This window comes from Triticum aestivum, chromosome 5A, assembly GCF_018294505.1.
Source record: "Triticum aestivum cultivar Chinese Spring chromosome 5A, IWGSC CS RefSeq v2.1, whole genome shotgun sequence".
Lineage (NCBI taxonomy): Eukaryota > Viridiplantae > Streptophyta > Magnoliopsida > Poales > Poaceae > Triticum > Triticum aestivum.
In genome coordinates this window covers 695,721,504-695,793,592 of record NC_057806.1, presented here as the reverse complement: position 1 = coordinate 695,793,592, position 72,089 = coordinate 695,721,504, and the positions used below count along the sequence as shown (strand labels likewise).

Sequence of the window (72,089 nt, the reverse complement as noted above, 5' to 3'; positions counted from 1 at the left end):
GCCATGGTGTTGCAGATAAATTTTCCATGTCAATATAGGAAAAATTGCCATGGCAAATTGAAAGAAAAATTTGCCATCTTTTTTTTTTCATTTGAATGTCCTATATTGCCATGGCAATATATGCAAACTTGCCATGTCAAAAAGCTAAAAATTGCCATGGAAAAAATAAAAAAATAAAATTTAAAAAAAGAAATAGAGGTTAAAAAAAGAAATTGCCATGTCGTTACGGATAAATTTGCCATGTCAACATAGGAAAAATTGCCATGGCTAATTGAAAGAAAAAAATCCATGTTTCTTTTTTCATTTGAATGTCCAATATTGCCATGGCAAAAATAGGTAAACTTGCCATGTCAAAACAGTAAAAATTGCCATGGCAATAAATTAATAAAATTCTCATAGAAAAAATAGAGGTTCAAAAAGAAATTGCCATGGCGTTATAGATTAATTTCTCCATGCCAACATTGGGGAAATTGCCCGGCGATGTCTGAGGATGGACGTCGTCTGTGAGGAGCCCATCGTGTTGCCTCACCGCGGACTCATCGCCGGGCACCCCGACTCCACTCTCCGCTCGGTGCATGCTGGGAATCGTTGGAGTCATAGCTGCCTCCCCCAATTCACCGGACGGGAGTAGAGATGGCACATCGTTGCGCTGCTCCGCCGCCGCTCTTCCTGCTCCTGTACGCCTCAGCCGCCGCCGCGACCGTCGTCGCGTGATCCCCGCGCCCGCCCTCTTCGCGCAACCACACCTCTAGCCGGGCGGTGAGCTAGAGGAGGGGAGACGACCTAGATGCCCGCCGCCACGGCGTGGGCGAGCGGGGGGCGCTCTGCCTCCGCCACGGCCGCACCTCTAGTCGGTGGGAGCGGACCAGAGTCACGTCGCGCTCCGGTCAGCATCGCCTGAACGAGCTCGAGGAGGGGAGACGACTACCGCGACGGCGCCGGCGAGCGGGCGGCGCTTGGCCTCCGCCATGACCGCACCTCTACCCCGGCAAGGATCACACAGATGTATGCGGCCTCGACCCCGCCCAACGCGGCGGCGCGGGGAGCTGGCGGGTGGCGGCAGCTAGCGGCGATCCACAGAGACGCTGTGGAGAGGAACAGTGGGTGAGGGGAAGAAAAGGATAAGGCTGAGGGGGGAGAAGGAGACGATGTCGTTTGGTCAATCGGTCGTTCGGGAGTTGAGAGGAAAATCCCGAACTACTTCTCTGCTGACTTGGCACTGTCACCTGCTCTAAGATGTGTGCAAATCATCTGACGACAGTCGAGGCGTTTGGGACCGAACGCTAAAATCCTGACGTTCATGAGTTATAGAATCCGTAAATCAATCAGTCAATCCCCTTGTTTATGTTCTCCATTTCACATATAAACTCCGCTGGTCTGGAGTTAACCACAGGAGTGAAGGTGAAGCGTGCCTTAGCCTCTATACTAGTTTTTCATACACGCACAAGCTAATTTCCCTACCTACCGTCGTGAGTTGCCGCCGGCCATGAAGGGCGTCGGCACGTCCTCGCTCGCTCGTCGGTGGCCGGCCGGCGGTTTTTATTGCTGCAGGGCTCGACTGTCCACGCGTTTTACAGAAGAGTAAAAAAGCAACCCAGTGCCGAACATGAGCATTGCCGATAAACCGAGTCCGTCGCCGCCGGGGACGTACGGCACCAGCTGGGGCGGTGACCTCGCTGCAAATTCATAAATGCTTTCACCAGCTGATTCGGTTGCACGTATCTCTCTCTTTCTCCTTTTATGCGTAGGGATGACAATGGATAGGGTATGATTAGGTACAACCTCTTTTTGTCAAAACTCATACCTACCGAAACTTTCTATATCCACCCACTTCAATACTCATGGGCATAAATTAACACCCGTGTTCATACCCATCGGGTATTCTATACCCAATGAGTATCCAGTGGATAAAATGTATAACATTAAATTTTTAAAAGGTAGAAAAATGAGTTTAAAAATCAAGTGATGATGGGCAAGCAGTATAGCACAGATACAGCCTCCTCGTGTTGCAGGCCTCTTGGAGGAATCAATAAAGTATGAGCAGGGGTTCATGGAGATAGTTTGATTGTTGGACAACAGTCCAATAGAAAAGAGTCGATAGTTCATCTTTTTGAGGAGTCACAAAGGTCGTAGGAGGAGTGGCGAGCTAAATGGTTACGAGCCTACGAGCTATGGACAGTTTAAGGAGCACGAGATTTAGGGTTAGGCCATAGGAGTTGTATGTTGACCCACATGTCATAGGAACTATTTCATTTTTTAAATTATTTTCTGGGTATTCATTGGGTTACCCATGGGCATAGATTCATACCCATGCCCTACCCATATATTTTGCAGGTATGGATACCCATTACCCGTTGATACAAAATCTCTCCAAGTCTTGCCCATGCCCGTTGTTTTCGGGTAGGGTACCCGCGGGTACCCATACCCATGGGCAACACTGTCATACCTAATTCTGCGGTTAAGGCTACTCCCAATGCATTGGTGCTTACATGAGGTGCTAAGCACGTTAAAAAAATTAGCAACTAATGCCCTCAATGCATAGGTGTTTGACTCGTTGGTGCTAAGTATCTTTTATTTAATGATTTTGCAACGAAAGTTCTTAATGCATTGGTGGGATTCTTTCATTTAAGTCATCTACCTAGGTTCTCGTGTTTAGTACTACCTCTCTCTCAGTTTACAGGGCGTGCGCGTGCCCCTAGATCGTTAATTTGACCAACTTAATACAAGTCATATATTATAAAAAATATACCAATATAAACTTCAGATGCTCTATTTTCAAACCGTATAATTTCTGTGTTATATAGTTTATATTAAGGTGATAAAATTGACAACCTAGGTATACACGTAGGACTTATAAACTGAAACGGAGGTAGTATTGTTTCTTCTTAGGGTCACCACACTCATCTCTCTTTTCTTAATTACGTTGCCACATCAGACTTTTTACCTACATGGCAACCTTAACACTTGTACAAGCTGAAGTATTGGGAGAAGCCTTAGATGACCTGCTACTACTACTAGTACTTTGCTAGACAATTGGCATTAGCCACGGAGTAATTTGCAAGTTAGTTGGGTACTACCAGAGTCCCATGCCGCCATCTGCTGTTGCTTCCGTGGGAGATCCGAGTGCATGCAACCAACTTGCGTGTGTCATACTATCTCCGTTTCTAAATATAAGCTTTTGAGATATTCTAAGAGCATCTATAATTGAATCTTCCAAACCCGTTTCAAACGCACGGGCAGGCCCCCTGGTCACGAAATTTGGACTCAGACGGGCACCTCAAACGGCCCTCAAACGCCCGGGCTGACCGGCACTCTCCATATATCTAGCTTAAATATGGGGCGTATATCGGGCGCCCGGGCATGCCCGCCACGTCGGACCCGAACCATGTTGGCCCACCCGACCTCACTAATATTCGTCCCCATCCTTTCGCCGGAGCAAACCCTAGCCACTTCACTCCGCTCCCCTTCACTCCCCTCCGCCACCTGAGCTCACCTCCGGCGATTTGCGACCTTCTCCGCCATGGCAGGCAGTGGATCAGACTCCGACCAGTCTGGATCCGTCGACTGGCGTGTCATCCCGTGTGGGTTGGAGGAGGCAATGACAGTCTGCATTGCACTCCGCCACTCCCGGGAGGACAGTGCCCGGCCGATGGACGGATCCGTCTACCGCGACGCCATACCGTCGGCTAACCAGGCGCTCGGGTCCTCTGGTGCTGGATCCTCGCGGTCCCGGCCAGAACACCTCTCCTTTCCCATCATCAGTCGGCAGAGTATGAGTCCCACCGGGAATGGGCGGCCCGCCGTGGAAAGGAGCGGATAAGGGCCACCGAGGCCCGTATCGCGGTGAAAAATGGCGGCGGCGGAGGTGGCTGGTGCGGCGGCACTGGCAACCGCATAGGAGGAAGCCATCTGCGCCCGCATTGTGAAGAAACGACAGCGGAGGAACACGCACACCCTCGCACGTGAGCAGAATCGGGCGGTCCGTGCCATGGACGGACTGCCACCAAAGGAGGAGAAGGAGGACATCGACGGCGAGGACAGCTCCGGTGATGAGCAGATCCAACTTGATCCATACTGCGTCTCCAACTGGTACTTTTGCGAGAAGGACGGCAAGGGAGGGAAGCCGTGGATGAACTCCACCATAGCCAAACATGCCAAATTTTGGTAGTCCAATGGCATGTTTAGTGTAGTGTGATGGAGTAGCCGGACGATGCATGTGCGTCGACGTCGTTGCATGAGTTTGTATGAATTTGAGATATGATAATTGAGGTGTCCCGATGTGGATTGTATTTTTTGAGGAGTGCCCGGTCAGTCCCCGGGGACGCGCCCGTGCGCGTCCGAGGGCGTTTGAGGGGCCAGATTTGCCAAGTCTGGTTGTAGATGCTCTAACATGAACTACATATCAAGCAAAATGAGTGAATTTATGCTCTAAAATTCATGTGTATACATCCATGCGTAATTCATATTGAAATCTTTAAAAAGACTTATATTTAGGAACGGAGGGACTACATGCATGTATAGTCATTTTTCCCTTGCATGCAAATCACTTTTTGTGCATGCAGCTTTGGCAGAGGTCTCTACCATGCAACGCATCACACACCCATGCCTTTCATGTGATTTCAAAGTTTAAATCATTTTATCTTATGAACCAAAAGCTCGATTTAACTCTTGTCAGCGTATGTACATCCTGACGATGATGTCTTTAGAACAAGATCATGCTTGAATATATTTTGATAAGTTTTAAAATTTTATTTTTGAAACATGATGAAATGTTATGAATATATTTTGAGTTCAAGTTTCATTACGAATGAAATTATTTTTTTAATGAGTGAAATAAGTTTTTTTAATGAGTGGAATATGTTTTTGATATGGATTAACCCAGATTTTGAAATGAGTAAATTTTGTGTTTTGAAATGATGAGTGAAATAAATCTTCTTAATTAAACAATAGAAATATATTTTCTGAAATGATTAAAATTGGTGTTTTCAAATGATGAGTGAAATAAGTCTCCTGAAATGAGTAAAAAATGTTTTTCGATTTAACTAAAATCAGTTGTTTGAATTGAGTGAACACATTTTTCTGGATTAAGTGAAATGAGTGAAATCACTTCCTTGAAATAAGTGTTTTTTCTAGTTCAGTTGAATGAGTATTTTGAATTAAGTGAAATCAATGATTTAGACAATATTGGATTATGTTATTTGAAATAAGTGAAATATGTTGCTTTAAAGAAGTGAAATAATTCCTTTGAAAATGACAGAAATTATTTATTTGAATTGAGTGAAACAAGTCTTCTAAAGTGAGTGAAATCGGCATTTTGAAATGTGTGAAATCAATGTTTCGAATATATACATCAGTAAGTTTTTAAGAAACGAGTGGAATCTGTTATTTAGAAATGAGTGAAATATGTTTCATTAATTTTAAAATCATTGAAAATATATCCAAATTTGATCTTATTTCCTTGACATCAGGAATTCAAATATGTAAAAAGATTTTAAATAAAATTTTATTTCATAGGATACAAATGAATTAATATCTCATAGGAAAAAAAATTAAAGCACTAGCTTTTGACGTTCAGTGGGAGGAGACGTTCCCGTCGACTACGAAGGCGTATGTGGCGACTTCGTCAATTCCAAGATGATGTGCCGGCTCAGCCTCTCGAAGGTGCTCCTATGGGTAGGGTATGCGTGTGTGCGTTCATATGGAGTGGGTGTATGCTCGTATATTTGAGCGACTTCAATTGTATTGTGTTAAAAAAATACTTTTTAAAATTACATGAACATACATTTTTCCGCAGCACCCAAAAAAATTCCAGTATATTTTTTACAAACTGTTTTGATCTAATATTCATGGAATAAACATATTAGCTCCTGCAAAGCCCCTCCCCTCTGCTTGCCCAATCTACTCAAGTGTTCCGCATTTCATGGATAAATTTTCATTCAGTAAACTTCATAGATCATCATTTTTTAACTATTCTTTTTGTAAGAAAAACTTCGATCTTTTCATCAACTGTCAAGATAGTACAAAAAACACCAGAAGTAAAGAATACATTCAGGTCCATTGACCACCTAGCGACGACTATAAGCAATGGAGCAAGTCGAATGCCCGCTGTTGTCATCATCCCTTCCTCATCGGAGCAGGGCAAACTTTGTTATATATAGGCTCAATTTTGAACAAAATACAAGGAACCACAATAAATATGAGGAAGTATCATATCATGATGACGTGTTATAATAAATAAGGCACTAGCATGAATTTCCAAAAGAATAAATGAGGCATTAGCATGAATCAAGGAATCACATGTTCACGATTTTAAACTTGTTCATAATATCAAAAAATGTCCAAGAATTCCAAAAAATCCTTTTGTTTTCATTTTTTTCACAAATATCAAAAAAATGAACCTGATAAGGAATTTCAAAAAATATCATCTACTCAGAAATTTTTCTGAATTTTAAAATTTGTTTACTTAAAAAAATGTTCTCAATTTCACTAAATGTCCGCATTTTCAAAAACAATTCGGGAATTCAAAACTTATTCACAGTTTCATAAATTGTTCACATTTTTCTCAAAATTTGTTCAGATTTTTTCCAAATTTTGAAAATCATTAACAATTGTTCCCAAATTTCAAAAAAATATTAAAAAAAGAAAAATTAAGAAACCTTTGGATCTACTGCTGTTGTTAATTCTTAGACTTTCGAGTTGTCAATTAATCACTAACGCTCAATATTTGCATTCGCTAGCAACGACAGGTGCACCAGCAAGAGGTCCCAGGTTCGATCCTTGCCAGCAAGTAGGTTGGCCCATTATGGGGTCCCCTGTGCGGCGCGACGCTGTTGGACGCAATGAGCATTCAATAGGAGCGCCCCCACTGGTTGGGTCGCTCTAGGGTGTCGCTGGTTGGTTCGCTCGCCAATCTCTATTTTTAATGGAGCAGTTGATAGGATTGCATTCAGAGTTTTTTTCGTCCCATCACTTTCGTTCGGTTTTATTTTGACTAGTTTTTTTCCGTCCTTCCTCCCACCACCCCCTCTTACTGGTTTATTTTTACCTCATTTCCCACACAATGAAAAAAATGAACGAATGAGAACTTTTCATGCAGGGGCAAGTTATTTAGTAATGTCTTTATGTGAAAGAATCAATCATGGCCAAACTCTAAAAATCAAATCTAAAGTAATTAACCTTATCATAAATTGCTCGATCACATAAATTAATCCAAATGATAACGCCACACGTGTGGCACGAAGCAATTTCGCCCACATTTTTTTGATGGCAACTTTAGTTACAAGAGGATGGAAACTTTAGTTGTGAAGCATGGCAACTTTCTGTCTGGATATCAAGTTTCAGTTTTTTTGAGGTTTGTTTTTTTCGTATGGCAACTTTAGTGTAAAAAATGTGTGGGCGGTGTTACTACATGCCACACGTGTGGTAGTTATTGGCATCCTAAATTAATATTTTCATACGTCCCCAAAAATACAGTTAACATTACCATATGCCACCCAATCACATTAATGTCGCATGATACATCTCGCAAATCTATTCCTAACAAAGTAGTACCCCTGGCCTCCACCGATCGATAGCCTACGAGGGACACATCAAGCATCTCTCCTCCCCCCTTCATCGATAGCCTAGGCCCATCCGCCCATGGATGAACTATGTCCTACCTAGTAGGCCCAACAATCCAGTAGCAATCCATTTGCAAATAGTATATAATGTTAATAAATTCAAAAAACGTTAAAGACTTTGAAAAATGTTCACAAATTTGTAAAAATGTTTATGATTTTAAAATATTGTTCACGATTTCACAAAATATTTGCAAATTTGAAAAGATGTTCACATGAAAGAAAAAAGGAAGAAAGGAAAATAAAAATAAAAAAGAACAAAAAAGAAAATAATAAAAAAAGAAAAAAAAGAAAAAAAAAAAGGTTCAGGGAAGGTTCCGGTGAGGAAGAAGTCCGAAAATTGGCCGGCCTAAAACATGATCGAAGGCAGGAGGGAGTACATGCTAGGTCACTACACGCCAAATAGGAAACCCCCATGCAGTCATGGCTGTAAAAATACATTTTAGATAGGGAGCCCCCCCCCCCCCCACCTGGGCCGACCCACACGGTAGTGGCTGGAAAAATACGTTTGGGAATTGCCCCTCCTGGGCCGGTACATGCAATGAGAAAGAGAGTGGTACTGTATCTCGATGAAGTAACAAAATATGATCATAGCCATTGAAGGCTATGATAAAAAAAGAATTCTCCTGTTGCAATGAACGGCCCTTTGCTTGCATCACTAATAAAGATTGGATGCTTTTTTCAAACCATGCATGAGAGAGCTGTATGTTTACGGATTTGCTATTTTACAGTCGACTGTTTCTCAATTCAACAACATTCAAATCTTTGTCTGTCCATTTTTGCATGCAGATTCGCGCTTGGAGGTGTGGGTTTTGGGCTGGTTTGTTGTTTGTCGGGTGTGGTTTGTTTTTATTCCAGCCCGTTACGGCCGCCCCGGTCCGACTGGCTGTTTTTCTTTACCTTTTTGAAATTTGTCTGTGTCTTTTCCCCATTTCATTTGGCGGTATTGTTTGGATAAGGCAGAGATGAGAGAGCGAGAGAGGGGAAGAGGCCCTCGAGCGGTGAAGGAGCGGAGGCGATTCCCGTCATTCATGTCGATTCTGAGATCCCCTTCCCTTCGAGCTTGATTTCTCCTCCCTTGCTCTTCGTTCCTCGGCTGCCCCAGTTGGTTGTTCTCGTCTCTCTCTCTCTCTCCCCCGTGTGATCTAGGTTTCTCCTCCGTTTCTGCTAGTTTCGATTCGAGATCCATGTATGTTCTGGTGTTTGATTGATGGATTGTGTATGTTCTTGCCCGTGTTTGGTGTATGTGCTCTTGTAGATTTTTCCCATGGCTCCCGATGTGTTTGTGTAAGTTCTATGAAATTGATGTGGTTCCTCTGCTTAGGTTTTTAGCTCTTTCATGTCTGAATCCCCTCGGGTGTAGGCGCTGGTATGTGTTTCGTTTCCTGTAGTCGCTGGTAGGGGTCTAGATTTAGGGTTTCCGTTGGGTTTTGTTCTGGTTGGAGTATGATTCGTGTGTAATGCTTCATGTGTTTGGGTTGGTGATTTTGCTCTAGTGGGAGTCTCTGTAATGCTTAATGTGTCTCGTCCTTGGGAGTATGATTCTTCAGTGGATGTCCCTGATTGTGCTATTCTGTAATCTCATGTGTTCTAGCCCTGCAATTGCCCCCTATGTTTTCAGTCTTAGATCCCTCCAGTATTAGAGTGTAAGGTTAGGTTCAAGTGTTATTGGTCATGTATTTGGCAGCATTTTCCATGTGCTTACCCGGTAATATTTATCTGATTTTGCGGTGTAATTCCCATGCTTAGTGCCTGTATTTTGTGGAATTACACTATATTACTTCTTTGCACTGTAATATTTATCTGATTTTGTGGTGTAATTCCCATATTTAGTGCTTGTATTTTGTAGAATTACACTGTATTACTTCTTTGCACTGTAATTCACCTGATTTGCAGTGTAATTCCCATGCTCAGTCATTATATTTTTTAGTTATATTACAGTGTATTTACCTCAGAATTCCACTGTACTTCTGATGAATTTCATGTAGGCTTCTTCATCACACTGTATTATTCCCTTGATTTACTGTGTAATTCCCATGCTTAGTAACTATTTTTTTGGATATATTAATGTGTAATATTCCCATATTTACGTGTTGTAGTTCCCTTGCTTCAAATTTGTAATTATGGTTGTACTGTAATTCCCATGCCTAGTCATTGTATTTTTTAGTTATAGTGAAGTGTAATTTTCCTCAGGTTTCTTGTGTAACTCCCATGATTTTCATGTATGCTTCTTCATCACTCTGTAATATTTCTCTGATTTACTCTGTAATTCCAATGCTTAGTCACTGTATTTTTTGGATATATTACGGTGTAATGTACCCATATTGTAATTCCAATGCCTCATTTTTGTAGTAAAGCTCATATTGTAATTCCCATGCATCGTCACTGTAATTTTCAGCTATATTACAGTGTAATATGGCCTAGTATTACAGTGTAATTTTGGGGTATTGTACTCTGTATTTGCCATGCTTCTCCCATGTAATTCCTGTACAACATTAGTGCATCTTATTTGCAACCATATAGGTCCTGATAAGTTTTCTTATTCTTTGTTGTTAATGTAGTATTTGATTTAGGATTTATGTAGCATTGTTTAAGAGTGTTTTGGTTTTGTAGTTTGAGGAGGGTCCTGGCAACCAGTTTTTTCATGTTTAATGGGTAGGCTATGGAAAGTCTATCATTAGGGCGTTCCGTTAGCATCTTCTTTTGAGAGTGCAGATTGTTTTGCTGACGAACCATTTGCGCCTGTCAATGGTAGCTATTTCTTTCTTTTTCTCTACTTTTTTTCAATTATTATTTCTTGAAGTCTGTTTATTTATTTTGTGTCTGTTGTATTTTGCATTTTTCAGGAACTTTCAGGTGATGAAGCAGACTTTGACCAAGCTCTTTTCAAGTTTTATGTGAACCAAGCTCATTATTTCTCTTTTTTGCTTGTTGTTCTTGAGGATGCTACTGTAGCCACTAAAAATCCAACCAATTTTGAGTAGAAATTCATATATGCCTGGGCTTCTTCTTTTGTTTTGAACTACATGCCTAACTGTGGCTTAAAATTGCTGCTGGTGTTCATAAGATTGCCTTCTGATGCAATCTCTTGTTCATTTTGCAGGAACCTCTCAATGTCTTCTTCATCGAGGTATTCATTGTCTGCGTCTTGTTCATGTGAGTCCTCTGTTTCTCCCCTTTGTCCTTCTTGATTTATCTGGTTTGTGTTTGACTTTGATTTATTTGTTGTGGAACTAGGGTCGGTATCTTCAGGGACCTGCAAAATTATTCTTTTTGTGTCCGTTTTAATTTTCAAACAGGCTTGTACAAATACGTTCATATTCTATTTGTGACTTTGATTTATATTTATGTGGCTACCTGTTCCAAACTGATGTTGTCAAACATGTGTGCCTCCCAGGGATTAGGTTCTGTTGTGCCTTCTTCGCTTGCTGTAGCTTCATGATGCATTTCCTGCAATGTCTGCAGTGTAAGTGAGATGTTACTTTCTCTCTTTTTTCTCAGTTCAGATATGAGTTATTCAGTACTAGTTTTCCTCTCCATCTTGTGTAATGTTTGCAGCACCATCTCCCGAATGTACCTGTGAGCATCATGATTTCTTTTAATTTAAAACTTCTCCTTCTCACAGATTTGTAGCTATGCAGTATTTGAATTTCCATTTTACCTTGTAGATAATGTCTGAATTGAGGAGCGCTGTGAATGAAAATGATTCCCGCAAAACATTTTTTGTTAGCATGAATGTATTGTATATAGCATTTTCCTCTATTGATTTTTGCAATCAGTTTGCTAGTATGTATACATGTCTCACATTTAGAATGAGTTCTTCTTGTGACATTGACAGTAGATGCTCTCCAGTCACTCTTCCTATCATGCTCCCCATCTGCAATATTGAAGATTAAATGTGAGAGAATTTTAATTTTGTAAGCGGCAAACTGTTATCAGTGATAGCTCTTTTCTCTGCATGTATTTCCTAAGCAGAAAACTGTCAATATTAACTTTTTAAGCTCCAAACTACAAATCATTTTTTAAGGAGCAAAGTGTGAGTTCCTGGTTTTGGACACTGTAAATCCTGGGTGGCATGAGGTGTTTTTACAGTGTAAATCGGTAGTTTGAATGGTAAATGTTGGGTGCTTACTATGTTTATACAATGTAAATTCCAAGGTCTTTGGACTGTATTTGTAATGTATTAAGAATGTAAATTCCAGTGCCATTATACTGAATTTACAGTGTAGATATATGCATTTTTACAGTGTAAATTCCAGGGTTTTAGTACTGAATTTACAGTGCTAAAACTTGGGTATTTACCGTGTAATTATAGGGCCATTATACTGAATTTACAGTGTAAATACTTGTGTATTTACAGTGTAATTACAGGGCCATTGTACTGAATTTACAGTGTAAATACTTGGGTATTTACAGTGTAGTTACAGTACAAAGGCCCTGAATACCTTGGGTATTTACACTGTAAATTCATGCATTTGTACACTGTATGTTGTAGGGTTTTGCATTATATTTACAGTGTAATTTCCAGGGCCATTGTATTGAATTTACAGTGTAGTTACAGGGTCATTGTACTGAATTTACAGTGTAAATTCCGGGTATTTACAGTGTAAATACCCGGTATTTACATTGTAGGGTGTGTTTGGTAGCATGTATGGACCTAACTTAGTTGTTCTTATCTCATACATGCTGAGTGTAGACATGCTAAGTCCATGCAGTTGCTGTTGTTTGGCAGTGATGTATGCGCTGAGACATGCTGAGCTGAGATTTTGTTTGGCAGCCTGCATGTGTTTAGACATGCTGAACAATTTCGAATTCTGAATATTTTTTTTGAATGATGAACAAAATCGAAAAAAATGTCAACACAAATTTAAATATATTTTGATATTCTAAACTTTTTTGGAAAATTAAAATAAATTTTGAAATTCTGTTTTTTTAATTTGAGCATATTTGAAATTATGAGTTTTTTTGAAAATTTAAACAAAATTTGAATATTTTATAAAAATTAAAATTCTATTTTTTTTCAAAATTCAAACAAATTTTGATTTACTTTTGAAATTCCGAACATTTATGATTTTTTGAGAAAAATTTAAATTTCAGATATTTATTGAAAATCCAAAGAAATTTTGAAATTATGATTTTTTTTTGAAAATTTAAAAAAATTTGAAATTCATTTTTTTATTTTTTCTGAAATTCTAAAGTTTTTCGAATATTTAAACAAAATTTGAAATTTTGATTCTTTTTGAAAAAATAAACATATCCGGACATGGTCTAGTCGGTGGGGACGAGTGTCAGGGCCAGCATAGCTGCCCCTATGCACCCTGTCTGGAGTGCATGAGATGAGCATGGCTGAGGGCACTTTTATGCATCAGATGAGCATAGCTCAGGTGAGCCCATGCACCCTACCAAACAAGTAAAAGTGGGTCGGATTAGGAACTTTTGCCCTCATACACCCTCCATCCACCCTACCAAACATACCCGTAAATACCGGATATTTACAGTGTAATTACAGTACAATCACCCTGAAAAACACTGTAAATACATGCCTTTGTATAGTGTATGTTCCAGGGTTTGTATTTACAGTGTAAATTCCAGGCCATTGTACTGAATTTACAGTGTAAATACTTGGGTATTTACAATGTAATTACAGTACAATGACCCTGAATACCTTGTGTATGTTCCAGGGTTTTGCATTGTAATTCCATGGGTTGGTCCCTGTTTGGTGTCAAGTTGTTTTGTGGTTATACAGGTGTTATCTGTTCATTTGTGAGGAAATTTGAATGTTGCCGGATTGAAAAACAGTCAAGTGTCAAATAGACACTCCCTATGTTTATACAGTACTATATTAAAGAAGGAAGGAAATAAAAGACGACACGACCGGTTCAACCAACTACAAGTTCGGCAAAGCAAACAAAGATCGACGTGACCATCCGTCCATACATCCAAATCCAAAGCTTTTAGAATTCAGAAACAAAAGACAAATACAAGTCCTAGCCAGGTGTACGGACGGCATAGCAAGTACGTATATCCAATCAAATATGCTTGGTTTCGACAAGAGTAGCAATGTAGGAGTACTTTCTCCCCCCCCCCCCCCCCCCCCCCTCTTTATTGTATGTATGTATATGTATTGGAGTGACCGCCCCAATTAACTTTGATGTTCAATCGTGTACTGCTACAAAGATGTTACAACAGCAACGCCATATGTGTAGCGCTGGAACCAATAACAAGCTTGGTGCTATCTTGAAAACTATCGTAGTGGCTTTGTTTGTCCTGTTCAATTCGCAACTCATAAGTTGAAAGTTAACTGGAGCCGGGGGAGAGTTGGTGTCATAAGAACAAGTGCACTGTACGGACGTAGTAGTATACTTCTTCGGCTTGAGTGGCTGGATATAAATGAAGTGAGTGATTGAGGCAGCTCACTAGCGCGCGTACGTACCACCGATCAATCCATCGAGACATCCGTGATGGCACCGCTCCCAGAGACCACGGCGGAGGCCACTCTAGCGGCGGCGGATGACAGCGGCGACAGCGAGGCGTTGGGTGACGCGTGGGACTACCGCGGCCGGCCGGCCGTGCGCGGCAGCTCCGGCGGGTGGTCCAGCGCCGCCATGATCCTGGGCGTGGAGCTCAACGAGCGGCTGACCACGCTGGGCATCGCCGTGAACCTCGTCACGTACCTCACGGCCACCATGCACCTGGGCAACGCCGCCTCCGCCAACGCGGTGACCAACTTCCTCGGCACCTCCTTCCTGCTCTGCCTCCTGGGCGGCTTCGTCGCCGACACCTACCTCGGCCGCTACCTCACCATCGCCATCTCCACAGCCGTGCAGGCCGCCGGCATGACCATCCTCACCGTCTCCACGGCCGCGCCGGGGCTGCGCCCGCCCCCCTGCAAGGACCCGACGGGCGACGGCAGAGTCCCCGGCTGCGCGCCGCCTACCGGCACGCAGCTCGGCGTGCTCTACCTGGGCCTCTACCTGACGGCGCTGGGCACGGGCGGGCTCAAGTCGAGCGTGTCGGGGTTCGGGTCGGACCAGTTCGACGAGTCCCACGCCGGGGAGCGGCGCCGCATGGCGCGCTTCTTCGGCTGGTTCTTCTTCTTCATCAGCCTCGGCTCCCTCCTCGCCGTCACCGTGCTGGTGTACGTGCAGGACAACGTGGGCCGTCGCTGGGGCTACGGCGCGTGCGTGGTGGCCATCCTCGCCGGCCTCGGCGTGTTCCTGGCCGGCACCCCCAGGTACCGGTTCAAGAAGCTGGCGGGGAGCCCGCTGACGCAGATCGCGGCCGTGACCGCCGCCGCCTGGAGGAAGCGCGCGCTGCCGCTGCCGTCTGACCCATCCTCCCTCTACGACGTGGACGACGCGGCGGCCGCCGGCGAGGACGTCGGGGGCAAGCGGAAGCTGCCACACTCCAAGCAGTGCAGGTAACTGCAATTAACAACGTTCCTATCCGCTTCCATGCATAGTTCCATGATTAATTAATTTGTCGGTGGCGGGCGGCGTTGCATGCAGGACCATAGTAATTCATTCAAAATATAATATGCTGTAGCAGTGTGTACTTTGATTGGCGCCGGCCGGGATTATAGTTGTTATCGATAGCGTCGTTGGTTTCTAGTCTGGCATGTGTCATGGCATCGTGTGGATCTATGGATCACTACTAGGTAGACACATCATGCATGACACCATAATTATCTTGTGCTGAACAAGAACAATGTATGCTTAGTGTAGTGTAGTAGTCCACGAGGCAATGCACAGTACGTGGTACATATATAACCTTGTCACACTCACACGTAGGGGGTACCTAAAGCAGTGTACCATGCACGTGGCTTAATTCACGTGTGCTGTCACGTAGGTGAGCACGTAGGTCCGGCATGTGTACATATAGTGATCTGTCAATCTGTGTCACGCGCGTAGGACGGGTCGATCGAGTATCGACCTGTGAGCTGTGAGCGTGTGACACCACCATATATCGCTAGCATCACATATTCACATGCATGCCCACACACGCATGCAAAAATGCATCACTACCTGTATGTTTGTTTGTGCATGTGATGCCCATGACCTGATCGCCCGTCGTTCATCTAGGGCTGGTCGTAATGGAATTATCATAAGCGGTATCATGCATGACAACTAGATTTTTTGAATAAATTGGCACACAATTAAATAAGAAAAAAGAGGATGTGGTATCATATCATGATACAGTATCATATTAAATGTTGTACTACTTTGTGTCATGCATGACAATTAATAAGGTCACCTAAGATACTAACTTATGATACTATGCATTACGGAGGTAGTATCATATACTAATATCATATGCATGATACTAGTATATGATACTCTCACATTACAACCAGCCTACTAGATACAGGCAGTATGCAGCTAAACGTAAATAATTAAGCATTGAAACCTGATCATTGGCAGCTAACGTTGTGAGGCAGATAGATGAGATAGATGGTGTTGGTTGAGTTGGTTCCATATGCTTAGTACAGTATTGGGCAGACAGTGCAGTGCACCACTAGAGAGTGGGCAGTCCCACCCCCACATGGCCAATGGCTGGTCTGTCTGATCGTTGTTTCTTTTCGTGAATGCATGATAGCTGGTCGAATGTTGTCAAGGAGTACGTACAAAAGCACATGCATGTTAGTACATGCACGTACTATAGCTGGGCTAAACTAGTGCCCCAAGAAATACTCTGGCGTGGCGCATGGGAACCAGCCAATAAATTCACAAAAGAAAAACCCAAGAGCTCAGCCTTTTGTTGGGTTGGGTTAGGTTGGGTTGGGCCCCAAGCACGTGCTTCTGCTATACTCCCTTCGTTGCTAGTACCAAAGCTAGAGGAGAATTTGTTGGAGATACGCCTGCCTGCCACACATGCATTCTTGTTTGGCACTAGTGCGGCCAGCATGTTCTCCAGCTAACTTTGAATCTTGGACGATGTGGCTCAGAAAATTCATCTTCATTTGTTGCACTCCATCTGTTTCTAAATATAAGCATTTTTAAGGATTCCAATATAGACTATGTACAGAGCAAATTAAGTGAATCTACATTCTAAAATACATCTATATACATTTGTATATAGTCATTATTAAAATATCCAAAAGGTTTTTTATTTAGAAACGGAGAGAGTATATATATACATATAATACTATAATATTAGCACTGCATACAGTACTCCATCCATCTCAAAATAAAATAAGTGTCTCGACTTTAGAGCACCTATTTTGGGATGGGGAGAGTACTTCTGGTGTTGCTTTTCACGGCGCCCTGATCTGTACATTATCAGTTTAGTTCATTCAGTTCACGGGCGTGCGTTCAGTGCTCACTCACACACACAGTCACATGCATGTGAACGGTGAACCTGCTGCAACCACGACGTGCTGTCTCTGTACGGGCGCTAGCATGAGTTTGTACGTTCCCACCGTTCAATTCAGATTTCAAGCGCACTGACCAGCTTTCCTTTTTCAAGTAAATTTCATACGATCTTTTATTTTGCGGAAAAGAATTTTATATGATCCCTTTAAAAAAAGACAACAAGCCTCCTTTTGATTTCCATTAAAGTAGAAACCGCTCACCCAAATTTCTTACAAAGCAAAGTGAAGGAACAGAAATAGAAAAAGAAAGGCTAGAGAGACCATGTTCAGGCACTCCAGGCAATACTAAAAGGGTGTGTCTAGGGCACAGCTAGATGTGCTCTAGTTATTTCACATCTAAGTGAGTGAATCAAGCATAAAGAGAAAAAGGAAAAAAAAGAAAATATTCACACGAATCTCAATATAAGATCAATGACATATGACTTAGATGTGCAATACGTATGGCACATCTAGATGTGCTTTAGCAAAACTGATACTAAAACTCCACCCGCACGTTACGCATGAGCTTCACGGCACACAGGCCAGGCTCCAGGATCATCATGAATTATTTTTATAAAAAAGAAAAATTTATAAATCAAAGGCATTTTGTGCTGATGGTAGGAGTAACTATTTTCTAGACTAGTTCATACGATGAGGGGGGTTGGCTGCACTCTTTCCCAAGAAAACCAAAGGCATTTAGTGCTGATGGTAGGAGTAACTATTTGCTCGACTATTTGGAAGACTAGAAATAGAGTTTTCTTATATATATATATATATATATATATATATATATATATATACATATATATATATATATATATATATATATAAAGAGGGGCGAAAGCCTTTTTCGGTAAATAGAGTTTTTCCTTTTTATAAAAAAAATCATGCTGATGGTAGGAGTAACTATTTTCTAGGCCTGGAGTACAAAACCCTTCAGGGGCCTAGAGCACAAATGACCACTTGCTAGACAAGCTTGACAACACGGCCGGGCCGGCAAAATCCAAGCCCTGTGCAACTCTAAAACGAGGCCCTATCTCACATGAAAAATTAATATTATTTGTGTTCCTATGAACTTTAATGCATAATAAAGGTTTACAGCTCTCAAAATTCTAATGTATATGACATAATATTTTACATAACTTTTCTACTAATGTTTCCCTGTGATGATTCAAATATGTATTCTTGAAACACAAGATACAGAGATGAATAAAATAAGATTGAACTATTGAAGATTAACAAAATTGCTACCTCTAACTCACCTAGTCTATACGACGATCATTGACCGAGAAGAGAATCGATCTCTAGGCCCTAGGGATTCCTCTGCCGTCAGTAGCCAAAATTAATCAGAAATTTAGTAATTACTAGTCAAAAGAGGATCGACTCATCAGGCACTGGATCGGAGATCAGAAATTGAATTGTCGCGTCTCGCTTGTCATCACTCGTTGAGTCGTCATCGCTCATCGCCCACGCCGGAAGGAAGACGATTGTTCTGGAATCGGGAGGCCCGTCGCCATCGCTGGTCGCTGGTCGTCGCTCGCCGGGTTCATCACACCCTGGTTCGTATGGAATCGGATCGCCGCGAGTCGCGACCTGGAGTTGGATAGGGAGTTGGGGTCTTGGGGACGTAAGTGCTGGCGTCTCGCGAGCGAGTAGCGACGCACACGCGTGATACACCCACGATCGAGTCGCCCAGCAGAGTCGCGAATGCGGACCAACGCCCCATGTAGCCCAGCGTCCAGATTCCAGAAACTAGCCTCATGCCCTTCTGATTGCTACTCCCTCCGTTTCTAAATATTTGTCTTCTTAGAGATCTCAAATGGTTACCACATACGAATGTATATAAACATATTTTAGAGTATAGATTCACTCATTGTGCTCCGTATGTAGTCACTTGTTGAAATCTCTAGAAAAACAAATATTTAGAAACGGAGAGAGTAATAGGCTTATATATAAAAAATTGGCCCCTGTGCGGGCCGCACAGTTGGCACACCTATGAGCCCGCCCTGCTCGACAAGGTTGCAGCCAAAGTACAAATGATCCACACTCTCCTTATACCTACAAAAGTGACACTCCTCATTCCTAGTTCAGCCTCTCCTGACTATGGATTAGGTTATCTTTGGTCAAGATGCTATTCTTAGGCACCAACCAGAGAAAGACCTTAATTTTGTGAGGGGTCTTCAACTTACAAATACCTCTATATCCCACCAAATTGAGGACTTCAGGAAAATATAATGATCTCTCCCTAAAAATTATTTTTACTATTCAGATTCCATCTCGATCTATCATTCCTGTCAATTAGAACCACATCATCCACCAGACTATTCAATTCCTTTCATTGATTTGCAGTCTCTCATACGAGTTCTTCTAAATCTAAAACGATCTCAATCATCATGACTAACTTGCTGCACAGTCACCATCTTTTTAAATGTGTTGTTATATAATCTAGGAAATAGTTGATAAGGATTTTGTTCCCTAGCCACACATCTTCCCAAATCAAAGTTTTTGCCCCATCACCAACCACCCTGCTAGATGCACTAAGGAAACCATCCCTGACTTTCTAATCCTTGCCAAAAATGTGAACCACTGGCTCCATCACACAACCCTGACATAGTTTGTTCATGTAGACATTTCTTGGTCAACAGCGGTTGCCATAATCCTTCAGAATTATCCAGTTTTCCATAACCTTTTCATTAGTAGAAATTTATTCATCACCTATAGGTCTAGCACCCCCAAACTACCACAACTCTCAAGCAAGCAAAATGTAGGCTGATTAACTAGATGATATTTTCTCTTGTCTTCATTTTCTTGCCACACCATCTCGGCTCTGCTAGAATCCATGTTCTTTAGCACTCCTTCAGGAGCTTCTAGGAAGGAAAGCATATACAAGGGAATGCCACTAAGACATGAATTCACTAGGGTAACAGTGCTTTGCACGATCTGGAGGTCAAGAGTACCCATGACATGCAAGGTGTTTGGGTGGTTGGCAGCACGCGATAGATATTGGACGGCCAGGCTAGAGCGGCGTGGGCTTCCACACCCAATAGATTGTCCATTTTGTGACCAACAACTTGAGAACCTTCAACCCATTCTTCTTGGGTGTGTGCTTGCAAAGGAGGTGTGATTAACTAGATGATATTTTCTCTTGTCTTCATTTTCTTGCCACACCATCTCGGCTCTGCTAGAATCCATGTTCTTTAGCACTCCTTTAGGAGCTTCTAGGAAGGAAAGCATATACAAGGAAATGCCACTAAGACATGAATTCACTAGGGTAACAGTGCTTTGCACGATCTGGAGGTCAAGAGCACCCATGACATGCAAGGTGTTTGGGTGGTTGGCAGCACACGATAGATATTGGATGGCCAGGCTAGAGCGGCGTGGGCTTCCGCACCCAATAGATTGTCCATTTTGTGACCAACAACTTGAGAACCTTCAACCCATTCTTCTTGGGTGTGTGCTTGCAAAGGAGGTGTGGTCAGTTATCCTCGGGGATTGGGGAAAGCTTGAGTGGATCCCAACAATGGACAATGACCTGGTGTATTGGTGGACAAGAAAGGAAGCTGCGGGATGGCTCACTAGTGACATTCAAATGACCATCTTGCTTGTTTTATGGAGCCTTTGGACGCACAAGAACAATGTGGTGTTCAATGGCATGACCCTAGGGAGATGGATGTAGTGCCTAAGGTTCAAAGTGAAGGGGCAGCATGACTTATCCATACGGCGGGCCTCATAGATGGATGGCGTTTTAGCGAGTGGTAAGTTTTCTGTTTCCACCTTCTCCTGAGTTGGGAGGGCATTCAACCGTTCATTGGCATTCTTCCGGGCGTCTTGCCCTTCCTTCTATGCTACTAGTGTGTCCATCTTTGGACGTATCCTTAAAATAGGGTAACCCGGTCTTCAGTAGAAAGACGATTACCCTTACAACCAAACATTTTCTTGTCAATCTTCTCTTCGACAAGAACCCATCAAGTGTTACTTAATATTTTAGCATCCACATGCACCCCAAGTTGTTTCAAGGTTAGAAACCCAACTCACAAGTGAAATCTCCATGTATTCCTACAATCTACTATTGGGCTCACCCAAGCAAAAAAATTCACTCTTATGAAAATTAATCTTTAGTCCGGATAGCTGCTCAAAAACACATAATATATACTTCAGATTCCTTGCATTAGATAGCTCATCATCCGGTAGGAAGATAGTGTCATCAGCATATTGGAGCAGTGCCAAGACACCATCTACCAAATTAGGAGCCAGCCTAGAAATCAGAAATCATGCCCTGACTTGAGCTCTTTTAGTAAGGACAACCAACCCATCGGCTATTATGTTAGAAAACAATGGGGATAGTGGATCCCCTATCCGATCCCTTTAAAGTGTGAAAGTATGGACCAATATGGTCATTAACTTCAAAGCAACTCTTCCACCTCCAAGCAACTTCATCATCCAATCCGCCGAGAGGCCGAGACATCTCCAAAGCCCTTTAAAGGGGGAAGTATGGAATCCAAATTTTATAGAATTCGGGAGGATTTTCTTCCTAACAAAGGTTTCTTGCACAAATCTATTTGGTCTACATGATTTGAAACCATAGAAATTGCTACTATAGTCTACTAGCTAATTGTTCGTGCGTTGCAATGAGGGCATACATATTCTAATGGTTCAACACCAATAACGTCCGACGTAAATCTTACACCCAACATATTTTAGATCTTGGTTAGTGCCGGACGTGGGTGAGGGGGGTCGTGGGTAGGGGGAGTTTTTTGTTTGAAGCTAGCGAAGGGGGAGTTGGACATACAAACATGCAATCCCCGACTCCTTTTTTTCTAAACACCTTCCCACGGTATTAATGAACTAAAAGGATGTTACATCATTCGTTATGGCATACATCACGCAGGGTGGACGGCTATTAAAAAGAAAACCATCCGACCTATTATCAAATCTAAACATCATAATCTCGTGCGCCATCAAGTTGGCCGAACGATTGATCTTTAATAGTAGAGATATTGTATGCAATTTCAAAGGAAATTACAGTTGGTAGTAATCTCATGGAAAATTTTCTTTTGTTGCTATGACAACTATACCATGCATCTAATGGTATACAGAAGTTCTTGCATTTTTCCATGTGGTGCAACCAAACAGCTTCTATGCGCTTTTGTAGAATTTAATAATATGACATTCTAACCATGTGTGATTTATCCTATTTTCACGTTTTTAGAATCCGGCAGACAACTCCTTTGGGCTCCTCCTCCTTGATACGTGTAATGTTTCTAACACACAAAGTATGAGTAAACTGAGACAGATAGAGTATTTACGAACAATGGTTAATTAATTCAGTTTCTAATCATATGGTGTACTCTTGATGTTGCTTATATTAATTATCATGGATTAATGATCATCCACGTGCAGGTTCCTTGATCAGGCTGCAATAGTAGAGGTGGAGCTGGAGCCGTCGTCCCCGTCGTCGGGGAAGAAGAAGAGGAAGAAGTGGGCGGTGTGCACAGTGACAGAGGTTGAGGAGGTGAAGCAGGTGGTGCGGATGCTGCCCACGTGGGCCACCACCATCGTCTTCTGGACCGTCTACGCGCAGATGACCACCTTCTCCGTCTCCCAGGCCCAAGCCTTGGACCGCCGTCTCGGCCCCTCCTTTGTCATCCCCGCCGGCTCCCTCACCGTCTTCTTCGTTGGCTCCATCCTCCTCACCGTCCCTATCTACGACCGCCTCATCGCACCGCTCGCTCGCCGCCTCACTGGCAACCCTCAAGGCCTCTCCCCGCTCCAGCGCATCTTCGTCGGCCTCTTCCTCTCCATCCTCGCCATGGCCGTTGCCGGGCTAACCGAGCGCCACCGCCTCTCCGCCTCTACCGCGGGCATCCAGCTCTCCGTCTTCCTCATCGTGCCACAGTTCCTCCTCGTTGGCGCCGGAGAGGCGTTCACATACATCGGCCAGCTCGACTTCTTCCTCCGCGAGTGCCCCAGGGACATGAAGACCATGAGCACCGGCCTCTTCCTCACCACGCTCTCGCTTGGCTTCTTCCTCAGCTCCGGTCTCGTCTCCGTCGTGCACGCTGTGACCACCTCCGGTGGCCGGAGACCGTGGCTCGCCAACGACATTGACAAGGGGAGGCTCGACTACTTCTACTGGCTGCTCGCCGCCATCAGCACCGCCAACCTTGGGATCTTCGTCGCCGCCGCCAAGGGGTACGTGTACAAGGAGAAGCGCCTGGCAGACGCCGGCTTCATCGAACTCCACGTCGAAGAAGTGGCCGTCCATGCTTGATAGATGACGAACTGGGTTTTAGTTTAGTTTTATTGTATTTTAGAACCTCGGTGATGATGGTGATGAAAATTTGTAAGAGCAGAACAGAATAAAAATGTTTTAGGTGTTTATCAACGGCTCTGCAGAATGCACGAGTTGCTTGTCGAGGTTAAGGCACCGCTAGATAAGTGCAACACATAAAAATATCAAGTATGTCATGATCTTGGAGATAAGTGCAACATAAAAATGTCAAGTATATCATGACCTTGGAGATAAGTGCAACATAAAAATGTCAAGTATGTCCTGATCTTTCCAGGCAGAATTGCTGGGATTTGGTTAACTGCACAAACATTCTTGATCAGCGCTTGATCACTAGATTTATACTTAAGCACTTGATAACAAGGCACTCATTGGTTGTGTGAAAACATATACAGCTAAAGAAGAATATTATTATTGACAATCTAGGTTTAACAACCACAAGCTATAGCACCTACTACATCTTGCAAGCCTGTGGACACAGACACATTTTATAATGTCCATAGTCGTATGTCATAGTATTTGTTTACATACAGGGGAGATGAATGAGCTCATCTCTCCACAATGAGGATTGGGAAAGCCAGCTAGTAGTTGTAGTATATATTTTCAGTAATACTTTTCACGCTAACACCTATTTGGTGGAAATGGAATAGCTGCTACATAATTGAGCTATATACCCACACTAGCGGGAACCGGATAAGTTTTCTTGTCGGGCAATTCACCGAATATATCGCGGCAGCCATCCCATTTCCTCTGCTCTCTCGCCTCCCAGTAACCGCCGGTGTAGTGGAACGCTCCGTCTTCGGTGTCCCTGTCGAACCATCTCGGTTTCCATCCATTATCCTGCATTTTCCGTGCCTGTACATGAAGAGATCCAGTACTTCAGTTAAGACATTTTTGTGAAAGTAGGGCCTTTAACAGAACTGTGAACGCAAGTGTTATTTCCATGAACATGTAGGAGAACATGAAGGAAGATGTACCATCCGTTGCCTTGTCTCCAACCGTAGCTTCTCAGAGTTGGCTTTATCGTACTCCCCATTCTCTAGGTGTCGCTGATCCGGTCTGAGCCTTGAATCTGTTGGAGGAAGTTTCTCCTAAACAATAGGCAAAAACGGAGCTTCAGTATCAGAGCTAGCTGAGAGAAGTACCGAGATAGCGAGCTGAATCTGCCAATGGTGTACCTTGAGATTTGGAGTCAGCTCGTTTAGGGTTATAGCAAATGATGACAAATTGTATCGTGTGGGATTAGTTGGAGGCTCATGTTTCTCCCACAGCAGAGTGGATTCAGCACTGGAATTTACTCCGTCATTAGTAACATTGCAGTACAAGCTCTCGTCCCACTTTCCCCTTAGGGTAGCAACCTTGGTACCGCCAATATCCTCAACAACTCCTTGAACCTTGCATAGGACTATATCTTAGTAAGATCTATGGAGATGACAGGGAAGGTGAAAAACACATAGGTTGTGGGAACTGGCATTTATGTTCTGTTTTACCTGTCGAGGGTTACGTTCAAGAAACGACTGCTGTTTAAAGGTAAGCTTGCATGAATGTTGTCTGTTCCCACTTATTTTCATCGTCCCATGATGATGGCAATAAAGTCTACCGATGATAAGGTTATTAATGGTTGTTGTAACCTGGCACAGAGAGTAAGAAGTTCAGATTTTTCATAAGCAAAAAAAAAAAAAAAAGGGTTCACTACTATGAGACCTGCTGGACAAGCATCGTTTATTGGATTTGGGCATGGGTGAGGCGGTCTGCCTGTCATGCAATCAATGATTAAAGGCTAGTGGTCTCCAGGAAGGTCTTTTACCTTGCTCCATTTGAAAATTTCTCCATCATCGAATTCTAATGTTAAAACACCAACAGGATCAAGCTGAATTGTTTGTCCCCAGAATTTGCTCTTTACATTGCTCTCTCCCCAAAATTTCCATCCTCTTCCTTCACAATGACAGGCCATGACCATTGGATGATGACTAACCTGGTACCAAGAAGGGAATAACATAATGACTTCAGGTATAGTTCGTAACAGTAACAGCAAAAGGTCTAACGGCAGATAACAGTAGAAAGTGAAATTACAACTGTTTGTAGAGAACAAATAGAAATATATCATGACAATTCTCACTGAATGAAACTTGCTAAACTTAGTTCCATCGTTACCAATAACTGACCTTTTCTGAGAAGAAACGGATTCCATTTTCAGGAAAATCAGCTTCATAAGTTTCCCCTAGCAAAGGATTAAAAGGTTTGCAGGGCCGGCCATCAGAGGAAGCATACCCAGAGACAGCGAATGCAGCAACACATAGAGTTCTCATCACACTGTTGCCCTGGATTCAGATTGATGCTCAGAATACTGAAAAATTATAGCCAGCTAGTTTCCAGACTAACAGTGAACTATTAATTGATCAGAGTTGGTAAAAATGTAACAGATGCCATGTTGCATCTAATGAACAAATAAAATTCAGATCAGCCAGATAAGATACATTTAGAATGAGTCATGGTGGAAATAAACATCTTGTTGTTCACTAAATTTTAAAAGCTACCACTAATTTTAAGTATCATTGACAAGACAGAAACAAAAACAAAAAAACAAATAACAAGAAAGATGCATGAAGGATGACATTTTCATACCTTTAGGCCATAATCATATGCATGGTCCAACAAATGAGAATATTCCAAGTCTTCAAAGCATTTTTGAAGAGATGAAATCGGTTCATTAAAGTAAACAGGCAGGCAGACCCGCGTCAGATCTTTTCCAACATTGTCCTTGATCATTGACCAAAGACTAACGCCCTTCTCCTTTTCAACTGGTTCGGGCAACTTTGTGCGGCGTTTTGGTGGCAGCAATAAACATTCATTCTCTCCCTTGCCAGATCTTGATTCTACAAAATTATGATTGTATTGCTGGACATCGTTGCTCGAATTTGAATGCTTCATCCTCATGTCAGGACTCGCAGCAGAATCACTGAAACTTTGTCTTGTATCACAGAAGTTATAGTCATCTTCATCTGACGATTCATCTAACTCCTGAATCCCAGCATCATCGGATGATTCCGTGTTGCTGCTCTCTGATAGAAAAAGGTCAAGAAAAAAAAAGTAAGAACAACAGAAAGCTAAAATTCATTTTCTCTTTTATCTTGCTCCACATATGAAAGCTCAACAGATAAACATGGCATTCTGCATTTTCAAAATTTGATGTGATATGATAGCAGTTTAACAACAAACAACAAAAAGATTATCAAATAAACATGTTCAAACATCCATCTTGAGACAACGGTACAGCACGAGAGCAACTGGAAATTGTGCATTAAAAGCTTAAACTGAGAGGATGAGGAAAAAAGGTACAAACACCGATCAAACTAGAAATACCAAATTGATATTTTTCCTCGAAGCTAATTGCATGAATCATGGATGCGAACAGGATTCTAGTATGAGAAACATAGAAAACATAAAGAGTTCAAAAAAAAAAATCAAGTACCACAACATTTTCCATGTCCAGAGCAGGAACATTCAGGTCTGATAGAGTGTGTAGTATCTTGTTCATTAAGTACCTGAAAGACACAGCATATCAGCATGAAGAGCAGGTTATTGCACTTCTCTATATTGCTTAGTTCAGTTTCCAACTGGGAATAAGCAGGGGAAGACCCAAAATTTCCGGTCTGACTGTTGTTATTCTGCCTTTTGAGGTCAATCAAACTGATTTTCCTCTTAATAATTATTATTAAGCAGTATTTAGTGATAGTTTGGGCCTGAGCACCGGGAGGATGCCCGGGGTGTAGTTATTACGGCAATCACGCACATCACATCCAAAATAAAATCAATATGGTTATGTCACCAAAAAATCTCAATAGAAATGAGGATCTTTCTACAGTTTACTGTAATACTTATACAATGCTGGAAGGGTCAAACGAAATCAGAGATAAGTGTCTGCGGTATCCTTAATTCTTCTAGACGGGGCGAACTTTTTTGGATTAAGGTTGGCATGTTCAACTTCTGTACATGTAACTCAAATTAAAACAGAGTTAGAATGGCTACTGATTATTTCATAATCCACGATAAATGCAAAACCCATTATTTCGAATTAATCAAAAAATTATAATTTCTTCTAATAACTCAAAAAGCGACTTGAATATAGTGTACTGAGGGTACAGGGACCACACAGTTGATTCTAAAAAAAGTTCAACAGTGCACCAAATGCTTTCTTGCAATCCACGTTAAATTAATGAGATGGTCAATCATCAAAGTAGTGGGAGCAGATTGAGTTCACTGATACACCTAGCAGCAAGTCTTGAGAAAATGTTACCTCAAGCTGTTGTGGAAGACTGCCAAGAAAGCTCAAATACTCTTCACAACGTTGTTTCATCTGTGTATAATACTGCAAGAATTCTGAATGGACAATCTGCTCACAGTCTTTAATAACCTCTTCACCAAGACCTTCAGCATGCATACGATTTCTAAGCCTGTCTGTAGAAAAGGATGCATCATTCTGGTCATACAGTAAGACTCCATTGGGAGAAGATTCACTTCTCGCAGAAACAAGGGCTTCAATCCAAGCCACACGATCCTTAACTGAGTTGGTTCTCAGCTGAAGCGTCTTGGTTGGAGTAATTATATAGAACCGCTTATCGTCTGATTTACTTTCACGGAATGATGATATCTGGCGAAATTTTAGATGATAAAGTTAGCAACCAAAACCTGCAGATCTAACAAGATTACATATTCTCTCTATACACTACGCCATTCAATGAGACTTGCCCAAATTAATAAGAAAGATGCCCTCAGATTATTTTTTTTATATTCGATAAAGAGCACATTCTAACAAAGTCATGCATTTTTAGAACAACCAGCAGAAAACTAATAGTCTAAATATGCCTTTAAGAAAACCAGACATACTTTATGGGGATGTTTTAATGAAACACAATCGATTCATGTAAAAGAAGTGAGAACCTGACTGGTGGAACACAATCATCGGTGTAATTGGCATACCGGACCGACTAGCCAGCAGCCAAAGAATTGAATTGTTTTATGCAATGTGTAGTTTTCTGCCAAAACATGTGCAATTTTAAGCATGTGCCAACTGTTTGTGTGGTTCTGTGGAATGCGAATCAGAAAGTGTTGTTTGTTCACAGCTACAAAAAACCATGTGTAGTACTTAGAATTACTCCTAGTAGGTAAACAAAAGAAGAGAGAATGTACTACACTGTAGAGCCTTTGCTTTACCGCATCATTTCAACTGAAATTGTTGAAGGTATGAATGTGGCTACCTGGCAGCACTAACAACTATAGACAGGATGGTTCACAGTTTCACACAAACACGAGGGCCCTAAAAGTCCCCTTCCCCACCATATGCCTCAGATTCCAACAGCTCAAGAACATCCAATGCCAAGGCCCCATCAGTACCCAGTTTAAACCCGAGAGAGCGAATCCAGCTGGAAGCCAGTTGGTTGCTTCACATGCCCAGCACAGCGCATGGTGTCATTCTTCATATGTGGAGACTCACCGGAGGAGATACTTCTTCACCAGAGGGGGCTGTAAAATGTAATGTAAAAAAGGGCAAAAAGGAAAAGATGGCAAGCAGCATTGCTAATCTTGTTTAGCCCCATTGGTGTGAGTTGATCTCCACGGAGATGGTGCTCACTGTCACTGGCAACCCCTACCTGGGTCTGGGTGGTTGGATCCCACAACAGCATTTGCGTTGCAGGAAAGCTCACGTGTGCTTTGCCAATTCAAAAGGGGCAGTTGCTTTCAGGAAAGGCACGCATAACTAAGCAGTAAGCACTCGCCGTCGCCGTTCCGCCATCTCCATCGATCGATTAATCCAGGTAATTAACTAAACAAATGTATACTAGTACAGTTTAGTACGTACTGTAGGTTGGTAAATGTCGCAGCTCTAGCTTGTTGTGAAGATCTGGGAAGTGGGTGTCGATGATTCTGATGTGGGTGGGGTGGAAGCTAAGCTAGGTAGAGTCAGTGGATGCGGACACGGCCGAGGCCGAACTCAGAGTGACGTGACGCGTTGGTCTCTCTAGCTTTACAGCTCCCATTTGTTTGTTTGTTTGTTACTGTGTATTTTATCTATGCGCATAGCTCCACCTGCTCTGAATCCACCTAGTAAGATTATTATCATCAGAGCAGAGCATTAACAGTTGAAGATCATCGCCATGGCCGGCAGGCATTGAGTAGCAAGCAGTGGAACAATGGCGAAACCTCCCTGAATCTGTCTTCTAATAACAGACCAACTGGAAAAAAGGGCAAGAATCTACCAGGCTAAAAATAAAATTCGATTCTTTCGGGTGGGGAAAGAGAAGCAGAGGAGCGCGCGGCGGCGGCGGGATCAATCAGATGGGATGAGACGGGCGGACGGACCTTGAGGTGCACGAGCCCAATGGGGCGGTCCTCGGGGGCGGCGGCGGCGTACCCGGCGGGGCCGATCAGCCTGGGGCGGCCGTCCTCCGGCGCGGGCGCCGAAGGGGTCGGGGAGCCGGCGGCGCGGGGACGGATCTTGGAGTAGGCGAGGAGGCCGCCGCGGAGGATGGCGAACCAGCGCGGGCGCCAGCCCTTGCCGATGTTGGTCCACTTGTGGAGCAGCCCGGCCACGGCGGCCGGCGCCGGCGCGGGCGGGGGCGAGGACGGGGAGCGGTCGGCGCACCACCCGCCGGGGCAGTCCACGGGGAGGCAGCAGAGCGGGTGCAGGTCCCGCGCCCGCATCCGCATCGTCGTCGATCCCCTCCCCCCCTTTCTCCTTGGCTCGCGCACAAGCACAATCACAGTGGCATTTGTTTTTTGATGATTCCTCGGCTGGAGGGAGGGAGGTAGGTAGGTAGGCAGCTGACGATGACGATGGAGTGGGGCGGAGGAGACGAGAGGCGCGCCGATTTTATAGGAAGCCGGCGGCGGAAGTCGTCGTCGTCGCCGACTTGCTTAACTTCTAGTAGTAGCAGCTGAGTGGGGGTCCGGTCCGCTTAAATTGGGTGGTGACACTGGCTTGGCTCAGCTTACGAGTAAACACGAGGCCCGCTTAGATCTCAATGATCGTTTTTTTACTTTCGAATAAACTTCCGATTTATTCATCATCAAGTATGGCATGGCAGTACAACGAATACCAAAAATAATAAAAAAATACATTCAGATCTGTAGATCATCTAGTGACGACTACAAACACTGAAGCGAGCTGAAGACGCGCCGCCGTCATCACCCCTTCCTTGCCGGAGCCGGGCAAAACTTGTTGCAATAGACAGTTGGGAAGTCGTCGTGCTAAGACCACATAGGACCAGCACACCAGAACAGCAATCGTCGCTGTTGAAGAGTAGCGTAAATCGGAAGAATCCAACTTGAATACGCACGAACGTAGAGTCGTAAACGCACTACGACCAGATCCAAGCAAATCCACCAAGGACAGATCCGTCGAAAGCACATCCCTACGCACACACTGATGATGCTATACGCACCATCGGGGCGGGTGCTGGGCAGGGAGAACCTTATTCATCTCCAGAAATACGCCGTCGTGTTGTCTTCCTGAGTAAGACACAAACCCTAACAAAACTCGAAGGAACATCTAAAAACGGAGCCCTCCCACATGCAAGAGTCGGGATCCACCACGCCGCCATGGCCCTAAGACCACCAGAGACGAGGAGGACCGGCGATAGTGCCGGCAGAAGGCAGAGGAAACCCTAGGCTTTTTTGGGGAGAGGCGGTTGTTGGCCGCACGTATATTTGGGGAGAGGAAACCCTATTTTTTTCAATCAATGATCGTTTTAGGCCCGGTTAGATCTCAATGATCGTTTTTTTTCTAGAGGCCCTCTTATTTATTTATTTATTGTGAAAATTCTAGAGGCCCTTTTAGATCTCAATGATTGTTTAATTACACGTGTGAACTATGAAAGAATATAACGTTAACGCATCGCGCTAGTAAATTACACAAAACCATCGCAACTTATAGAAAAGCTACAGTTTCATTTCCTGGGCAAAGGCTTCACGAAACAACGGTGTTGCTTTGGCAGCGATTTCGATGGTGGGACATGCCTAGCAGGACTTACTCCTGACTCCTAAGGTGGACATGGGTCGAGTGGCCATTTCCCCCCAATCCATGATTGTTTTGACAAAGTGTTGGCATTTGATATATGTTATTATTGTTCGCTAGTTGATTATGACATCGATACGAGTGAATATAATTTCTAAGAGTTATCATTTGCATGGTTAGTTATGATTTTTGCTGAAAACTTGGGATCTCTTTTCCCTTTGTCCCACTGTAAAAAATCCCATGCCCATGGCCTTGTCATTTTCCAGCTGTGGTGCCAAACACTCTCGTGAGGGAGACTAGGTTGCATCTGTGCCAAGGAGAAATAAGACGCCAATGAGTTTTGAAGCGGTACCCGACAGTGCTTGTATACCAAACGGTGGATCGAGACGCCTATCATTGTGTATGTAAGTTTAATAGAAAACTCAAAGGCATCTCGATACACTAATGAGTTTTGAGCGGTACCTGCCCATCTATGAAAAGGCGCCTACGGGGTGAACTCGGGGAGAAGGTGTCATACAAAAGATGCCGCACTACAGTGTCGTTCCCTCACGAAGAAGTCGCCACAAGCTACCGATAGTAGCGCCGAGAAGTGACCCCCTCCCACTTGAGGCCTCGTTGGCGTCCATGGCTCTACCGAGGAATGTCTGTGTATCATGTCGGGAGTGCAGGAGTTAGTAGCACCCACATGAGCATATATGTGAATAGGAAAAAGAGGAGGGAGGCGATGTTAGTGCGTGAGGGGGGCCTCTAGAGTCGAGGAGCATGCGAGAAGGGAGGCAATGTTGTTGTAGGGTGTGTGCGGAGTGGAGCACGGCGGAATTTCACCATGGACGAACTCTCTCTCTTTCTCTCTCAGGAATGTTGTTTAGAAATACAAACATATGTGTGTATGTATGTTTGGTACTATAGTAGATTATGGTATACTATAACCACATTCGTTTTACCTTTTGTTGTTGTCAAATTTATCATTTGATTAACCGGTTTTTCATGTAGTTGTGGTTGCTTTCTCGTTGCAAAATCTTGAAATATGTTTAACATACACAACTCAACAACCACAATATTACCTTGCTAGCTAAAGTGAAGAACACATTCAATCTTATGGAAGTTACGAACCTCTGGGCCCTCCTTGCGACGCGTCTTGATGAGCATATGCTAGACTCATTACATTGTATTTGGTTGACAAATTGAGGCTGAATACCTGGTGAGTTCCATGGATGCATGTCACCCAAGTTTGGGATTAACTAGTTGAAGGGTACCCATTCGTGGGCTTCTACAGGAGGCAGTTCCAATCGACACCATGCTGTTGTGTGGGGCTCTAGGAGGAATCGAGGGATGTTGTTTAAAAATACAAATATATCGGTATATATATGTTTGATATTGTGGTAGATTATGGTATACTATAACCACATTTGTTTTATCCTTTTTGTTCCTTTTTGTTGTCAAAATTACCATTTGATTAACTGGGTTTTCACATGGTCGTGGTTACTCCCTCGTTTAATATAACACAGGTCAACGGTCACAAGATGATCTTGCTTGCTAGAGTGACCAACCCATTCCAAAACAATGGTCATTTGAAATTGTAGAAGAGATTGGGACTTGGTCCTATAGATGGAAATCACCAGCGGGATCAATGGTACATCTAGATTTTCATGTGTCTTAATTAAAGAAGAAAGAAGGGCACTAAGCTGTAGTGATCACTCCAGAATTAGTTCTTACGGGACCAGAAGGCGAGTTTCAAGTCGAGCCAGTGGCAATTCTAGAAAGTAATATAATAAAAAGGGAGATGATTGGTCCTTCCAAAAGCTTTGTGTCAGACCCCTTCACCAGCAGACAAGAAGCTAACTTATGAAAATCATGGACTTTTGGGCCCTCCTTGCCCTGCAACTTGCTAAGAATATGCTACACTCAATACATTGTATTTGGTCGACAAATTGAGGATGAAGACCTGGTGAGTCCCATGGATGCATGTCACCCAAGTTTGGATGAACCAGTTGGAAGGTACCCCTTCGTGGGCTTCTACAAGGAGGCAGTTCCGGTCCACACCATGCTGTCGTGTGGGGTTCCAAGAGGAAGCGAGAGATGTTCTTTAAAAATACAATTATATCGGTGTATGTATGTTTGCTATGTGGTAGATAATGGTATATTATAACCACATTTATTTTATCCTTTTTTTCTTTTTGTTGTCAAATTTACCCTTTGATTAACCAGGTTTTCATGTAATCCTGGTTACTTTCCCATTTAACATAACATGACTCAACAATCACAAGATGATCTTGCTAGCTAGAGTGACCAACCCATTCCAAAACTATGGCCATGTGAAATTGTAGAAAAGAGTGGGACTTTGTCCTATTGATGGAAATTGCCAGTGGGATCAATGGTACATTCGGCTTTTCACGTATCTCAATTAAAGAAGAAAGAAGGGCACTAAGTTGTGGCTATCACTCCAGAATTACCTCCTATGAGACTAGAAGGAGAGTTTCAAGCAGAGCCAGTGGCAATTTTAGAAAGGGAGATGATTAGTCCTTTCAAATGCTTTGTGTCAGATCTCTTCACCGGCAGACAATAAGCTAACTTATGGAAATCATGGACTTTTGGGCCCTCCTTGTCGTGCAGCTTGCTGAGCAGATGCTAGACTCAATACAGTTTTATTTGGGCGACAAACTGAGGTTGAATACCCGGTGAGTTCCATGGACGCATGTCACCCATTTCAGGATGCACTAGTTGAAGGGCACCCATTCGTGGGCTTCCATGGGGGGCAGTTCCAGTACACACCATGCTATCGTGTGGGGCTCCAGGAGGGAGCGAGGGATGGAGCAAACAAGTGAGAAAGCTTGCCAGCGGGGTTTTTCCTCTGTTTTCTTCTGGCTATTTTACTTGCGTTTTTCTGTTAGTGAGCGTGAAGCACATATGTGCTTCACATGGGAGCACGGTTGTGCTTCACTCAAGAGCATAGTTGTTCTTTGTCCCCTCGTGGGAGCACAAGTTAGTTCATTTGTGGAGCATAATTTGCGCTACACCCTCTGCGGAGCACAAGTTAGTATATGTGGGATCACATATTAGTGTCTCTTGGGAGACATGTTGGAAGCATGCACATTAGTAATAGTTGGGAGCACAGTTTATTACTACGCCGGGGTACATGTTAGTTCACATTAAAACATATGTTTGTGTAGTTGGGAGCATGCATTTAAACTTGGCGCACAAGTTGGGAAACACAAAATTCTATATACCTAAGAGAGTCATCCACACTAACTTATTTATCTTAACACACAAGAATGCCATCTCATCATACAACTATGAAAAAGGATAATGCCCACCTCAAACTGCAATTATGCATGGAAAAAGACCCACCACAACATTCAACCATGCATGAAAAAAAAACCTTTCAATTATTCTACTTATACTCAATCAATATTGTTAGAACTATACATAATCAAAGATAAAAAGTCACATGTATTTTCAATTTTGGTTCTCATGTTATGAACACAAAACTTCATCAACCAGTTCCCGCAAATAACGCACGGGGTATCCTCTAGTTAGTACAAAGTGAGAACACGAGTTAGTTCACGCTGGAAGCATACATTACTCTAGTTGGGAGCCCAAATTTGCATGAAAAAACATTCATAAAAAATATATCAACATGGTATTTAGGTTTGAAGATCTTGACACGAGGAACAGAACGATGAAAATGGTTCTATCATTTGGACGCATGATTCAAGAGATATTTCATTTAAGAAACAAAATTTAATAAATACAAACGAAACCACTCATCTCCCACCCGCGTGGAAAGAAATCACACTAAAACTCTTACGTTATGACAAGTGACCCATATATGATGCGCCACTTGTCTTCGGTAGAGGAGACACCATAACTTGCAAAGGGTATCCTTTAATTAATGATTTCGTCCAAATTTAAGGCAAACAAGAGCAGGCCTTTTCTTCCTGGCTCGTCAAAAAAGATAGAGGAGGGGGGGCTATGACGGCGGCGTGCCTTCGACACACTTCGGTGCTTGTATTCGTCGCTAGGTGGTCTACTAATCTGGATGTAATTTTTATTATTTCTGATGTTCTTGTAGTACCACAATTAAATATAAATAGATCAGAAGTTTTCTTAATAAAACAATTTCTGGATGGAGTGGTAGAATTTGCCCTACGTGCTAATAAATATTCTCTACTATAAGCGACGTACTCTACATAGAAATATGGTGTCCTTTGTGCACTACATACAAAACAACACACGCATGGATTTCAGTTAAATGCACGTGGAGGAATCAGCACTAAAAATGAGGTGGCAGGAAATGACTCAGTCCCTAGAAGTTGGGTCGTAGTACTGTTTTTCTTTTTTTGGTTTTTAGAACTTTCGTGACTTTATTTAATTAAATAAGCCAACTGTTACAAGCGAGGGGACAAGAAAAATCAGGAAGGTGTTTAAGCCACACCTCACGCATTCTCTCGACGAGCAAGCTCACTTGTTGCCTTGCCGAACAAACTCATCAACTGCCGACACTCATCCGTAACCACCGCTCTCGTCGCACGGAAATCTGAAGGGTTCAAAACTGCTTGCACGATTTCTACCAAAGAGCATTCAATCACAAGAGAGAAAAATCCAAGATCATTCGCAGGCTGGAACCCCTTCAATAGAGCATATCACTAGTAGAAAACAGGGCTATGGTCCAGGCCGGCTCAACCCATTAGTCCCGGTTCAGTCTAGAATCGGGACCAATGTGGGCATTGGTCCCGGTTCGTGAGCCCAGGGGGCCGGCCGGGCCACGTGGGCCATTGGTCCCGATTCGTCTGGACCTTTTGGTCCCGGTTGGTAGGACGAACCGGGACCAATGGGCCTCGCTCCTCCCATCTGGGAAGCCTCGGGACCAATGTAGCCGGTAGTGTCAGATAGATATATGAGAACTTGTTGTTCGACCAATCTCTCGAAGAAAGAGAGGTGGTCGATATCACTTCTCTCTGTATGCATATATGTTCATCACGATCTTCTGTTTCCTTCGTTTGCTTACTAGCTAGCCAGCGTGTCTAGTCCTCTCTATACGTATGTATAGTATGTAGCGTCGACCAAGCACGGACATAAGAGAGGACACTTCTCTCTATTAATTATAGCTAGCTAACACAATATATGAAACACCTAAATTAACCTCCCAAAACCCCCAACCCCCCCCCCCCCTTTAAAAAAAAAAACAAAACCCCAGCCACAGAAATGCTGACGCGTGGATGCCTATTGGTCCCGGTTGGTGCCACCAACCGGGACCAAAGGGTCTCCTGACTGGGCTCTGCGCACTGCCCACGTGGAGGCCCATCAGTCCCGGTTCTGGATTGAACCGGGACTAAAGGGTCGGGGCATTAATACCGACACTTTAGTCCCGGTTCAGGAACCGGGACTAAAGGCCCTTTTTCTACCAATGTATGTGTCCATAGCCAGGGTGTCCATCCCCGCAAAGAAAGAAGCCGGGGCGCCCATATCAGGTTTCACGTAGCAATTTGACCCCTTCAATGAACGCTCCATTTAGATACATTAAAACTGAGCACTTTTCCAGCTCTCTCAGGTTATCAGCGCTCCCAACCGTCTGATCATCAATTTTAAGCATTGTCGGTCGTTAGATTAGCCGTGAATCGCTTTTAATCTTGCATCATTCGCTAATACAGATCGCTCACATCATGGGCCGCTGCTCCGTTAGCATTTTTGGACGCTCTGGGTTAACTTGGGCCTAATGGGCTGTGGCAGTTTCCCCAACCTAGCGATGCGGGAGTGATGACTGCGACGCTGGAGGATCGACTGGTCAGACGTACGGCGCCTCGCCGGGCGACTGGACGACATCTGCTAGGCTGCGCAACCGGACGGGGCCATCGCATGAACAACCCAAGTCGATTCAACTTCTATCGCCAATTCAGACCTTAATTGTCATCAATAGCAGTGGATGGGCCGCCGCCAATTATTATTGGGTCAGTTACAATTTTGCATTCATGTTTTTCCTTCGTACAATTTATGAGCATGTCATGAACACCTATATAATCGCAATCTTACGCTGGTTCTTCCCAACTATCCCCACTTCTGGAAATCATTCTCCAAGAGCGATGGCTAATATTTTAAGTATGCAATTCGTTCAAATCCTCCCTCCTTTCTGCATCCCCTCTTACCCCAGGTCTTCATTGTTTTTTTTTTGTGCTCACAAAAAACGTAGGTCTTCATTTTTAAGGATTTGAGGCTGATTCTGCTGGATTAGAAGGTTTAGGCATTATTGTATTCTATGGCTAACGGACAGGTTAGTACCAGTGTTCTTATGCCTCATCTTACTATCCGTGTGAATGTACCTCTAATTCCTATTATATGATGCCAAATTATAATTGTTATGAATAATTACACTACTGTGTATCGATCTTGCTCTATGTAGCATTTTATTAGCAAGTGAAAAATGAGGAAAAGAAAAACAAATGCATGCAAGTGGTGATGCGTCGACATCACACTCTGGATCAAAATACAAATCAAAACGAGCAAAACATACAAATGTCGTGCAAGGCACTGATGCATCGACATCACAATTTGGTTATATTGAAAATATTGTGCCTCCCAAATCAAAACACCATGGTCCTCCTTTTAAAAAAAATTCTACATACAGCAGAGAGCAAGCAAATAAGAACCAACTAGCACGCATTAGGTTCAGAAAACGAGTAAAGGTAGTTAATTCTGGGCCATTGTATGATGCCTCAAGATGTAGTACACTAAACTATTAGTTTATCCCTTTGATATTTAAAACACTAGCAGTAACGACAAACAAACCGAGGACAAGGACGGGGACAACACTAATGAAAGTGATAAAAATGAAGGACAAATCTCTCCTACACTTGATGCAACATCTATACAATTATTTCTCATTTTGTTATATCCTTGACCAATTTTTTACTTCATTATCATCGCCATTTTTGTTTGAATTATTAGAGGAACAGATAGAATCATCTTCTGCCAAGGAACAAGAAGCGCACCATCTTTTGAAATTGCCACTGCAAGCAAAACTGATTCACACAACACTAACAAGAAGCCATCAAAAAGGTCCAGACCAAAACTTGCAACCTGAAGTTTAGTACATATCCACTTACAGTACTATTTATTTACAAACTTTTCTATGGATTACAGGACTGGAACCGAAGCCGGCACATCAACTTGATGCACTTATCATAAAAGAGCTTCGATCGGCTTATTTCATAAGCAAATAAAGAAACGGTGTTCTTCTGCATACATTCACCTTTTAAAGTCATTTTGTTTCTGATTAATAAATATTTCGCCTACGTGTGAATGCTACTGCATGATCAGATGATCAACGATTTTGTCTTCACCAGTTAACGTGTCTTGGTACTATGTTTTGCAAAAACTATTCCTCTTTTGTGCACTGAATAATGAAACAACTTATGCATTTCTATACATATGGTTATCGTACCTTTGAATAATGTTTGTTTCCATAGCTTTGGTTTCCATTCCTATAGCAAAATGCACTTCTTCGATCTTCTACTATTCTACCAAGAATGTTTAAAATGCACTTCTTCGATCTTCTACTATTCTACTAAGAATGTTTTCCCAATGATATAATATCTCAATTCTATTAGCATAACAAAATGCATCTTTTCAGTTTTCAGTTGATCTTTTTGTATGCAAAATAAGGATCCCTACCCTAAATTCAGCAGTCGAAGCAGACCTTTAGTGCTCACTCCTCAAAAAATTGCAGCATGGAGCTAATAATTCCTGTCATGTATCATTGTTTCTCCTCATTTTTCTTCCCTACAGGGCTAACGCGGATACAACAACAGTAAATGCAAATGACATTATTCATCAGTTACAAAAAAACCAGTTATCAGTTACAGATATGCGGTGCCAAATGGTAACTGAATGCTTATGAATGCCTGAACATATAATGATCATTAGCCTGACCTCTCACACACACTATAAGTATAGAACATTTCCATATAACATGTTAAAGTATTAACCAATTTTTGCCAAAAGGTACCTACGTTCTCAGTTCATACAATAATATCCAATATACTTCCAAATTCGGGGATAGGTACTAAACAATAATTTTTTTGCATCAAATCATGGTACCTATTCCCAGATATAAACTCATCCAAACCAACCCCAAGACAACCCGCTTAATCCATGAATATAAGATGAAAAGCAAACATGACCAGTATACTCGATCTTAATGTACTTCAGTTAAACCTCCAGAATCAGAACGGAAACCCAATTCTAATTTTGTGAGACAATATTACATAACTACTAAATGATAAACATAAAAAATGTGACACAAGGCTCAGTCCAAGACCATTCTTTCAGATTAAACATTGAAAAAGCGTGATACAAGGCTCAGTCCAAGACCATACTTTCAGATAAATTCAAAAAGGCAACCCCAAGAACGAACTAATAGCTTATTTAATCCTCCCGTCGTTTCATGTGATACCTTTGGCTTTCAATATTCGATAAAGGATGGTTAAAAAAAATCAATAAAGGAAGGATCTGCTCAACTTAAAACAAAATCAGAATCTAAAATTACAATACAAAATTATGAAACAACATGTCTCTGTATATTCGTATCAATGCCTAACATTGAATTGCATAAATCGATGGGCGCAGCAACGCGCGCCGGCATGGTCTAGTTAGAGTCTTATAGGCGTCCCTCCTGTCACACACGGGGAGTTTACCTAGGTTCGTGCCCTCATTGTCGAGGGAATACCCAACTCCTGCGTTTTTTGATTAACGGTGGAAAACACTTCATGTGAGGGGGTTACGAGTATGAAATGAAGGTTGCTACCGAGACGATGACGGCCTCACCTTAAAAAGAGGGACCAAGCTAGAGTTTTGAAATCTCTTAACCAACCAAGATCCCCAATCGGTTGATGGATTCTTGGCCTTTCACGCCAAGATGATGAACCATCTAGAAGTCGGGCCTCCTATCCATCGAAGGGCCCTCGTCACGACTTTGCCTCCTGGGCCTTGTGGCCGGCCCATTGACATGCCTCCCGGTCGATGGGCCACCCTCGATATAGAAAATAGTCTGTATCCCCCGAGCTTGTCTGGAGTTTTGGCTGAGCTTCTCTTAAGGACGAAATATAGGCAGTCTCCTTCCAAATGAAATGGATGGATCAATCCGTCTTTTGGTTGTTCGACCTCGGGCAGTCCGGCTTCTCCCATCTGGGAAGCCTCGGGCAAGAACCTGCTTCTTGGTCCACACCAGGGTCCATAGTCTTGATGACATTATGCCTTGACTGTCGGGCTCAGGAGCATATCCACCGGATCGAGTCTCGACTGGCGGTTGCGAAAGCCTCACCACCGCTGGGGAGAAGAAGAAACGGGAGGCAAACACCACCACAACCATGGGTATCTGATTAAAAATAATACTTGTTATCTAGCTTGAACAAGGTCAGTATCAGAACTAAAGACAAGTATGCACACAGGCTTGATCAATGTATTAAGTCCATGATCATCTAGAGGTTCTCCTACATATATATTGATACAATGCTACAAATGTGTATCCCTGTTAGTAAAGGTAAAGTTGAATCAACAATTCCAACATACACCAAAGATTATAACTTAGATAAATGTAGAAAAAAAAGAGAGATATATCATGACCTTAGAAAACATAATGGGTCTTATGAACATGCACAAAATTCATGCCTACCTTCGATGCACAAGTTAAGGAGTAGAAGTTATTTGGGACGCGGCGATTTGGCTCCTAGGTCTACATGCTCCCGTCGGTGAACAGTAAATTTAAAAACAATTAAAAAATTCTGATTTTTTGGCATGCAATATGTTTAAATGCGTGATGCCCATTCCAAATTTGATGGTGTTTGAACATTTGAGTAGCTCTCAGAAAAAAACCGGGCATGTGAGAAAATTTGAAAAATGCAATGTTCGGAGCTCATTTTATCTTTTTTGCCATGAGTTCCTCGATTGTCGTTTACCCACAAAATTTTGCATGCATCTGGCGCACTCCATAATCTTTCATGCAAAAAAATTGGAACTTTTTTATTATTCTTGCTATTTTTTTGATTTTGTTGCTCACCGGAGCAGATGAGCCCGGGCTCATAAATGAATATCCGTTTTTTAAATAAACATGAACTTTATTAACTAGAAATAATTATTACATCATCAATAAGTAACTGTACAATGTCCCTCGTAAGCTCCTCAAACCAGTCTGTAGTGACTGAAAATTTTGCTAGCCTAGAAATTTCATGAGTCACCTTATTTGCTTCCCTATTACAATGTTCAAATCTAACAACCGGAAGATCACTAGCTATGAAATAGCAATCATCGAACAATGCTGCCGCCGCTCCCGACAAATGTCCTCCATTTTCATTACTTCAATCACCTCCATATTGTCAGAATTAATGACAAGACGATTGCAACCCGCCTTTTGTGCAAGGAATGGGCCGAAGCTTAGAGCCAAACATTCTGTTGTTAATACGTCAGCACACCAATCAATCTTCCAGTTTCCACCAACAATGAATCTCCCATTATCATCTCTGAGAACAACCCCAGTTTTGCCCCTAAGTAAATCATGGTCATAAGATACATCGACATTAAGCGTAACAAAACCAATAAGAGGTCCTCTCCATCCTCCTGATTTACTAGTTGCCTTAGGGGAGTGTGCATTAACATAGTTAGTTGTTATAGCCCGGGCACTCATGGAAATTTAGTTTGCATCTTGAATCTTTCCTTCATGAACCAGTTTGCATCTATCCCACCATAAGTATCAGGCTGTAAAGGTAGGCATACATTTAATATGAGAAGTAGATTCGAAGTTTCATCATTGATCTATAGACAAGTGTAACTCTTTTCAAGTTATATATGTTGCCTCGGGTATTACACACATGGGCTACATGCTACTTATTTTATTCTCCTTCGCTAAACAAATAATAGGTTAGACCAAGTATGCCGTCAATTGAACAGTAGCGCACTGTATCTCAACTAAAATTGTAATTGAATCATCCATGATAGGTATATCTTAACTGAAATTGCAACATTATTACAATGGAATGGAGCTCATTGCCGTGGTCGGCACCAAGACCAAAGAACGAGGTGCATAAGACACACGAGCAGCAAGGCAGATCCCGACAGCACCACAACTATATATGACTGTCGGGTCTACGACCAGACGCCTGGATGCACGAGACCCGATGTTCCATGGCAGGGTGGCAAAGGCCTGACGGGAGAGCATGAGTCCCCCCCTATTAATTTCCATTTCAATTATTTTGATGCTAATTTGAATTTGTTTGACTCCGATGGGCACCAAATCTTCTGAATCTTTTTATGTTGTTTCACTGGACCCTTGATAGCGCACATAAAATAATTCAGGAATTTTGAGCATATCATTCTATCTATAGAAGAATATAAAACAATTCAAATACAATATTGTTTTTTTTCAAAGACCAAAGCATTTCTTTCTAATCCTCAATTTATTTGGTAGTGAGTCAAATAATTAATATGAGCTCTTGCAAAAATCCCCAGGGTTTAGAACGACATTATGGGTTCATTGATTTTTTTAGGGTTTTTCCCTTTAATAAATTGAAGTTTTGACATATCCTCATTCTAAAATTTCATCAAATTTAAACATGATGACATGAATGATCTCTAAGGCATTTATTACATTACCATAATCTAGAGCTGAGACACTTGCTGTCGGCGGTGGTAGCCTCGCCCTGACCTGGTCATGAGGCCCAATCACTTCTTGGTGGGCATCCTTGGGAGGCCCTTGTAAAGAAGAAAAAGAGAGAGAGGAACGAATGGATTGAACAGTAACTGCATTGACTGAAGAATAGGGTATTTATACCCATGTACAGAGGCGGTAATTACATAGTCGCGGTTGCTAAACTAAACAACCGACCTAAGCATTGATTATTAGGATTTAATTAATCCTTAACACTCCCCCTAATCTATGCTTCACTAGATGAATCTACATCATCTTGATAGACTCCTTCCTAATATATGGCCGCCCTTGAGAATGCTCATCATCTTCATCTTCAGAAATTCTTGTATAATCTTTAAAGTCTCCTCCAAAAACCCTGTGGGAAAAATATGAGGAGAATAGTGTAGATATGTTGCTAAAACTCCTTTAAACCCAGTGAAAAAATAATAAGGAGAAAATGATGCAACATATAATGATTATTGTCTCTTGATAACTCATATGAGAAAAACCTTTGAAGAAGGAGAAAAATCATTGGTGAGTTTAGAGAACAATGAATATGCTTTGTATACTTTCCTTTAAAAACCCCAATGGGGAAAACTTGAAAGTATTGCATATTATCTTAAAAAGATATTGCCTCATTAAAAAACATTATGAGAAACTTTGAGAGAAAACTCATAAGGAAAAGAGTGCGATCTGATATGTCACTGAAAACTCCTTTAAAACCCAATGGGAAAAATATAAGGAGAAACTGACATGACATATGTGAACACTTGTATCAATATTGTCTCATTAAAAACCTTTTATGAGAAACCATGAGGGAAAACTCATGAAGGGAAAAGAGTACAATATATGTAATTTGATGATTGTTAACAGGTTATAGTTTGGGAGATTACTCCCCCCTGAACTTTGCAAATCTCGAGGATATCTCGTACCAATTTCATTGACATGATCATGACATTGTGAATAATCTGTTGGATTTTCACAGTATTTTACTTGCAAATTTTTCATCACTTTTCTATAATTCATCAGGATAAGTAATCTCGAGCAATATGCTTTGTGATATCGCTCTTCATATAATCTGTATGTATTGAGTAACACAAGTGGTAGCATCTTGATAAATCAAGTTACTTTATTCTGATGAATCTCCACGACATGGTTTTGAGTGTGGTTAATCATTCTGCTAAGCTAAGCATATTTTCAATGCCTTTATATAAAGCAATTATGAGAATGATAAGTGGAAGTAGCCATTAAATTCTATTTAGATGACTTCCATAAGAAGGCTATTACATCAAATTCAGTCATTGATATGGCTTTGTTGGGATCAAGTAAAGAGCCAATATCATATATCATATCATGGTCAAATCTTGATTTTCCTAATGGAATTGTCCAAGATTTATTGTGAACTTGAGATATAATTTAATATTCCTCATATCGACCATATACGTTTTGTTGGTGTGATATATCCACATTGAACTTCTCATATATGCTTTGGATATATGTAGACTGATATGTATTCTTGAGAGAATGCTCAAGTTATAAACTTAAGCTAAATTTGGTTTAATCCAAATTTTTCGTCTTGAGATGATTTTGTGTGTGTTTAGGTCTTGTATAGACATTGATGATGAAGTCATTGATATACACTAAGTGATATAAGGAAATCAAATTTGGGATTCCCTTATTAACACATAAGCAATCATCATTCTTTGAGTAATCCTTTTGAAGAAGGAACTCATTTAGTCGGTAGTACCATATGATTTCCGACTATTTCAAGTCAAAGAGTGACTTATAAAGTTTTACACAAAACTTGTTACGATTTGCTTTTGGATTCGGCAGTATAAGCCCTTCAGGGACTTGAATAGAGATTTCCGAAATGAGTGACTCATATGAGTATGTAGCCACTTCATCCATCAACTGCATGGATATTATTATTATTATTTATTATTGCCAATGATATTTAGTATCGAAACATAATTCCACTCATACCAAGAGGGTATGTTACATCATAATCGATGTCGGGTCTCTGCGTGAACCCTTTTGCTACAAGCCTTGCTTTCTCACCACCTCATTGACTTTGTCTATGAATGAGAAGTTTTTAGTATTCCATATGGAAGATACTTATGAGGAGTAGGTATTACTGCGGTAAATACCACTCATTTGTAGAGCGAGTGCTATTCTTCATTACTTGCTTCCTTTTATGTGAACCAATATGAGTGCAAGAGGCACTCTACCATGGATTTTGGTTCGGGGCCCAAAAGGTTTAGCAATTTGAGAAGAAATATATGTCGACAAATGTAGTCTTTAGTTTATATGATTCTGATGGAATCATTGAAGTTTGTGGATAATATATTTATTCCTTTTTAACTCCTTGTGATTTCCTACAACAAATGGAGTCAAGGCGTTTCGATGTCCCGGCACCAAAACATTTGTGCACATTTATGTTGGGCTTTGGATGATGAGCATCCAGTGAGGTGTCTTTCAACTTGATGTTGAATTACATTTACTAGTTAAGGTTTTGATTTTCTCTGTTTCCGCGGAAGCATATGAGAAGTTATATCTCGTGTTGTCAGATTTTCTCCCCCTCTTGCTCTCATTTGGGGAGAAGAGTGGTTTATCAGGTACCTCCACTCTTTCTGACACTTTACTGCAGGAATATAGAATTTAGTGACACCTTGTCATCAGTAAATGTATGTGGCAAATTTGCAATGTGTTGCAAATATATGATTCTCTAAACTTCTAGTTCAGATTCTTTGAGTACGTGGATATAAGGATTGAATGTCAATAACATTTCTAATTTATTTCTCGGCATTCTTTGTGGTACTTATCTCCCCCTAATGCCGGAAAATATCCTTATTGCTGATGCAATCAGCATACAGGCTATGAATAATTTTGATTGACGGATAAATTGTTATTCCTCACATAGATTCCTAATTTTCTGTGAGTGCCCATTGATGTACGCTGGAGTGGTGATATCGGTATGTAACCGAATTATCGCAGATGGGAAATACTTTGTTGATTTCCACGTAGTTACTACAAGGGGAAAGTAGTATGATATGCAGTTGGTATGATTTAGATCATACTTACGGTGTGTAAGGCCGTATGTGTCCAGCAAGAGGCTGGTAAATTTACAATTCTTTAAAAGTGGTCATGTAATTCATTTAACTCTCTTTGATAAGAAATTTAGCTAAACCATTCTGGGTATGCACATAAAGTACCTAATACAAAAAAATTCTCATTGAATTAGTTCAACAACACTGTTCATTCGAATGGGTTTATAGATCATGTTTTCAGGAGAATTTTCTCCTACTTTGATAAGTTGAGTAATTTATTTAGTAAGATCATGCATGCTTGCGTGTGATAAGAGACACACTTAAAAACATTTTATGAATGTGTATATGAGTATCATGAAGTATCTAAATTACCCCAGATAATGGTTAAGCAATCCAGACATATCTTTTGAATGTGTTCAAGGAAGAATAAGTGTCTTGCTTAGAATTTTAAGGTGAGAGTGCCTTAAAACTTATTTCCCCTATGGCACATGCGGTGCACATAAAATCTGATGATTTGGGAAAATTTGTAACTTGATAAGTTGTGACCAACAGAATTGTCAATAATTTTCTAATCATCCCCAAACCAGGATGGTTAAGGCTACCAAGCCAAATATTTAATATATTAAGATCTAGAAAATTATTGTGTACGCAACAATATTGAGTATTACTTGATTCATACATTCAAAATTTATCGAATATCATGTCCGAGAAATAAGATATTGAACATCGCACTACTTGTAGTACAACAAGTATAGGCTAATAAATTTTTGGGATAATTAAGAGATTACATGAGGTCTCCAGTATTATTGAAAATTTCATTACACAAACATATCATCATTGCAAAGGAATTTACCATCCTTTTATTGCACTAGATTTTGGTTCTCTCCTTCTGATGAAGATTTGAGAACAATCCAATGAACTTATTTTCCTTTTCAATAAATTTGCAGTGTGGTTTGACCATAGCTTTGAGGGTTTGGTAATCATAGGTGCGATGTTTGTATAACCACACATTTGACAAACTTGAGAGTTGTCTTTGTGATCGTTTGAAAACGATTTATTCCCTATTAAGAGGTAATTCCGTCTTCGGTTGTCTTTGAAGTCCTCATACTAGCAAGAATTACAAATAATGGGTTAGAACCCGTTGGGTGAATCTGATGATTTTCAGAAATTCCATGTTTCTCCATCATGGAAAAATGATAATACCATCATATGAGGATGTAAAGGGTATTAAGGGGTTTTCAACCGGATTACATATGAAAATATTTGATCATGGGATCTCAACTTGAAGTTGATTAAATGACAGAATTGTGAGCTGCGATAGACTTGAGGTCTTGAAAAACGAATGGGTGATCATTCGCGATGTGCTCATGGCAGCATGTTTCTCTTAAGTGAAACATTCGAGATGAATAAATATTCATCCATTATGTACTTAGTTTGAGAACTAAGTGAAGTTGGTGACACATAAAATGCATATGAGCGTTGCAACTTTGGAGTCACCGCCAGAAACATAGACGTTGCATGTTTAACATTAGTTTAGTCACTATGAAAGTATAACCACAATGTGATGTGGACATTGCGAAAATGTTGAGACACTCAATCGGTACCATAAATTATGGGATCCATCTTGATGGATGGACGACACCATAATTATAAATAGTGACATACGCTCCATTGCCATGTATTTTACTTATGTAATAGAAGGTAATTACCAGGATATGACAATACTTGCGTAATATTCTATGACTTTTTCAAGCAAAGTGAGGCTTAATTAACTAATATTCATGAAAAATATATGTTATTTCAGCATGTAGTGTTCATGCATGGATACCTTTTACTATGAGAGTAAATATCTTCTTTTTAGTGAACAACAACAATTGCTTCAGAGGAGCAAATTTTTACGATAGATGATGCTATATACTCATATGTGTAGACCTCAATTTATATAGGATAACACTTTTAAGATAGTCACCGGATGTGGTGTAGATCTCGCAGTAATAGAAAACATAGTCTGACTTTTGTCAGTAGATGTTCATAATTCTATTACCTTATGTTATGCTAAATATATGAAATCACTTTGAAGGTAATCATCTATCAAAGTGACACGATGTAGACCTTACAGTAATAGTGGATAGTCTGCAAAATTTGCAGTAGATGCCAGTATTACCTTATGATATCTTGAGGTAGTCACATCTAATATTAATATTTGGAATAGCACTTTGAAGGTAGTCATCTTGTTAAAGTGACAAGATGTAGACCTCACAATAGTGATGGATAATCTGCAAATGATGCAGTAGATGTCACCAATACCTTGTGGTTCACAAATAAAATTTGAAGATAGTCTCATACTATAATTTTGTAGTATGAGTTTACATCAACATTTGCAAGAAAAATATATTTCAATTGCCAAAATAGAGTTGTTGTACATAGTTACGTGTTATAGAGATTGCATGAGGCAAGAAGATTGAACACATTACAACTTTTTTAATATGCTTTACAGCAAGTACATAGATTAAAATGCAGACCAAACAAAGTCTGTAGACTTAAAACTGCAACCGCAAGTGTTAGAGACTGAATGACAATTTCAGAAATCTGGGTACTAAAACATGCAGTTTAGTAAATCCCAATTAAGTCTTACTGGATCTGAAACTGCAGGGGCAAGATATGGTTATCTCTAAGTACAGGGTTGACTTGAATAAATTCCAAAGAAGATAAGATCCCCAATTTCTTATCCCATGCGAGCGTCATGGCCATGGTAACTGCTGCCGCTGTGCAGTGCGGGCAGACCGATGGTTGCGCCGCCGCGTTTTGTGCCTCGTGGGCTGCCTCTGCCCGGGCTGAGGACCGCGCTGCCGCACGCCGGCCGATGGCCGCCGCCGCGGAGCCGCGAGACACCGTGTTTGCTGCCGGGCGTTGCCATGCCGGGCACCGGCCGTTGGCCGCTGCCGCCGTTGTTCGTTACGCGCCTGGCCGCCTCATCGAAAAAGATGCAGGCCCGGAGTGCATCCTCCGCCACGCCGGGGCCGTGGTCCACGGCCGCCTCGGGGTGCAGCGCTGGGAGCAGCCGGGCCGAAGGATGTCGCCGCTCCGCGAGGAGCCTAGCCGAGGTAAACGTCGACCGGGCCATGGGTTGCTGCCGAAGTTTGCTTTGGACGGCATTAAAAACGATGCACTAGAGGTTAGTATAACGAAATCGGAATTGAATCACCTGACTGATGTATGACGCAGAGTTGGTCTTTGCATTATTGTCGTTTTGTACGAGATGTGTCACAGGGATCTTGAATGTTTTCTTCTGATCCCCTTGCCGTTCTGCTGTTCTTGACCTTTCTCTGAATTTTGTGCTTTCTTTCTCTTTGCATCTGGTTTCTTCCCTGATCGAGAGACTCGCAGCGCCTGCGCCTGTGCCGCGAACGCCTCAGGCTGATGCGGGAGGTCGAGGCCACGCGACCACGCGCCGTCTGGAGACCTGCGCCGCCGTGCCGCTCTGCAGGGTGAGGCGTGCTCGCACCACGCGCCGGAGGGCGTGGGCTGCCGCCGGGGACAACGAGATGCATCAAGGAACGCTGGGCATCCGGTCGTGTCGGAGAAACCTTGCTGCCTCTCGGGCATCAAGGACGTCGTCGGTGACGGATTGATGTGGGTGGCCTAATCGCTCGCTCCAGGTTAGGGCAAAGTGCTGATAACGTGTAAAGAAGAAAAAGAGAGAGAGGAACGAATGGATTGAACAGTAACTGCATTGACTGAAGAATAGAGTATTTATACCCATGTACAGAGGCGGTAATTACATAGTCACGGTTGCTAAACTAAACAACCGACCTAAGCATTGATTATTAAGATTTAATTAATCCTTAACAACCCTCTCGCCGGTCTGGAGCGAGAGGGCCGGGGTCCTCTCAGGCGTCTCAAAAAAAAAAGGTGTCAGCTGGACGGCTACTTTGCGACAACGTCCGGTGGATCCCTCATCTTTTTTTTTGAAAGTGTGGATCCTTCATCTTGGTGGCGCAGGTTTCGTTGTTCATCGGGTGGGTGCCAGGGGTCTCTTCTTGAGGTGGTTCGGTCGCTCTTGTGCTTTCGCCTGGTAGTGTCCAACCTTGCATTCTTGTGTTTTGTTGGTATTGTTCGTCTTGCGTGTCTTGTTTTTCTCTTGCATCAGCTTTGTAAAGAGCCGACGTTCATTCTTTGGTGGTACGTACAAAGTTAATACAAAATTAATATAAAATTGCATTTATTTTGAAACGAACAGAGTACCTGTGAAGGACAGTGTACGAGTGGGCACGTGAGCTTCACGTTGGCGCGTCCAAACGAAGCATGCATGCCGAATTTACTATGGCAAAAGTGAAATGAAAATTTATTGGTTTTGCCACGAAATGGCATTTGTGATATATTGTCAAAAGCAAAGAATGGCAAAAGTGAGATGCCAAATTCTAAAGTGACATAAGCAAAATTGGCAAAAGTTAGAGTGGCAAAAATAAACTTTTTCCATTTACTATTGGACGTACGGGATCGAAGCCCAGCCGCTCCTCCATGCAGCACACCGCACACGCATCGACAAATTTGCGCTGCAAGTAGAGTGTACGTACGGAAGGCGACGGGCAGCTAGCTGCAGATGCACGGTGACCCCCACGTTCGTATGTGATGGGCCATTTGCGACCTGCTGCTCTGATGTAATAATTTTCGTAGGACAAAGCTAAGGCAGCCACACAAATTAAGAGATCGATCGCGCGGATCTGAAAGACTAATGGCAACCATCTGCAGGCATGCGCTGCAGCTAACTAGCGTGCATTTTGTCCGAGAGTGATCAGCTCGTACGGACATAATCCATTAGGCATCTTAAACACCTGCCCTAAGAACAGAAAAATTATTTGTATGCGAACTGGCCCGGACACATCCTACCTGTCCACTCAACATTCGCCCCTCTTTTTTTTTCTGAAGTCCGTAACACTCTAAATAATAATATATCAAACTTCAAGGAGTGAAAAATATTTAAATGTGATAGTATAGTTCAAATGTAAATATTACAATCAAATGATGTTTTGAAATAAATTAGTTCAAACTAGAATTCAACCCGCATATATGTTTTATACCATTTAAGTCTCCACAGATGCTCAATCAAATATTTCTTAAGTTGCTCATGAGTTGTTCGATTTCAAATTTGTTGATGCTTATGGACAAACTCGTTAAATGTGGCCGAATTTTGATGTCGGAGTTGAATATGATCTCCAGCAGCATCTTCACCATCATCCTCCACGATCATGCTGTGCATGTTCACACAACATGTCATCACCTCCCACAAGATCTCCTAATCCCATTATTTAGCTGGTCCTTGAACAACTGCAAACCCTGTTTGAGCACATAAAATGCCCTCTTCACATCCTTTCTAACTCCTTATCATTGAACAAAGTGAGCTCTTTTTTGACCAACAGACTCAGACATGGTCTTGACGAAGGTTGCCCACGGAGAATAGATACCGTCAAATGGATAGTAACCCATTTGACAGTACAGTTGCATGGAGGAGCATGTCCTTCAGTCAACCTAGCAAACAATGGAGGACATGTTGAGTATATTAGCAGTATTCCGATTAATTTATTTCATGAATAGACACTACTAGGGAAAAGCCTAGCAGCAGTGCGGGTTTTGGGTGTATCAGTAGCGCGGGTGCCCGCGCTACTGATACGGCGCCACAACTAACTTGTAGCAGTAGCGCGTGTTGACACACGCTACTGCTATACATGGTTAGCTGTAGCGTGCGTTGCAAACAACGCTACTGCTAATTAGCTGTAGCGGGTCTTATACCCCGCGCTACTACTATTACTTCCAAAAACAAAAAAAAATCTCGATCCCGTGCGTGCTGTCAATGGAAGCAATGGTAAGATCTAGCGATGATTGGCGTCGCCGGAGGCATGAACGGACAGCGGAAGACCAGATCCAGCAGTGGCTGTTGGAGAGGGCCCGTTTCTATGGCAGAGCCAGGCCGCGGCGTGGGGCTCCTCTTCCCGACCATGCCAGATAGCTCCGGGTCATCCATGGCGACGACCTGGACGGGCATGGACATGGGAGGGTGAGTCAAACCAGAGGGAGAGAGAGAAAAGGAAAACCGAGGGGGAGATGAAGGTGATGTAGGGAGCAGCGGAGCTAGTCACCGGTGGCGAGGTGCTCCGGTGTAGTGGCGCGGGGCGGCGGCCTCCTAGACGTCGGTGGAAGACCGGCGAGCTCCTAGACGCCGGTGGCGCGAGGCGGCAGCCTCTTTCGGCGCCATGGAGGAGGATGGGTGCATGGGCAAGAGGTCCATGTGAGAGCGTATGGAAAGTGAGAGGAGAGAGTGGTGGAAGAGAGGAGGGATTTGGGGGAGGAGATGGGAATTCGGCCGAGGATATGGCGACTTCACCTACCTCGTACTTAGTAGTAGCGAGGGGTATAAAACCGCGCTACTACTATCAACTTAGTAGTAGCGCGGGTTTATACCCCTCGCTACTACTATGGCATGTGTCGGGAGGCACAGTAGAGACCGCTTAGTAGTAGCGAGGGTTAAAAACCCGCGCTACTACTATCAACTTAGTAGTAGCGAGGGTTAAAAACCCGCGCTACTGCTAATTAGCAGTAGTGCTTCTTTTTGTGCCGCGCTGCTGCTAAGATTCGGTGTATAAGGTTTTCCCTAGTAGCGAGATCATGAGCACAGGATTGCGATAATTGATCACATCCTTTCTAGCTCCTTATCATTGGACAAAGTGAGCTCTTTTTTGACCAACTAACTCAGACATGGTCTTGAAAAAGGATGCCCATGTAGAATAGATACCGTCAAGAGATAGTAGCCCATGTTGTAGTCATGCCCATTGACAGTATGGTTGCATGGAGGAGCTTGTCCTTCAGTCAACCTAACAAACAATGAATACCATATTGAGTATATTAGCAATATTTTGATTAAATGAATCCACGAATGGATCATGAGCATGCCATTCACACAATTGATCACATACTGATTACGATCTAGATAAACACGCAGTACACATATAGTAAAAACATCTACCCACATAGCTTAGTACCGCTAAGAGGGAAATAAACAGGAGCGGGATAAACGAGTTATACCCTCTAGTAGGCCAGGATAAAGCTGCGACAGTGGTGTCCTCGGCTGCTTTCTCCTCGGTTTCATGTTTCTCGCCGGCGATTCGGTCGGCTTTGGATTGAGGACTCATGGTGGCTATGAATGCGACACAGACGTAGACCATGTTGTGGATGTGGACGAAGTAACAAACTGAAAATGCAGTAAAAAAATCATCGTACCCAGATGCACTACTCTCATTGTTGCTCACAATTATATTGGCAGACTTGGAGTTCTGCCCCGACTTCTTATACTTGTTTGGGCACTTGTTGGCCCAATGTTCCTCTGAACCACAAGTGAAGGAGCCATCTCTTTTCTTGTTCTTCTTGATGGTCTTCTTATCCTTCTTAAATTTGGTATTATGTTGAACATATTTCTTTCCCTTGGGCTTGTGAGAATTGACGTTCCTCTGATGTACCATATTGGCGATATAAGTTCCATCAGCCCCTTTTCCGTGTGAATCATTTTCTCTCAAGTTCGGCTCAACACTCAGATGGACGATGACATCCTCTACTGAAAATTCATGCCTCTAATGTTTCAGAGTGGTAGCAAATTTCCTTTCAAGAATTTGGGAGCTTAGTGATCCCGTGACAAACTTGCCTTATAAAATCACACCTAAGAATCTCAATCTCCATAGCGATGCACGGTATCTCATGAGTCTGTTCCAATACAAAAAGGCTCCCGACCATTTTGTAATCATGAAACCGCTCGATGACATAAATCTCGCACCCAGCGCCGGTTGCGCCGAATTTAGATTCGAGCACCTCCCACAAGTCCTTGGCAACCTGCGTATGTAAATACGCATCCACCAACTTATCTCCCATCACACTTAGAAATGCTCCTAGAAAGATGACGGTGGCCTCCCTAAACGCCTTCTTCTTACCAGGAGTAATCACTCCCATGGGAGTAACACTGGTGACCCAGAAGACATTCATGGCTGTGATCCATAAGGTGGTTTTGCTCAGCCAATGCTTGAAGCACTTCCCTATAAATGGGCCCACTTTTAGTGCAGCGGCAAAGCCTTGGATCGAAAATTGCCTACACATATTAGGTCTTTGTATTATTGAGTATCTTAGAAATATTTTGATTAATATAATCCACGAATAGATCATGAGCATGGCATTGACAGAATTGATCACATACTGATTACGATCCAAATAAGCACATAATACACATATAGTAGAAACATATACACACATAGCTAGTATGGCTAGGACAAAAATAAACAGACGCAAGATAAACGAGTTATACCCTCCAGTAGGCCAACACAAAGTAACAGCGGCGGCGGTGTCCTCAGCGGCTTTCTTCTTGGCTTCAAGTTTCTCGGCGGCAAGTCGGTCGGCTTTGGATTGCTGACTCATGGTGGTGTCGATGGCGATGCGGACGTAGACGATGTAATGGACATAGATGAACGCCGGCAAGTAGTCGCGTAGGAGATGCTCCCCCCAAAACCAATCGCCCCTTTCCCGTACATGATCTAGAGAGGTGGGGTTTCAAAGGCCTACACTCCCGTCAACCATGTGCGCCATGGGACCACCGCCGACAGCAGCAGCGAAAGAAATGACAGTGGATGGGTGTGCGTGGAAGCAGATGCGATCTGTTCTTCGTGGCCGTCAGGGTTGGTCGACGCCTCACATATATAGACATGGTCAGGTGGAAATACGTGGGTTGGACCCACATCTGAGTTGGAAACAGTCGATGATCCGACGTCTCAGATCGTTGTCGACTGTTAGGGACTCTCCTTTCTTGACAGGCAAAAATAAGTGCATAGGTGTGATCTCGGCTCGGCTCATTCCCACAAACCGCTGCTCGTTGTCACGAGGCGTGGCGAGGAGGGCAGCAGAGAGGAGCGCGTAGGAACCACTTCTTTTCTCAAGCTCCAATAGCATGTGGAAGAGAATCCCTCATAAGGAGGTCTAACTCCTCATGCTCTACTAGTACAAGACTAGACTTCACCACCACACCAATTGCCATATAACCCACCGGCCCTTAGATATTTTCATAAATTGTTAGATGGGACCAAGGCCCACCTTATATTTGAATAGACCACTACATCACATTGATCTCACTGTGAAACTAGGGCATGCAAAAGAAAGCATGCCAAATCTAGAGGCCATGTGATGCATCAAGATCATGAATGATGGCGGACTTATTATCATGACCCTGATATTTCCCATGTAGTGCTTTTGGCAGTTCTTCCATCTTTAGTGCATGCAATCAAGTGATCCTAGCATACCTAGCCATCCTCTTGCTTTCGAGAGTGCCATGAGTCTTTCATGTCTGTGAATGTTGGTTCTCTCAAGTACTAAGGTCCAAACCTCGACCATAGCAGTCGCAATTCTGATCGTGGTGTCTCCACATGTACTCTCGGATATCCAGAGGTACACATCTCACGAATTTGCAACCATGCCATATGCAATCATCCACAATTCATACATGCACTTCTGGTAACCAGAGAATCCAATTCTTCGTACGTCATCCTTTTTCAAGATGAAGTAGTGATTGTAGGACTGCATGCCACTGTAGAGGCGATCAAACAAATTTTTCCGCATCCGAAAGTGTCGGAAAAAAGAGTAGTCGTCCATCAGCATCAAATGCCCCCGTCTGTTCCAATTCAGCACCCGATGACCTTTGATCGATCCCTTAAAATTGAGAACATTCTCTTCCGCACGCTCCGCATTTTCAAGAACCTATTTCATCATCGAAGTTTAATTTGCATAATAATCCATGTCGGATGACTCAACATAGTGCTCATAGATGTACCCCATGACCGAATCCATTGCTTCAAAGAAGGGAGAAAATTTGTGAAAAAATTAGCACAACCATGTCACCAAACACTTGTCGGCCATGGTGACCCCTACCGACGGCACCCGTAGGGGCGGATGGTACATATGCGGCAGACAGGCGAGAGGTGTGGAGGTAAAGCGGGCTATCGACTGGGTGGAGCGGCGAAGGTCCTGCAAGGGCTTGGAGGGTGACCAGGGTGGTACAATGACGACGTCAGATAGGGAGAAAGCGGTTGCCGAGAAAGGGAGAAGGGATGTAGACGCGGGGTTCAAATGTGGGTTTGAGTGGGCCGGGGGTGTCGGAGTCCTACGTGGCGGAGGCCCGGACTCGCGCAAAGGCCACTGGTTTGTTTTCAATTTGTGTGAAAAAGGACATGAGACTGGTGCGTGGACTGATGCAGGTCAGTGTTGGATGGCAAATTACCTTTAGACAGCTTGGTCTGGATTATGGGTGGACGTATCGAGCGGGTTTTTTTGCCCGCTCATGGCCCGGCCGGTCTTGGCCCACTCGATCCTGGCCCGCTAGATAAATTGGATGGTCCGGTCTGCCAAATCAGGCCCGAGAAAATGTCGGTCCGGTCCGGTCCGGTCTTTAACCTAGCCGACCGAGAAACGCAGTCACCGTTCTTACCCTTCCTTGTCGTCGTGGGTTACAGGCAGCCCCTGGGTGAACCACCGTGTACCCGAGCTTGCCCTCTCCTTCCTTCCTCTCCTACCCGTGCCCCATAGCCTTTTTCCGCTGCTCATCATCGCTGCTGTTTCATGCACTGCCGCCGTTCGCGAGTTCTCAACCATGACAACCGTTTCAGCACAACATGCACGCATGAAACTCTCTGCCGTGATTTTTGGATCATGGGAGAAATGCTCGGCCATGATTTTCTCATCCAACAAATCTGGCAAGTGTTGTTTTGGATGGTGCTAGATTCAATACCGTCAGCTTCCTATAATCACGAGCAATCCCATGGTGCCGTTTCCTTTTATTCAGTTAAAACAGCAAATTGAAGGGAAAATTTTATTTTTGCCACTCTTAGCTTTTGACAATTATCACAATTGCCATTCCGTGGCAAAAGCAAAATAATTTTATTTCATTTTTTTCACTCTTAGCTTTTAAAATGCATCACAATTGCTACTCTGAAAATTTTGCTTTTGCCATCGAAATGGCAATTGTGATAATTATCAAAATCTAAAGTGGCAAAAGTGGAATGTCAATATCTAGAGTGGCATAAGAAAAATTGATAAAATCTAGAGTGACAAAAATAAAATTTTCCCAAAATGGGAAGTACGAGAGAAACATGGTTTGATCCAGAAATCACGGCACCATCTAATGATTAACTCCATGTCCGATTTGATCCGCTTATCTATATCAATATAAAAAGACATAAAGGGGTAGATCCAACAGATCTCGGCCATCAAACTAAGTCAATCCAACGACCTAGACTGCTCCAATGGCGAGCGTTCAACGTGTAGTTAATATCATTCCGAATATTGCGATAATCACATAATTACACACAAATAATAGCATACCTAATACTCGTGTGGAATTAATATATTTCCTAAATATTAACGTGCAACACGTGCAATTAATATATTTCCTAAATATTAACGTGCGATTTGCACATTTACTAGTCACACAAGGCTTGCACACGATAGATTACTTCCATGCAAGAGAAAAAACTGCTAATTAAGAAACATGTGCACGTTCATGGCAAAGAGCAGCGGCGCCCACACACTTCCCATGGCACGTTGCCCACCTCGACACCCGTGCTCACTGTCCTTGCCGGTCCGGTCCCTGAAATTAGGATCGTCATGCTGCTCGGTCCGGCGGCTGGTCCAAACGATGACTTGGACCAGGACCGGACCATGTCCACCCTTAGTTTGGATGTTTGAGGGATTGCTTTGAAGATGCCCTTACAGCCTAGCCGTTACACTGTGCAAGCATCTATCAAAAATGGTTTACTAAGCCATGTACGCAGAGAGGCATGACATACACAGAGAGGCATGGCATGGAAATTAGCTAGGAGCATGACAGACGCGGGGTTGCTCAGCCCCGATAACCCTCTAAAAGTAGCCCTCGGAGATGATGTTTTGTATTCTGGTGGCGCCGTTCCTAGCCCACAGGCGCGCTTCGGCATCATCCATCAAAAATGGTAATGTGCTCTGCTTGAGTGTCGCTAGAGGAACGTTGTACACACAGATGCGTTCTTCGTGCACACAGAGACAGACGCACGCATAATTCTACTGGGCAACCAACTAACCAACCCTACTTAGCTTGCTAGCCAGCCTGGAGTGGATCCACACACGCTGTTAGATGTTCGACGCATATGCATGTTGCAGCACTGTTGCCCTGACGTGACACTGCCAGCCAGCCTGATCATGGAGTATGTAAGTATGTTACTCACTGAGTAGTAATTATCTGGCCGGGAGTACACAATCCATGGTTAAGTTAATAATAACATAAAATCACCCCTTACATGCGTCAACAAGCCAGAGCAAAAGAAGTAGCTCTAGCTAGCTCAATTCATGCATATATGATTGAATTTGTTTATTATTGGTCGCATTTGAAGTACAGAAACCAAACAGTAGACCGACTGCTGCTGCCTGATTTTCATTCGATGGTCAGGTCGTACTGTGCACATGTCGTCTCAACTCTCTATATATCTTGATGCACTCGCTATCCACTATCTTTGCATGTAAACCCAACGCAACGTACCCCCCTTTTTTTTGCGGGGACCAACACGACATACCTTGATTAATGGCCGTCTCATTCGCCCATATGATCTTCACGTGTGTCTAGTTAGGTTCCTGCACATGATATGATATGCAGTAGGCGATGATTGAAAGTGGCAGCTGCAAGAAAAGGCACCGCGTGAGTCCCACAAGAATTTCTCCCACAGGGAAAAAGTGCTAACCAGCGTGGGCCGCTAATTGTAGCTGATTTATCATGCACTCGCTATCCACTCTCTTTGTATGTTATTAACCCAACTCAACACATGACACCTTGACTGATGGCCGGCCGTCTCGTCGCCCGTATGGCCTTTATGTCTATCTAACTAGCAAAGGACCCGTGTGTTACAACAACAACAAAATTAAGTCCTTAAAAACTTAAAAACAATTTATGTCGGACACAACAATGACTTTTAGATCTTGATTTTGAGTCCGATTGAGTCCTTCTCGTGTGTCGGTGACGGACGATAACTGGTCGAGCAGGGCAGGCATTTGCGAGGTGGCGCCTAGGATTGAAGCGTGTTGGTGATAGGTGCCAACTACTCTACATGATTGTTATTGAAGACGTGAAGCCACGCCGCACCCCACTCACCTCATACACGTCCTCCATGGGATGACGACGACCCAATACTAAATGGGCAGGCCTTGTCACATGAATCGAAGCATTATTTACCTGCAGACGTATATAAATTGGTGAGATCCGGTGTAAAACAGTGAGGTGGGACTATTCATTAATAAATGAATCATGTCTTTTATCACAATCAAAATCTAGTTGAACTGGTTGAACCCTCGTGACTGAAGGGAGGTCGTAATAGGTTGGTCCTCCATGGTATCAGTTTTTCTGTTTTGGCCCTGCGTGGCCTAGTTCGATGATGCCCAGAAAATGCCCAGCAGGGCCATTGCATAGTGTAGGTAAAGGTCGAGGAGTAGGTGCACGGCGCAAACAGGAGTCCTATCGCCAGCGACAGATTTACAGGATCAATCGCCAACGACAGATTTACAGGATCAATCTGCAGCTTCTATGTTTTTTTTGAGAAAACTCGTTTAACCAATAAAATGCAACCTTCCTTTATTTCTCTAGCAACGTGGGCTAGATAACTTCATTCATGCATGCGGGCTCCTTCAACGCGACCAAGGTTCGAGTCCTTGTTCCCCTATTTCTTTTTTGAGACGAAACGCCGCGTCCAACAAAACGACCTACGAGAAAAAAAAACGAAGGGATATTTTTGTGACTTATAGGTGGCATGGTGGGTAAGTACTATCAATGTCGGGAGGGACCAAAAAAGTCGGAGAAACGCAACGTCCTTCATTTATTAGGTATAGATATAGATTCCCTCAGAAAAAGTATAAATATAGATTAGCTGCCTGCATGACGGCGATCGAAAATTACATCTATTTTTCCTTTACAAAATAAGGTTATTTTTGTGCGTTTATTTTCTTAAAGCCCGCCATATATTAATCAAGAAACGTTATTAGGATCATCCTCAACATCCACTCCTCAAGCAGGATGGAACCACACCATCAGACTTACAGGAGAAATTAACAAATAAAACTTAATAAAATGAGCCATTCTTTGTTTTGATGAGATATTTAAAACAAGACAAATATTAAATGTTTGGGTAGAGAAAAGAGAGAAAATATTAAATATATTTATGTATTTAACTTTAACTAGTAAAATGCGCACGTACAACACACGTTAATATTTAGGCAATATATTAATAGCACAAGGATATTAGGTATGCTATTATTTGTGTGTTAAGTTTATGATCAATGAAATATCTGGTAATGATATTAATTGCATACTAAACACGTTGAACGCTCGTCATTGGAGCAGTCTAGGTCGTTAGATTGACTTAGTTTGATGGCCGAGATCGGCTGAATCTACCCCTTTGGGTCTTTTATGTTGGTATAGATATAGATAAATGCGCACGTGCAACGCACGTTAATATTTAGCCAATATATTAATTGCACACGGATATTAGGTATGCTATTATTTGTGTGTTAATTCTATGATTAGTGCAATATTTGTAATGATATTAACTGCATGTTAAACACGTTGAATGCTCGTCATTGGAGCAGTTTAGGTCATTGGATTGACTTAGTTCGATTGCCGAGATCTGTTGGATCTGCCCCTTTGGGCCTTTTTATATAGGTATAGATTAGACTTGAAACTTATATTGCTGCAGTTTAGTTTAAAAAATATGAGCTATACCATCTCATCAAAACAAAGATGATGGTAAAAAACATATCCAAATCAGATGTATCATTCGACATATGTGGTCATTTCTATGTTTGAAGAAAGAAATTAAAAACATCTTTAATGATGGGAGGAAATGCTGGAGAGCGGATTGATTTTGATAACATGTGAGGTCTTTTTTGCCAATGTACCAACAATCCATTTACCAGTCTGACCACATCCCTCGGATTTCCTTCCAATTATCGAAAATAACAGGGCACATCCGGTGTACAGATTGCTCCGCTGCACTAGACGTTCTCCACTAATAGAACCACTCCCAACACATGACTAAACCAATTTAACAAAGAAAGCTAGAATCCACATTTATCTCATGTTGCAAGGCACCCATCTAATTAGCATACCCGTACGTCCACAGAAGGAACACAACCCGGTTGCGAAAAGATATAGGATTTAGTTTTGCCTTCACCAGGGAATGAAGCAACATGAGAACGGTCATATGTTTTTCCAAGATACTCATAGACAGTGAAATAGGGATCTTCCCATCATCAAAATGTACATTGTTATCGATATGTGTGGATCGCCAAATAATAAAGGGATACTCGCTCGAGAAAAATCATTCACATTCGCCAACAGTAACAACAATCAACCCATCCCAAATTGGTGAACAAATACTCCTCCGGTATTTCCCAAATATTCTGCCTAGCAATCCGCAAATCACAAGCTTTAGTACACTTAAAATGCGCATGAAAAATATCTTCATCACCTGAACAACAAAATTAACTTTACTGCAGGTAATACGATGGTGCATCCCTCTATTAGTCCGAAATGCCAGAATTTCTGTATCCATGCGCATGCCAATAAAAATACATTAATCGTTCGACGCATTTTAGCCTTTACACGAGAATCCTCAAGTTCTTGCTCCCATCACTCCGCCCACTGTGCTGGCCCATAGTATCTAACTCTAATTTAAAGTTCATAGACAACATATACACAGTCCGCAATCATTCTTTCTGTAATGCCAAGGAACAAAATGATCCTATGACTGGTTAGGGATATGGAGCTAGGACATTCCTCCGCGTCATGATGAATTAAAAATGTCTTACCACATGTTCCTTCCATATTTTTGTGGTTGGCATAAGTAAGAAATATTCACTTTCAGACCTACTTTTTAAGTATAATTTCGATGACTCCTTTCATTTAAGAGCTCAAAATCATGCATAATACCCGACCAAGAAGAACATGTGTTGAAAGAAAACACAGTGTCAAGAAGATGTCATTTTGTGTAATATTTAGCCCTCATCAACCGAGTACACAGACAATCATGTTTCCCCAGCAAGAAGCACATCCCTACGTAGTTCTATACCATCTAGAAAAACAATGCAAATTAAAAATGTATGAAGAACGAAAAAACAAATCTCTCCATAGTATAAAGTAAATTCAATGTTGTTTTACTATGAATATTCTGGCCGGATAATAATTTTTTTCTCGAGGCAAGGGAATCACATGAGCCCTTTAACGATTTTGTAAATGCACTTAAAAACTTTTAATTTTTTTTAATGATTTCTCACTGGTAGATGTGAGAATACACTATGTATGGACTAGCAGAAACTCATTAGAAAATGCTTTCATTTGAGAGCTGCGCGGAAAAACCAAAGTATGATCTTGTATGGAATAGCAGATAATTAATGCTGCAACTATTTGCCATTATAGATCACCATATGTGTATTTTTTGTGTGCATACCGTTTCTTAATATATTTTCCCATAAAAGCTTGCTGATTGCCCGCTAGTGTGGTCTAAGATTTACATGATAATTTTCGTTTGTTTTTCCTATGTAACTCCTTTTTTAGATTTAGAGCATATAATGCATGGGTTGTTTTCTCATATCCCTAATAACCGACGCCATCACCCAACATTATTGTTAGTAGGGAAATCTCTCTCTCTCTCTCTCTCTCTCTCTCTCTCTCTCTCTCTCTCTCTCTCTCTCTCTCTCTCTCTCTCTCTCTCTCTCTCTCTCTCTCTCTCTCTCTCTCTCTCTCTCTCTCTCTCTCTCTCTCTCTCTCTCTCTCTCTCTCTCTCTCTCTCTCTCTCTCTCTCTCTCTCTCTCTCTCTCTCTCTCTCTCTCTCTCTCTCTCTCTCTCTCTCTCTCTCTCTCTCCATCCCTGTGTGGGTGTCTGCCAGCGAGTTCGGGACAGGTCGCCAAGCGATGCGGGCGGGCGGCATCAGTAGGAGGGCATGGGGTAAAATTTCCGTCGGTTGGCTCACGGTGCCGACTGTGGAATTATCGAGGGATGCAACTTCCCCTTTATACGGGGAGTTGTGGATCATTTTTGTGACCATCAATAATTTACTAGAGAAAGGGGAGCTGATAAAGGGTGTTTTTTGTTTGAGAATACTAGAGGGCGTTTTTTGGTTCAGCTCCATCAGAACAAAAAAGTTTATTTGGGAAAGGAGAGCTGTTGGAGACGCTCTTAGGAGAAAATGTTTACTAGAGCTTGGGGGGGGGGGGGGGGGGGGGGCAAAATTTTGCACCCGCTCCTAATTAAAGCTGTACACACCTTAGTGCGGACAGTTAACGTGTACCGCGTTTCCTGGCTGCAAGCTATAGCTAGGTTGTTCAATGTGCATATATACATGTTGTAGAATTAACGTCCCCTACCACGCGCACGTACAGCTGCGTGCCTAGACCTTGGATGCAACATTGCCAGCACGATATTTTTGTGTCCACTGGCTCCCTCTGGCCGTTGCTTAATTTGGGATCGAGGCCTGTGTCCTTGATTTGAATGTATATATATGTAGGTGCGGCTGCTTGACTAGAGAATATGCTCAGGCCAGTCGACTATGGAGGCCAAAGTGGCTGACCGCACAGGGCCCTCAAAATCATGGGGCCTCGTTGGAGAAAAACCCGAAGGTAACACGGCCCATGCTACAGCCGGAGCCCGGAGCCCTAGGTCGTGACCCTCCCCATCTCCCACGGCCTCGTGTGACGAATTCAACGACTGCTGGTTGCTGCATACGACGACTTCTTCCCCGACGTCCATGACCTCCTCGACGACATGGCATGCGAGGACACCGACCCCAAGTCCAGCGCTTCTGCTGCTGCTGTCCCGTACGTGTTCTTCTCCTTTCTGTTAGAGGTCCTGCTGCAGTTCCTTGTTCTAGTATTTGCCCTACATATGTTAAACTCTATTTCATATATGCAGCTTTCTATACTGGCTGCTCTAGATATGTTCAGTTACAGTTCATATATGAAGATGCTGTTTACCTTCTCTTTGTCAAATCGCATGGCTTCTTTTGTCACTGTTATATTAGTCATGCTTTATCTAATATTTCTACTAGTAAAATCATTTGGTAAATTGCTTATATTTTCAACAATCCAAAAACCTTATTATAGGCAATTTACCTCAAGTGGTTGTGCTGCTTTCATGAGACCTGCTATGTTTGAGGGCATCCACTATAAGAGGCGGCGCGTGAGAGCAGTCTTATGGTTTCAAATCATGAGTTGCTATGACGCCACTCTCGGCAAACCTGAAGGGGAGCTTGATGCTCAACAGGCACAAGCCTTTCAGAAAATGGATACTCTGTTTAAGGCTGCTCTCTTGAGTGTTCTTGGTGAGAACATAGTTGATGCTTATGCGTCAATTGATAATGGAAAAGATATATGGGATGCACTCGAGGCCAAGTTTGGGGTTTTGGATGCTGGCACTGAGCTGTACATCATGGAGCAATTCTATGATTACAGGATGACTGAAGAGCTCTCCGTGGTTGAGCAAGCTCATGAGATACAGTCATTTGCTAGAGAACTTGAGCACTTCGGTTGTATGCTACCGGACAAGTTTGTTGCCAGAGGTATCATCACTAAGCTTCCTCCTTCATGGAGGAACTTTGCTACCTTGCTGAAGCATAAGAGGCAGGAGTTTCCCGTCCCGGATCTCATTGGCACTCTTGATGTGGAAGAAAAGGCGAGAGCAAAGGACACACGTGCTCGAGGTATTGAGGGAGGATCTAGTGCCAATGTGGTACAGAAGCAGAACTTCCAGCCCCACAAGTTGAAGAACAAGGGCAAGTTTGATGGTAAAGCAAAGTTTGATGGGAAGAACAAGGTTGTCCAGCACAAGAACTTCAAGAAGAAGAATGACAAGAAGAAAGGTGTCTGTCATGTGTGTGGGGATCCTGATCATTGGGCTCCTAGTTGCCCTAATCGCTATGACAAGCATCATCCCGGGAAAGGCAACAAGACCGCTAATGTTGCCATTGGAGACATTGATATGAAGGACGTTGGGTATGGTATATTTCCCACTATTCTTTCAGTATGTCATTCTCCTGATTGGTTCATTGACACGGGTTCTAATGTGCATGTATGCGGTGATATTTCTATGTTTTCGTCTTGCACTAGTAGAAAAATGGTCAAATGTGAAGCACATTAGTGCCGGTTTGAATTTGAGCCGGCACTAATGTGACCATTAGTGCCGGTTCCAACGGCTAGGCGGGCGGGCATCATTAGTACCGGTTCGTGGGCAACCTTTAGTACCGGTTCATGCCACGAACCGGTACTAATGAGGCTGTGTCAGGCTATGGTCAGGCTGGGGCCCCCACGAAGACCTTTAGTACTGGTTCATGCCATGAACCTGTAATAGAGTTTCTTTGTAAGCTGATTTTTAGTCCCACCTCGTCAAGAGAGAGGCAGTATGAGCGGTTTATAAGCCATGAGTGCACAGACAATGACGAAGAGTTGCAATGCTCACCTGCATGTTGATTAGCTTCAAGCCTTGCGGAATAGCATAGATTGCACTGAGCTATGTGCAGTGCAGTCTACACTATTTCGAATGGCTTGAAGCAAATTAACCAGCATTGCACCTCTTTTTTATTTTTAATAACTTATTTGAACTCCGGACTTCTTTTGTGTTCAGTATGCAACATTCAAAGCGACGTCATCAATTTCCAACATGTTCTGACATCATTTGTTGTTTTTCGGTCATTTACCTAATTGTTTAGAGAGCTAAATGACCGTGAAATTGAAAATCACTACAAAATGAATCCTGAAAATGTTGAAACTTGGCATGGTATCATCATATCACCCGCATAGCATGCGCGAAAGAGTAGAGAGGGTCACGGCAAAAACTAGACGCACTTCGTGTACAAACTGGACAAACTCTTTCGGAGTATCAGGGTTTCGGACGAGAACTCATCTGTTACACGGCCACTTCAATGTTTTTAAACTTATTTGAACTCCGGACTTCTTTTGTGTTCAGTATGCAGCATTCAAAGTGACGTCATCAATTTCCAACATGTTCTGACATCATTTGTTGTTTTTCGGTCATTTACCTAATTGTTTAGAGAGCTAAATGACCGTGAAATTGAAAATCACTACAAAATGAATCCTGAAAATGTTGAAACTTGGCATGGTATCATCATATCACCCGCATAGCATGCGCGAAAGAGTAGAGAGGGTCACGGCAAAAACTGGACGCACTTCGTGTACAAACTGGACAAACTCTTTCGGAGTATCAGGGTTTCGGACGAGAACTCATCTGTTACACGGCCACTTCAGTGTTTTTTAAACTTATTTGAACTCCGGACTTCTTTTGTGTTCAGTATGCAGCATTCAATTTCCAGAAGAAAATAAATAGAAGAAAAGAAATAATGCAGAAAATAAAGAAACTATACAAAAAAATTACTCAAAACTAAATAGAAGAAAATAAATAATGCAGAAAAGAAAAAACTATATAAAAACTACTCAAAAATAAATAAAAGAAAATAAATAATGCAGAAAAGAAAAAACTATATAAAAAATTTGTTGGCACGCTGCCCAGTGGGCCTGCCAGACCTAGGGTGTGCAAATGCAGGCCCAGAAGGGCCAGCAGGCTCACAGGGCAGTGCGCCCTAGTTAATTAGGCCCAGAAGCCTGCTATATAGAGAAGCTCGAAGGAGCAGCCGCGGCTGGGTTTATAAACCAGTGCAGCTGCCCTTTGCTCGGCGAGGTGGGACTAAACATTGTGCACCGCCGATGGCAGTGCACAACCTTTAGTACCGGTTGGTGGCTCCAACCGGTACAAAAGGGGGGGTCTTTAGTACCGGTTCGTGGCACGAACCGGTACTAAAGGGGCCGTTTCCCGCCCCTTGGCCTGGCGAAAATTGGCCTTTAGTACCGGTTGATGGCTCCAACCGGCACTAAAGACCCCTCCTATATATATATGGAACCTACGAAAAAATCAGTTTCATCGACCACCAGTAGTTCTTCTCGATCCAAACTTTTTCGCCGCGCCCGTCGCCCCATCGCGCGCCGCCCTCGCCGCCCCCGCGGCCCGTATCGCCGTCACCGCCGTCACCCACGCCACCCGTCATCGCCGTCACCGCCGTCGCCCCCGCCACCCGTCGTCGCCGTCACCGCCCGGCCCGTCGCCCCCGACGCGCCCGTACGTCACCGCCGCCTCTCGCCCGCCGCGCCCGCCCCCGTCGTCGCCCGCCGCCGGCCGTACGCCGCCGCCCCCCGGTCGTACACACACACACAGAGACACACACACACACACACACCACACACACAGAGAGAGAGAGAGAGAGACACACACACACCACACACGCATACACACATACATTGTTTTTATTTATTTTCTATTTTCTATTGTTTAGATTAATGTTAGATAAATTATGTAGATAATAATGTTAGAATGTTAATGTTAGATGAATTATATGGAAAAGATGTTAAATATTAATGTCAAATATATTTTACATGAATTAGAACAAGTTGAACTAGTTGAATTAGTATAGCTAGATATTAATTAGGTATATATATGAGATTTAAACTAGTTGAATTAATATAACTAGTCTATTTTTAGTATGAAAATTAATAGAACAAGTTTATTTTTAGTAAGAAAATTTAGGTATATGAGATTTGATGATCTAATCAAAATATTACTATATAGAACTACCTACTTTATTTTTGTAAGAAATTAATAAAACTAGTTTATTTTTAGTAAATGCTTAGTTGAATTAATAGAACTAGTTTATTTAGCTGAATTAATAGAACTAGTAAGTATATAATATTTCACCTATATATGAACATATAAGTTAGATATTAGATATAAATTATATGTTAGATATATATTTAATTTAGTTATATGAGATTTCATTATCTAATTAACATTTTATTATATAGAACTAGCTACCTTATTTTTAGTAAGAAATTAATAGAACTAGTTTAGTTGAATTAATTAGTTGAACTAGTTAGTTGAATTAGTTCAATTAATTAGGTATATTCTTCGTAAGTGCTTAGTTGAACTAGTTGAATTAACAGAATTAGTTGAATTAATAGAACTAATAAGTGTTTAATGTTTCACCTATGAACATAGGAATGTCGTCTGACGACGAACACGATTTCATTATGTGCGAATACTGCGAAGACCAGCGCGGCCTGTGCGGCAGAAATTTTCTAGTTGATGATAGACGCTTCAGCATCAAGCTGGATGAGAATTTCGAAGTGGATACAGTAAGTCACAACGACAAGTCTTTTTTCGTAATTAAGCATGACTTATGCTTCATTTGCTTCACCTTTTAATTTTAATTTTTCACTATTCTACTAGCGTATCCCCTGCCATGCAAGAATTTTTGTCTTGGATAAGATAGGTTTCAGTCCTAACGAAACTATGGAGGTAAAAAGAGTTACTTGAAGACCGAGCATGGTTATACCTTCAACGTCAAATTATACAATGCAGACACATACACCTATTTTGAATGCAAAAGTTGGCAAGCACTATGCAAGGCTTATGCATTTGAGCCTGATATGGTTATCACCTTTGATATTCGTCCGGAAGATGATATTGAAGGTAATAGAGACATCTGGGTCGATGTGCAGACGCCTCCAGTTCTACCATTATGTGAGTTTCTCAACCATATTTATGTCTTTGATATGAGATTATTTGAACCGGTTGAATAATTAATAGATCTCAATTTATATTGACAGCTTACTTCCAATCAAGCAAACATGTCCGGCGCTTGGTAGACAGGACCGTCCACTGTCCCGGGGCTGAACTAAACTGCGAGGAGACAAGTCATTATGTTTCATGGCTTGAGGATCTTGATGCTGTCAAGACAAATTTCTTTCCTGCACTTAGAAATGTTAGTACTCAAAACGTGCGACCAATAGTGTTCGTACTGAACTACGGTCACATATATTTAGGAAAGATGGTAAGATTTCTACTATTTCTCCTCAGTGCATCTTTTGCATACATTATTTTTTTAAGCTAAACTTCATTGCTAAGTATGTTACTATACGATGTTCTTCAACAGGGACTCCCGATGAATGTTGTGCCTGATTGGATCGAGACTAAAGGTACCATGAATATTGTTAGCTTACGGCCAAGATATCCTACAATGCACTTTAGTGCATTCAGGATTTCTAATAGCGAGGAATGCTTAATAGTAAAAGACTGGAGCAAAATTGTGAACGATCACAGAGAAGTACTAGGGGCAGCAATCAGAAGCGCAACCCACGATTAGGAGACAGGTTCATCTGCATGCTCCAATATGATGAATCAGCAAAGCTATACATGTTCTATGCTATTTTACCTGAGAGAGAGCAGCAGGAGTGATTAATTAGCTAGTTCATGCTCTTAGTACTTGTCCTCTCATGTCCGTGTTCTTCGTCCTGAACTTAATCTCAAAGAGTGATTTGCTTTTGTGGTGTTATGAACGCTTATAATATCATTACCATGTTGAACTCGATGATATCTTTGCTATGAAAACCGTTGGTGATGATATATATGATGCAAGAGTTTTTATATTAATTAATATGATGATGATGATGATGATGAGTTATTATATCATTTATGAAAGAAATTGCATATTAGTTTCAACTGGATGGATTCTAACTAAGTGATCAAGTATATGCCATATCCATATTACCTCGATCACTTAAGTAGGTGATCAAGTATATATAATATGGATATGACATATACTTGATGACTTAGCTAGGATCCACAACATCCAGTCAAACTAATCACCTAATGATTTAACAACTCATTATAATGTAAAAAAATCACTAAATTAAATTGAAAACACAAAATTAAAGTAAAAATAAAAAATAAAACCAAAACACACCAAAACATTTAGTATCGGTTGGTGTTACCAACCGGTACTAATGTCCTACGCGCCCACGGAGCTAGCTCATGCCACGTGTTTTCCCTTTACACCGGTTCATGCTGAACCGGTACTAAAGGGGGAGGGGGGCTTTGGTGCCTACAATTTAGTGCCGGTTACCGAACCGGCACTAAAGCCCCTTACGAACCGGTGCTATTGCCCGGTTCTGCACTAGTGTTGGCAGACCGCGGGGACTTCAACCGTGCTGATGGGCAACAGTTCAAGTGCTTCTGTTCGTGGTGTTGGCACGGTCGATCTGAAGTTTACTACGGGGAAGATCGTGCGGCTGAAGAACGTGCATTATGTCCCCTCCGTCAATAAAAATCTTGTTAGCGGATCCCTTCTGTGTAGAGATGGCTATAAGCTTGTCTTTGAGTCGAATAAATTTGTAATATCCAAGTATGGAACCTTTTTTGGTAAAGGCTATGAGTCAGGAGACATGGTTCGTTTATCCTTATCAGATGTTTGCAATAAAGTTGTTGAAAGGATCGATATGGTTGACTAGAGGGGGGGGGGTGAATAGGCAACTAACAATTTTTAGCTTTTCTTTAACAATTTAAACTTTGCATCAAAGTAGGTTGTCTAGATGTGCAACTAGGTGAGCAACCTATATGATGCAACAAGGATAGGAACACAAGCAAGCAAGTGATATGATACAAATAAGCTTGCACAAGTAAAGGCACGAGATAACCAAGAGTGGAGACGGTGGAGACGAGGATGTGTTGCCGAAGTTCCTTCCCTTTGAGAGGAAGTACGTCTCCGTTGGAGCGGTGTGGAGGCACAATGCTCCCCAAGAAGCCACTAGGGCCACCGTATTCTCCTCACGCCCTCACACAATGCGAGATGCCGTGATTCCACTATTGGTGCCCTTGGAGGCGGTGACCAAATCTTTACAAACAAGGTTGAGGCAATCTCCACAACTCAATTGGAGGCTCCCAACGACACCACAAAGCTTCACCACAATGGACTATGGCTTCGCGGTGACCTCAACCGTCTAGGATGCTCAAATACCCAAGAGTAACAAGATCCGCAAGGGATTAGTGGGGGGAATCAAATTTCTCTTGGTGGAAGTGTGGATCGAGGCCTTCTCAACCACTCCCGAATAAATCAACAAGTTCGATTGGCTAGGGAGTGAGATCGGGCGAAAATGGAGCTTAGAGCAATAATGGAGCTTAGGGTTGGAAGAGATGAGTCAACTGGGAAGAAGGGGACTCCTTATATAGGTAGGACAAAGATCCAACCATTACCCACCAACCAGCCCGCGGCCAGCGGTACTACCGCGCCAGGCCAGCAGTACTACCGCAGGGCTGCACGGTACTACCGCTTGCTACCAAGCGGTACTACCGCACGGCCATGCGGTACTACCATATATGCCCGCGGTACTGCCGCAACCCCAGCGACAGCAAGGTCAGATTTGACGCGCAGGAGTTGAGGGCGGTACTTCCACGAGCGCGGTACTACCGCGCCTCTATGCGGTACTACCGCAAGGCAGAAATCCCCAAGCCAGGGGGAGGAAACAACCGTGCCTACTTCCCCAAAGAAACGGAAGAAGCAAAAACCTGACATAGTAGCACAACCGAGGGGCGGTACTACTGCCTGACAACATAGCACGGTACTACCGCGGAGCGAAAGCGGTACTACCGCTGTATGTGCGGATGTAAAAAATTACATCCGCCCCTACTACGGCGAAGGAGCGGTACTAGCCTGGTGGGCAGCGGTAGTGCAGCTCCAGGGGAGCGGTACTACCGTGGGCACCTGCGGTACTCCCGCGCCACCGCATGGTACTACCGCTGGTGCCTACGGTACTACTGCTCTCCTGTGAGCAGTACTACCACGACCCAACTCAGCAGCCAGAACCAGGGAGACGAGAAAGCGGAGGAAGCTCCAAGGGAGAAGGAGAAGTGTATGTGATGATGCCACCCAAACCTTTCCGACGCGGACCCCCTCTTAATAGTATGGCTTTTCTACGACTCAAATCCACCAGAAAGAAATGTAGAAAAGACGCCGTCTTCAACAGTCTTCGAGGGGCACCCAACCATTTTGTGCCTAGCGATGAAATGTCCGGGATACTCAAGGCACACGATTAGTCCACAAATGCGTTGTCATCAATCACCAAAACACCTTAGGGATAAATATGCCCTTACAATCTCCCCCTTTTTGGTGGATT

At 42.6% G+C, this 72,089-nt stretch overlaps 3 protein-coding genes across 4 annotated transcripts; 2 read left to right on the top strand and 1 right to left on the bottom strand.

Annotated features, from left to right (window-relative positions):
- The first annotated feature begins 13,948 nt into the window (after window positions 1-13,948).
- LOC123106088 (protein NRT1/ PTR FAMILY 6.3) lies at window positions 13,949-23,448 on the top strand. Its single transcript, XM_044528295.1, has 2 exons — window positions 13,949-15,036; window positions 22,366-23,448. Exons 1-2 carry the CDS (start codon window positions 14,078-14,080, stop codon window positions 23,234-23,236), a joined length of 1,830 nt encoding a protein of 609 aa, XP_044384230.1. The 5' UTR covers window positions 13,949-14,077; the 3' UTR covers window positions 23,237-23,448.
- Window positions 23,449-23,644: 196 nt separating this feature from the next.
- Window positions 23,645-30,179, bottom strand: LOC123106087 (oxysterol-binding protein-related protein 1B). 2 transcript variants are annotated; one of them, XR_006451199.1, is made up of 10 exons: window positions 29,615-30,172; window positions 27,552-27,905; window positions 26,727-26,799; window positions 25,880-26,316; window positions 25,420-25,575; window positions 25,062-25,229; window positions 24,745-24,885; window positions 24,433-24,659; window positions 24,232-24,345; window positions 23,645-24,109 (listed from the first exon to the last, which is right to left on the bottom strand). XR_006451199.1 is itself a non-coding variant. In XM_044528294.1 (10 exons), the coding sequence occupies exons 1-10, from the start codon at window positions 29,960-29,962 to the stop codon at window positions 23,921-23,923; spliced, it is 2,196 nt and encodes a 731-aa protein (XP_044384229.1). In that variant the 5' UTR covers window positions 29,963-30,179; the 3' UTR covers window positions 23,645-23,920. The 2 variants fall into 2 exon arrangements, 1 of the variants encoding a protein (XP_044384229.1); XM_044528294.1 differs by having other exon boundaries at window positions 24,433-24,648; window positions 29,615-30,179.
- An 18,568-nt stretch (window positions 30,180-48,747) lies between these two features.
- Window positions 48,748-49,758, top strand: LOC123108480 (uncharacterized). Its single transcript, XM_044530263.1, has 2 exons — window positions 48,748-49,164; window positions 49,377-49,758. Exons 1-2 carry the CDS (start codon window positions 48,853-48,855, stop codon window positions 49,479-49,481), a joined length of 417 nt encoding a protein of 138 aa, XP_044386198.1. The 5' UTR covers window positions 48,748-48,852; the 3' UTR covers window positions 49,482-49,758.
- The last annotated feature ends 22,331 nt before the right edge of the window (window positions 49,759-72,089 follow it).

What these genes read in the sequence shown, in the direction of transcription:
- LOC123106087 (XM_044528294.1), bottom strand. Translation starts at nt 29,962, where the DNA reads ATGCGGATGCGGGCGCGGGACCTGCACCCGCTCTGCTGCCTCCCCGTG. An exon ending in TCCGTTTCTTCTCAGAAAAG is followed by an intron (nt 25,230 to 25,419) that starts GTCAGTTATTGG and finishes TCTTGGTACCAG; the next exon opens with GTTAGTCATCATCCAATGGT. An exon ending in AAATTTTCAAATGGAGCAAG is followed by an intron (nt 24,886 to 25,061) that starts GTAAAAGACCTT and finishes TCTCTGTGCCAG; the next exon opens with GTTACAACAACCATTAATAA.
- LOC123106088 (XM_044528295.1), top strand. Translation starts at nt 14,078, where the DNA reads ATGGCACCGCTCCCAGAGACCACGGCGGAGGCCACTCTAGCGGCGGCG. An exon ending in CCACACTCCAAGCAGTGCAG is followed by an intron (nt 15,037 to 22,365) that starts GTAACTGCAATT and finishes ATCCACGTGCAG; the next exon opens with GTTCCTTGATCAGGCTGCAA.
- LOC123108480 (XM_044530263.1), top strand. Translation starts at nt 48,853, where the DNA reads ATGGCCGCCGCCGCGGAGCCGCGAGACACCGTGTTTGCTGCCGGGCGT. An exon ending in TTAAAAACGATGCACTAGAG is followed by an intron (nt 49,165 to 49,376) that starts GTTAGTATAACG and finishes AGAGACTCGCAG; the next exon opens with CGCCTGCGCCTGTGCCGCGA.